At 41.1% G+C, this 71,468-nt stretch overlaps 4 protein-coding genes, 2 long non-coding RNA genes and 4 other non-coding genes across 11 annotated transcripts; 5 read left to right on the top strand and 5 right to left on the bottom strand.

Moving 5' to 3' along the window:
- Positions 1-5,546: 5,546 nt before the first annotated feature.
- LOC146681855 (uncharacterized) lies at positions 5,547-7,503 on the bottom strand. The gene is made up of 3 exons (XM_085448799.1): positions 7,494-7,503; positions 6,727-7,218; positions 5,547-6,058 (listed from the first exon to the last, which is right to left on the bottom strand). Exons 1-3 carry the CDS (start codon positions 7,501-7,503, stop codon positions 5,547-5,549), a joined length of 1,014 nt encoding a protein of 337 aa, XP_085304925.1.
- A 20,530-nt stretch (positions 7,504-28,033) lies between these two features.
- LOC146681854 (uncharacterized) lies at positions 28,034-32,881 on the bottom strand. The gene is made up of 2 exons (XR_014918026.1): positions 32,344-32,881; positions 28,034-30,398 (listed from the first exon to the last, which is right to left on the bottom strand). It is a non-coding gene; the product is annotated as an uncharacterized LOC146681854 (long non-coding RNA).
- A 199-nt stretch (positions 32,882-33,080) lies between these two features.
- On the top strand, positions 33,081-36,113 carry LOC146681853 (uncharacterized). The gene has a single exon (XM_085448582.1). It carries the CDS (start codon positions 33,300-33,302, stop codon positions 35,634-35,636), a length of 2,337 nt encoding a protein of 778 aa, XP_085304708.1. The 5' UTR covers positions 33,081-33,299; the 3' UTR covers positions 35,637-36,113.
- Positions 36,114-37,714: 1,601 nt separating this feature from the next.
- LOC146681852 (5S ribosomal RNA) lies at positions 37,715-37,833 on the bottom strand. The gene has a single exon (XR_014918418.1). It is a non-coding gene; the product is annotated as a 5S ribosomal RNA (ribosomal RNA).
- A 356-nt stretch (positions 37,834-38,189) lies between these two features.
- Positions 38,190-38,308, top strand: LOC146681851 (5S ribosomal RNA). The gene has a single exon (XR_014918341.1). It is a non-coding gene; the product is annotated as a 5S ribosomal RNA (ribosomal RNA).
- A 6,025-nt stretch (positions 38,309-44,333) lies between these two features.
- Positions 44,334-48,254, top strand: LOC146681850 (uncharacterized). Of its 2 annotated transcripts, XM_085449043.1 has the most exons (3): positions 44,334-44,520; positions 44,971-45,046; positions 45,170-48,254. In XM_085449043.1, the coding sequence occupies exons 2-3, from the start codon at positions 44,972-44,974 to the stop codon at positions 47,024-47,026; spliced, it is 1,932 nt and encodes a 643-aa protein (XP_085305169.1). In that variant the 5' UTR covers positions 44,334-44,520; position 44,971; the 3' UTR covers positions 47,027-48,254. The 2 variants fall into 2 exon arrangements, with proteins under 2 accessions (XP_085305169.1, XP_085305171.1); XM_085449045.1 differs by lacking the exon at positions 44,334-44,520 and having other exon boundaries at positions 44,653-45,046.
- On the bottom strand, positions 48,239-50,635 carry LOC146681849 (uncharacterized). Its single transcript, XM_085449046.1, has 2 exons — positions 49,700-50,635; positions 48,239-49,207 (listed from the first exon to the last, which is right to left on the bottom strand). Exons 1-2 carry the CDS (start codon positions 50,516-50,518, stop codon positions 48,872-48,874), a joined length of 1,155 nt encoding a protein of 384 aa, XP_085305172.1. The 5' UTR covers positions 50,519-50,635; the 3' UTR covers positions 48,239-48,871.
- A 211-nt stretch (positions 50,636-50,846) lies between these two features.
- On the top strand, positions 50,847-55,816 carry LOC146681848 (uncharacterized). The gene is made up of 3 exons (XR_014918062.1): positions 50,847-50,923; positions 54,091-54,148; positions 54,343-55,816. It is a non-coding gene; the product is annotated as an uncharacterized LOC146681848 (long non-coding RNA).
- Positions 55,817-60,847: 5,031 nt separating this feature from the next.
- Positions 60,848-60,966, bottom strand: LOC146681847 (5S ribosomal RNA). The gene has a single exon (XR_014918349.1). It is a non-coding gene; the product is annotated as a 5S ribosomal RNA (ribosomal RNA).
- Positions 60,967-61,285: 319 nt separating this feature from the next.
- On the top strand, positions 61,286-61,404 carry LOC146681846 (5S ribosomal RNA). The gene has a single exon (XR_014918342.1). It is a non-coding gene; the product is annotated as a 5S ribosomal RNA (ribosomal RNA).
- The last annotated feature ends 10,064 nt before the right edge of the window (positions 61,405-71,468 follow it).

Genomic DNA, 71,468 nt, shown 5'->3' with positions numbered 1-71,468 from the left:
CATGGAGCTCCTTGTACACCAGCTGATGGAATTTTGTGGGTAACACTAGCTGAGCTCGAGCAGCTGATTTCCTGTACAGGATGTCGTCTTTGTCGAGATACAGCTTACTCTTTTCCCGGCTTAGAACTGAAGTATCTTCACCCCTGTCTCTTCCTCTCCAAGGAGGCCATTGTCCTGTCATAACACATTCTCGCACCCTGCCAATGACTGGATCATCCTCCTGTGCTTTCTTTAGTGTCTCTTTGGAGATCTGTGTCACTGGGGCCATTACTCGTTCATGCTCTACATCAGCACATGCTGTGGTTATGGTAACCGGACACATCCATGGCTCATGTTCATGGAATTTCAGCTGAAGTGCCTGTGTCGCAGGTGTGATTATCTCTGGTTTCATTTCCTGCGAGCATGTGCGCATGTAGTCCTCCATGTCTAGTGGCATCCGTGATAAACCATCAGCATCGCCATTAGCCCTTCCCGGCCGATACTTGATTGAGAAGTTAAAATCGGCTAGCTCAGCAACCCACCGGTGTGTTGTAGCATTTAGCTTCGCTGTAGTCAGGACGTAGGTCAACGGATTGTTATCTGTATACACTGTGAAAGAAGGTGCGTAGTACAGATACTCCCGAAACCTCTCACAGATTGCCCACTTCATTGCTAGAAACTCTAGCTTTCCAGAGTGGAGGTGGTAGTTGGTTTCTGGAGCTGTTAGAGTTCTCGACCCATACCCAATGACAACCAGTTGGCCCTGCTGTCTCTGGTACAGGACTGCACCAAGCCCTTCTTGAGAGGCATCGCAGTGCAGCACAAATGGCCTTTCGAAGTCAGGGTATGCTAGGAGTGTTGGACTCAGCAGGTGTTCTATAAGTTGGCATAGCACTGCCTGGTGTTGTTCCGTCCATGTGATTGGCTGGCTTGAGTGGAGTTGGTCTGATTTTTTCCACTGTCCTTTGTGCCTTATTACCGTTGATCTTCTGTCAGTAATCACTTGAATCTTTCTGGTCGATAGCAGCTGGTATAGTGGCTTGGCAGTGCGTGAGAAGTTTGGAATGTAGGGGCGGTAGTATGACAGGAAACCTAGCATTTTCCTTAGGTCTCCCACAGTCTGAGGTTTGCGGTTTTTTAGTGCTTGCACTGGTGCCAATTCAGCAGGGTCCATGCAGTAGCCATCTTTGGATACAATCTTTCCCAAGAATTTCACCTTGTCCTTGAACACTTCACACTTTTTGGGGGTTAGCTTCACCCCGTGCTCTTGATAGCGGCGCAGGACCTCCCTCAGATCACGCAGGTGGTCCTCAAATGATCTGCTGTGGACCAAATTGTCATCCAGATATGGCTGAGATATTTCATCCCTCAAGCCTGCAAGGCACTCTTCCATACTGCGCTCGAACTCTGCTGGAGCCGAGGACAAACCAAAGGGAATCCTTACCCACTCATATAAGCCCCAAGATGTGATAAAGGCTGTGAGGGGTCTGCTACTCTCCTCCAGGAAACCCTGGTGGTACGCCTTGCCCTGGTCCAACACTGAGAACCATGCACTCCCAGTCAGGCTGTTTAACATGTTTTGAACACGAGGGATGGGGTGACCGTCAGGAATGGATTTCCGGTTTAACTCACGGTAATCCACGCAGAGACGCAGACTTCCATCCTTCTTGCGCACGCAGACGATGGGTGATGAGTAGGGGGATCGGGATTTCTGAATCCATCCTCTATTCAACAGGTCCTCCAAATACTCCTTCACCTCCTTGTGCAGTGGCTTGGGGACTGAGATGTATGTGCATCTTACTGGGGTTGTGTCATTTAATCTGATCTTTAACTTCAGGGAGGGGATGCATCCCACATCGCTCTCATCTTTTGAAAATGCAGCACACTCTTCACACAGGACTTTTCTCACCTGCTCCTGCTGATCTGGGGTCAGGTGATCAACTGACACAGGTGGGTCCCATAAATCTTGGCTGCAACTGCCCACCTCTTCATACTCCCCTTTGTGCTGTTCTGGGGCGCTGACGGTGCTCCCTGTGTTTTCACTAGCACACGTCAACTTGCCCATGTTTTCAGCACTTACTGGTCTTACGTCTACTGGGTAAATAGCCTTCACTTGCTATAGTTGTCCCAACACTACATGAGGGAGGAGGGTGATGTCCTGGCTGCCACCATTCGTGACTGGAATAACCACCCTGGACCGGGTTCCCCTCTGCAGGCCAATGACAGTTTCATTCAGGTTAACCCCCTCTGGTAGTTTTGAAATGTCCTCTGGTTTGAAAAGAACCTCCTGTGTCAGGGGGAGGGGACCTGTCCTCACACTGCACTTAACCTCCCTGCTTTGTCCAGCTGGAATCACTATCTTTTGTCTCCCGACTTTCACCACACCCTCCTCGTCATTTTTGTAGCAGCGCTGCACGATGTTAATTAGCACTTCCGCTTTCTTACAATCAATTGAGAAGGCTTCCTTTACCACCGCAGGTGTAACGTCTGGATGCTGCTCCATTCCATCCTTTACAAAATGTTCAATCACATTATAGCCAATGATAGGTGGCTCTGCTACTCCTGGTTCTTTTGAAACAAGCACAGGGACAACTAACTCTGGCTGTGGATCTCTAGTCGACCCCAGTCTAAATTTTAGCTCAACCCAACCTGCGAAGGGTATGGGTGTTTGGTTCGCTGCTTTGCCCACCAGAGCCTCATCCTCACCTAGGAGTTCACTTGTGCTTCTCAGTTGGATATGTGGAAAGCAGGACTTCCTCCAGTTCTCATTAATGATAGTCACCTGTGAACCTGTATCCCACAATGCTTGTGTTTCTACACCTTCAAAGAAACAATCCACCATACACTTCTTCCCGATCAGGGCTCTCAGCTTAGCCTGACAGCGTAGTGAGAGATGACTGGCATACGTGGCACCCACAGTCTCTTTAGCCTTGCCACTCTGCTCTAATTCTGCCTCCAGCTGTCTTATTCGATTCCAAAGCAGTTCATGCAACTTGTCGTCTGCTTCAGCATGGATGGGAATTAATGATTTGGGAGGGGCAATGGTCTGGATTCCCACTTGAGTGCCCTCCGATCTTTCTGTTGCCCCCTTCGCCCTCTACAGCCTCTGGAGGCTGGCCACAGTTGAAGCAGTGTTCACACCCATCATTGGTTCCCTGCTCCTGGCATGCCTTACATCCCCTCCTCCCACTGGTTCTTAGTGGGCGAGTGGGGCCATGAGGGGTGGTGATGCTCCTCCTTAATTCAGCCATCTCCTCTCTCAGCAGCCTGACCGCTTCATGCAGCTCTGACTCTCGGGAAGCAGCTACAACAGGTGTTCTGCGGTTCTTGGGTTTCACCACTTCAGCTGATTGCTCTTGAGTCCTAGTTTCGCCTACACCCAGACCCAATTGACTGGTTGGCCTTTCCGTCTGGAGTTCATTTACTTTTACAGATTTGCTGCCTGTAGTTTTCTTTTGCTTCAATTGCCTTTCTGATTCAACACTAGCTGCTTCATTCATCTTATCAATGAGGGTTTCATCTGATAAGGACTGATAAGGAATGGGAAGGAGAGCTACAGGCAGAAGATGGAGAACCAGCTTCAACAAAACAACGTTGGTGAAGTCTGGAGAGGCCTCAGAACCATCTCGGGCCACAAACAGCAGAACTCTCTGCCTGGGAGGGATGTGAGATGGGCAAATGAACTGAATCATTTCTTCAACAGATTTGACTCAGCCATGAGGCAGTCTGCAACATCGGCTGCAGACTCACCCACCCCCACTGCTGCTGTTCCACCTCAGACACTTCACACCTCCTCTATTCACCCTGCTCACTCCCCCCCACCCCCAACAACAGCATCCAATACACACTCAACACAAGGCTCCAGCCTGTCTCTCTCAACCACCCAGGTTAGGAGGGAACTGAGGAGGATTAATGGCAAGAAGGCAGCGGGTCCAGATGGCATCAGCTCGAGGGTCGTCAGGTCCTGCGCGGACCAACTGTGTGGGGTGATGGAGCACCTCTTCAACCTGAGCCTGAGGTTGGGAAGAGTCCCACAGCTCTGGAAAACCTCCTGTGTTGTACCAGTGCCAAAGACTTCACGCCCCAAGGACCTCAACAGCTACAGGCCGGTGGCTCTGACATCCCACCTGATGAAGACCCTGGAGCGGTTGGTCCTGGCTCAGCTTCGGCGCCTAATAAGCTCATCACTGGACCCACTTCAGTTTGCCTACCAGCCCGGCATTGGAGCGGATGATGCCGTCATTCACCTCCTACATCGTTCCCTCGCTCACCTGGAGACCGCTGGAAGCACTGTGAGAATCATGTTCTTTGATTTCTCCAGTGCCTTCAACACCATTCTTCCCTCGGTTCTAAAGGACAAGCTGGTGAACTCTGGAGTGGACCATCACCTCACTACCTGGATCCTGGACTACCTCACCGACCGACCACAGTATGTGAGGACTCAGGGCTGTGTGTCGGACAGGGTCGTCTGCAGTACGGGGGCCCCACAGGGAACGGTTCTGGCTCCGTTCCTCTTCACCATCTACACTGCAGACTTCTCCCACAATTCCACCCAGTGCTTCCTGCAGAAGTTCTCTGATGACTCTGCAATAGTCGGCCTCATCACTGATGGGGACGACAAGGAGTACAGAGGTCTGACCCAAGACTTTGTGGACTGGTGCCAGCTGAACTACCTCCAGATCAACGCCAGTAAAACCAAGGAACTGGTGGTAGACTTCCGCAGGCACAAGCATTCTCCACTGCAACCACTGAACATCCAAGGTATGGACATTGAGGCTGTGGACAGCTACAGGTACCTTGGTGTTCATCTGAACAATAGACTGGACTGGACTCATAACTCAGACGCCCTCTACAGGAAAGGGCAGAGCAGGCTGTACCTGCTGCGGAGACTCAGGTCATTTGGAGTGGAGGGCCCACTCCTGAAGACCTTCTATGACTCTGTTGTGGCTTCTGCTATCTTTTATGGCGTGGTCTGCTGGGGCGGCAGCATCTCTGCTGGGGACAGGAAGAGACTGAACAGGGTGATCCGAAGGGCCAGCTCTGTTCTAGGATGCCCTCTGGACCCAGTGGAGGTGGTGAGTGACAGGAGAACGGCGGCTAAGCTGTCATCCCTGATGGACAACATCTCCCACCCCATGCAGCAGACTGTGACAGCACTGAGCAGCTCCTTCAGTGGGAGACTGCGGCACCCACGGTGTGGGACGGAGAGATTTCGCAGGTCTTTCCTCCCCACTGCTGTCAGACTCCATAATAAAGACTTTAACTGATCAAGCACACACATCCATACATATGCAATAATACTAAGTGCAATAATCCTTTCTGTCATCGTTGTATTTTTACTCAGTTGTATATAGTATTTGTATTTGTATTCTATTTTTATCTTATTGTATATTTATTTTATTTTATTCTACTGTATATAGTATTTTATTTTATTCTATTCTGTACAGTTGTGTACTGTATTTATTCTTATTGTATTCTAATTTTTGCCTCATAACTTTTGCACTGTCCACTTCCTGCTGTGACAAAACAAATTTCCCACGTGTGGGACTAATAAAGGTTATCTTATCTTATCTTATCTTATCTGTCACCCGAGGGTCATCCAGATAGGGCTTGAGCTGAAACTTGATAGGGTCACTCAGTAGCCCAGTACTAACCGACCTCAAGAATTTCTTCTGGATGAGCTCAGGGCTGTATTGTTCATCGGACCCCGTGTCTTCCGATGCGAGCAGCAGCCTCTCTTTTAACTCAATTGCTCTGAAGAGGAAGTTTTGGGGAGACTCACGGCTGTCTTGTGTGACGTTCACTAGCCTGTGATACAAATCTGTGGTGCTATCTTCTTTAAAATGCCCCTTTAATATGGCCTTCAATTGGGGGAGGGTGAGGTCACGTTTTATCTCAAGCATGTCTCTAAGACTCAAACCTGGGCTGACAGACTTCACCACAGCCTCTATAACCTCCGCTTCACTGTGTCCTTTGTTCAGACCTCTGTCAATCTGATGCATCAGGTTGGTGTATGAGAGTCTGTCCTTTTGGCCCTTCTCCCCAATTTGACCACAGATCTTGAATTCCCTCCTTATTGAAGGAAATTGCCGTCCCGGGTTTCCTCCGTGGCGTGAGCGATAAGCAGAGTTTTGTCCTTTCCTTATAAGATTCCTAATTATTTAAAGTAACACTCAGGTATGCCGTTCAGCTGGGTTAGTTACGATATCGGGAGCAGTTAGGAGAACAAAGTGATACAGAAACTGTTCAGATTGCTTTCCCAGAATCAACTCAAAGGTTTATTTGATACACAGCAGTTTATATAGAGAAAAAAAGGTTCGTGTGTCAGCTTTCCCAGTTCAAACCGGTACAGACTAAATAAGGAAACGTCTTCCTGCCTTCTGAGCAAAGTATCCCTTGTGTAGTTTATCAGTTCAGCTATAATTTATGATCATCCCAGCAAAATACACTCCTAGACATAAAATACAGAGTTCTTTCATTAGTGAATTCTGAAACAAACCACCTAGCCTTTAACGAGCCTTTTCCAGGAGATAAAGAAAAAGGGAGGATGGGAGTAAGGAAGTGGTCTCATCTCTGTGGTGTTTTCGACCTTGGGGTACCAGCTTGTGAGTCCTACACATTAATTCTTGGGTCACAGAGAAAGAGAAAAACAACTAGTAGATGGACCTTATTGAGTAACAGTTTTCCTGTATAAAACAATATCCTGTAAATGCTTACCGTGGTATCAAAATATCATAACACTTATCGTCACTTCCGAAAGGCGGTTGGCTGCAACAGGAAACACATTTTGTGGGGTGGTTGGCTGACTTGGTGGTGTCCTCTCCACCCTTTCACTCAGCCTCCTAATTTCTTCCTGCAGTGCTTCGCTGTTTCTCTGGAGCTGTGCGTATCTCTCTGCTAAATCAACTTCTTCCCTTGTTTCCTGGGTTCCCTGTGGCGAGCTCGTTGTATTTGATCCACTTTCTGTGTTTCTGGAGCTCCCTATCGCTGGGTCGACACTTTCTAACATTTTCTTTAGATAGCAGAGTGCAACATCCTGCTCTTCATCATTAATAACCTTGTCCATAGATTCTGTAATTAATTTTATTAACACTCGTCTTGTTGTGACATTTCCACTAGGGATTTTAGCTTCAGCACATACCCCTTTGAGTTGGTCGAGTTGTAGGTTCCAGAGTGTCTGGGACACAGTCTCTGCCAGCTCCTCGAGGTCCATCGTGGTTGCTGTAGCCACGCCCCTTCCTTATTTTCATCACGCTGGACACGGCATTAATAATCCCAGCGGTGCCTCCAATATTTGTTGCACACTTGGACAAATGACACTTCCAGGCGTGCATGAGTTCAGAATCGTTCTCTTTACTTGGTCATTTGCAAATGCAAATACAAAACACAAGCACTTCAGTTCAGCGTAGCTGCACTCTGCAGGCTATCTGTGCAGTAGAACACACAGGACCCCTTTTACACATAACTACTGAACACGTGTTAACAAAGTACTCATTTACTCAGTATTTTCCTACCAATGTTCATATTACAATATTCTGCACACTCGTATGCTCCTCCAACTAGTATTGTTGCGCATGGAGACTACCCTCTCGATCCCCTTATTAATCATTTGCGATGTGACATCCCGTTTAACACCAGTTCAGGTACATCATGTAAATCACAAACTCCGACATTAGCGTTGTGTTCCATTAATGACAGTACCTTACTCTAATACATTTCTCATACGTCAACATCATTCTGTTTATCAACACATAACTTGTGCTCACCTGCAAATACAAAACACAAGCACTTCAGTTCAGCGTAGCTGCACTCTGCAGGCTATCTGTGCAGTAGAACACACAGGACCCCAAAGCTGCCCGATTCAGTGCCTGCGTGAGCGCCACCCGTGGGAATCATCATTGATCAGAATATCCTAGCTGGATTGCCAGTTATCACAGTATGTGTCAGAAATAGTAATAAAGAACTGAACGCATAACATAACAATGATAAGAATGCATGAAATTATGGAGAGGGGGGGGGGGGGGGCAATATCTATTACAATACTTCCATCTGTGCCATCCCATTACATGAGTCCCACATATATCCTCAACTAAGGTTACTACTAAATGAAGGATCTGTCACGGAGCAGTCGTAGTGTGCTGTGGAGCAGGCAGGATGGAGGACCCACACACAGGACTCGTAACCAAGAGGTTAACTTAAAGTGCAGTTTATTTACTGGGATGACTCATCAGAGAAATAAACATTACTGAAACACAACCAAAATCATGAACATGAAACTAGACTGGACACTGGAACCTAAACATAGAGAACCCATGGGTTCTCTATGTTTAGGTTGTTTGTTTGTATGTTTAGGAACAGGACTAAGAGCATGAACAACTGCCAAACACAGCACCAGGAGGACATGAACATCAACAACCCAACACAGAGCAGGGAAAACACAGGGCTTAAATACACACTGGGATAACGAGGGCATGAGACACAGAAGGGGAGCACAGCTGGGAGTAATCTGACATGACGAGAGCAAGGGAAGCAAAACTCAATACACTGACATAAGACAACGACTTTCAAAGTAAAACAGGAAACAAAACAGACGCCGACATAATTTAGGGATACAGCAACCATAGAACACAGAACAGAAATAAAAAAGACTAGAAAAGATAAGTGATGACAAAAATTCAATAATGATACAAAACTGAAAACACTGGGTCACCAACCCAGGACCGTGACAGGATCGCCCCAAAATGACTAAATATATAAAGGCACTTTCCAGAAGAAGAAATTAAAAAGATTTTATTTATTGTACAACCAATATCTGCACAGGAATTACAAATTCTGCAGACATATTACCTTCTTACTGAACCTGAATAACTCTCACGCAGACGTGTCTACTGCTTATCTTTGTTCAAACATGATGTTTTATCTTCTCTTCAAATCACATTAGGCATCTTTAGGGCACCAGTTTGACCACTGAAGAACAAACATGCTTTATCTTACATGAAAAAGTCTGTATTATGCCTGTGTCATTGTACCACAAAGACAATGATTGCAACACTGTGCTTGCAAAATAGAAGAAATAAGACGACCAGCAAATACATAAAAGATGGTAAAAGTGATCCCTGTTTAGTTTCTTGTCTGCTATCAGTGTTGGGGAGTAACAGAATACATATACCAGAGTTACGTATTTAAAATACAAAATATGAGTAACTGTATTCCGTTACAGTTACAGTTTAAAAACTGTAACGGACTGTGAGCTCAGGAGTCGCTGACAGTCCCCTCTGAGGCCTTCCCAAAATTGCAGCCTAAATTCATGCTCAAGCCATCTGCCATTATCTACAAGAAATGCTGTCAAACCTAAAATGAGGATGTGGTCTCTGTCAGAATTAATAATTTAAGATTGTCATTTGTGCTAAGATATATACAACCATTTCTTCTATGTGTCCTAATATGGTTGTCATTGTGCAGAAAGAGCTCGATCAGCTTTAGTTCCATTACTTGCGTGTGTGCTGATTAAAATAAAAATGTACCTTTGTGCAGACAGGAAGCAGCCTCGACGCAATCATTTCCCATTGTAGCTTTAGAAACCAGACTGTTCTGTTCTATTAAAGTGCAAGACTTCACACCTTTAAATGTTCAATAATGTACAAATAAACAATTACAGTCAGCGAGTTAGGTCTGATACATGTAGTCAATCTAATGAATCAATATTAAATATAAAAAGTACAGAACTGAAAATAAAATGAACATGTAATGGTAAATGAACTGGTTCTCATATAAAACTTTTCTACTCTCTACAACTTGCCTCATTCACCCAAGTACTTTTCTCTATGCTTTTCTCTGTAAGCGCTTCGAGCCTGTACTTTTTTGCTTTAACTTGAGTAATGAAGTTGAATCAGTACTTTAACTTTCACTGGAGTATTTTTTAACAGTAGTATTTGTTCTTCTACTTAAGTACAGAATGTCTGATCTTTTACCAACTCTGGCTGTCTCTCAGTCTCGGAACACCCACTTGTTGTCCAGCGGTGTCCTGGGAATATGGGAACTAGACAGACTGGGGAAACAATGGGAGGAGACACAAAGATGGAAACAGTTAAGGGACACGAGACATGGAGGGAGAGAGCGAGAGAGAAGGAACAAGAGACAGAGGGACAGACAGAGAGAGCAAGAGACATGAAGGTGGAAGAGAGGGAAGAGAAAGAGGCAAGACGGACTGGGGAACATACATGAATGCACACGACAGACAGAGGGGACATGGAATGAAACACAAGGAGGGGAATATGTAAAAAGAAAAATTAGACATGACAAACACAGAGAGGCAGCGAGGTACACAGATGATGAAGACACAAAGAGAACCTAATAGACAGTGTTGGGAAGGTTACTTTTAAAATGTATTCCACTACAGATTACAGAATACATGCCCCAAAATGTATTTTGTAACATATTCCAAATACGTTACTCAATGAGAGTAACGTATTCTGAATACTTTGGATTACTTAATATATTATCATGCTTTTTACAACTACATGAATGTACTATTGCTGTGTGACTTATTACTATTACTGAAGGTTACTCTCCATACCAATACCAACTAGATTTTTAAATCTTAATAAAAATTGAGTAACAGTAGGTGGACATTAGGTAAAGCTGCACTTTTTGCAGCGATCTCGTATAGAAAACTATTCCGCGCGTATATATAAAACAGGTCCGCGGCTCCAAACAGTAGTAAAGGGACCTCTGACTAATACGTCGGTTTCTGTGTCGGGCTCGTAGCTGAAAACTAGCTTTGCTTTGTTGTCTGGGTCAAGTTTGCTAGCGAGAGACAGAGAGAGGCGTTGAAAAGCTGAGGCTACATTCTTTAGGGCTATGCCTGTAACACTTTGCCTATTGCCTTCATATTAAATCATTTTTTGAATAATAATTGTTAGGTTTATATTGTTGATTGTCATTTATGCTTAGAAATATGCACTCATATGTGCTTAGAATCTTATAATCGATTGCATATTGATAGTATGTCTGATCCTTAGCAGTCTGCAAAGACCCTGTGTGCCTCCCAGAGCACTCTGGCATACACACACATCTTAAGGTCATGAGAGAGGTCGTGCCTTCTCTTACTGATTTGTGGTATAGGAGGACACCTACTCTGTATCTGTTTAAGTATAAGAGCCCTTTGTTTAGAAGGACCGCTGGACGCCTGGCACCAGCTTTAAGGAGTCTTCACAGGATCACATCTTGACCACACACACACACACACGCACACATACCTACACGACACACAAACAAGGTACTCTTTGTTTACATGTATACACCTATGTAAGACGTCATATGTTAATGATTCTTATGCATAGTCATATAACCGCAATAAAGAGCAGTGTTACGGGGGAGCAGACGAGAGTGGCTGGGGTTCGAGCGTCAGGAACAGCGCTCGTCACAGTTCTCTCCCTCGTGCACGAGATCAAACAAAGAGCTCTGGTTGGTGTTCAATGCTTTCTGCTGTTGTAGTATAATTGTCTCGTTACAGCGGTGGGTCTGTGCTAGACAGAGCCATCAATAATTTTAAAAAAGTTTTCTATGGGCAGAAATCTGTGCCATCAGAAACTGAATTTGAATAAGTTCAATTTGAATTTGAATTGCTCAGATTGAATCTGAATTGTAACTTGAATAAATGCTTTTGAAAACTGAATTTGAATTAGTCTAATTTGAAATTGAATTTTAAGGCTCCAGGTCCAGACGGCTTTCCTGCAGAATTCTACAAAGAATTCTGGTCGATTCTAGCACCAGTTTTCTACAGAACGTTGTTGGAAATCAAAGAAAAGGGCAGACTTCCATCAAATATGAATTCTGCAAACATTAATCTCCTGCTAAAACCAGGCAAAGACCCTGTATATCCCTCAAGCTATCGTCCAATATCCCTTATAAATGTAGACCTTAAAATAATCTGCAAAGCTCTCTCAAAGAGACTGGAGAAAATAACCCCCCTGTTAATTCATCCTAACCAAACTGGTTTCATAAAAGGTAGGCACTCATCAACAAATACACGTAGATTACTTAATTTGATAGACTACTCATACAGTAAAAACCTAGAAACTACAATATTCTCTTTAGATGCAGAAAAAGCATTTGACAGAGTTAACTGGAAATTTCTATTTGCAACTTTACACAAATTTGGTTTTGGATCCTCTTTCATAAACTGGTTAAAAATATTATATAATTCCCCAACAGCTTGTGTCAGAACAAATGACCAGACATCCTCCAGCTTCTGTCTCTTGAGGGGCACCAGGCAGGGATGCCCACTCTCCCCTTCACTGTTTGCAATTTTTATTGAACCACTAGCAGCAGCAATTAGACAGAATTCAGTAATTAAAGGGCATAAAATGCAAGAACGTGGAACATAAAATCAGCCTTTATGCGGATGATGTGTTACTCTTTCTCCAAAATTCACAAACCAATTTCTCTGGGGTGATTGAACTCCATAATTCCTCTTCTACACCACTGCAATCGGGAAATATAAAATATTTAGGTATTAATGTTTCTCCCAAGCTTGCAGATCTAACTAAATTAAACCATATCCCACTTTTAAAGAAGGTAGAAGATGATCTGGCTAGGTGGAAATGTCTACCCATATCACTCATGGGAAGGGTTGCCGCTATAAAAATGATGGTCTTACCAAAAATAAATTATTTATTCTCAATGATCCCAACTAAACCGCCACAAGATTGGTTCAGATCTCTAGATTCATGTATGTCCAAATTCCTTTGGAAAAATAAACCCCCACGTATAAGCTTAAAAACACTACAAGAGACCAAGGATAAAGGAGGACTAGAACTGCCTAACTTTCAGCACTACTTCTTAGCCAACAGGCTTCAATTTATCTCAGGATGGCTAAAACACACCCTCTTAGATGAACCTTGGCTAGATGTAGAACAAGCACTCTGCAATAATCTAGAGATCTCAGACCTACCATTTATCAGCTCAAACATCCAACGACATGAATGCTTTAAAAGCATCAACATCAGCTCTTCTCTGACAGCATGGTGGGAGTTTCTAAAATTGACGGCGTCTTCATTAATCCCATGCAAACGTACACCTAACTAGAACAACCCTGACATATTACAAAACAATAATATGATAAACTTTTCAGATTGGAGTGGTAAAGGAATCAAATATTTAGAACATATACTAGAAGGAACAGAATTTATTTCATTTGACGGACTAGTTACACAATATGGGATCAACAAGAAAAGATTTTTAGAATATCAACAAATTAAATTCATAGTAAAAAAGAAATTTAAACCGGGTCAAGTTGAACTACAAACACCACCAAGTGTGGTTCAATTTCTTACTCTTAAAACCCCCAAATTACTATCCAAAATATACAGAATGCTTTCTAAAACAGATGAATCAATATCACTTCCTATTGCAAAATGGGAAGCGGATTTATCAGTTAACTTAGACCTAAACTTCTGGTCTCAGATTTGCTTAAAAACCTTTCATCTAATTAGAAATCCCAGTCTTCAATTAATTCAATACAAAATATTACATAGAGTGCACTATACAGTCATCGGATGTTCAAGATGGGCTTTACGTCTACCAACAACTGCTCACACTGCCAAACCAATTCACCGGACAATTATATCCACGCTCTTTGGTTCTGTCCACCAGTTCAGAAGTTTTGGCGTGATATATGTGAAGACTTATCAAAGTGTCTGAAATGTAACATTCCAACTTCCCCCTTAGTGTGTTTGTTGGGCAGCTTAGATAATGTCACTTCAGAAAAGAATATAGCCCATATGGTTTTCACTGCCCTATGCATAGCCAAGAAAACTGTCCTCATGAACTGGAAAAATAAAAATAATCTTAATTCTAACCAATATAGAAATTATCTATTAGATTACATTAGTCTTGATACAGCCTCTGCCACCACATCAGATCAGTTGCTCTGGGCTCCTTTGATCAGCTCCATCACCTAGTGGGGGTGGGGGGGTCATAGTTTGGTCCCGCCTTCACTGTTGTGATTGGTGTGGGGGTAGGGACAGGCTTAGGGCATCGGGGGTTTCCCCGGAGGCATCTTCCTTGGGGGGCTTAACCCGGGGTAGCGGTCATGTCCGGTTAGGGGCTCTGTTGGCTCTCAGGTGACTGTTTCCTTGTGGCTGCGTGCAGCGGGGCTAGGGGAGGGTCTGTGCTGACGGACGTGGGTTACTGACCTAGTAGCCTGGCTGGCCCTGGGTGGGTCCGGGATGGGCGTGAGGTTCTGGGGGCGCTCCGTCTCTGGGCTGGGGCCCTGGCTGGGCCTCGGGGGCTTGGGTCCTGGTTGGTGTGTTGCCGGGGTTGTGGGCGGGTGGGTGCATGGGGGCCCAGCCCTGGCGCAGGGTACCGCCGGTGCGTCGAGCCACCTGGGGGGCTCTTCAACTGGTGGGGGAGATTGTCACATCTTGCAGGAGCTTTCCTCTCTTCAGGAACTCTCTCTGCAGGAAGGGGAGATACAGGAGAGGTGGAGGAAGATCTCAGCCTGGGCGTCTATGTAGTCTGGAAGATGAGTGGATGGTGGGGTGGGTGCAGTTTTCTCTGTGGTGGGGTTGGGTGGACTGTCCCGGGCTCTGTGGGGCCGGGAGGCGCTGCTGCACTGGGCGCCGGTCTGGATGGGCCTGGGCCCTCTTTCCCTGGCGGGTCGCGGAGTATGGGGGTGCTGTTGCCAACTCCTCAGTAAGGAAAATCGCTATTGGTTGTCCTAAAAGTCACTAGAAGTCGCTAAATGACGCCATCGCCTAATTTGCATAATTGGTCATGCTAATGTAATTGTAACCTACGTTGTTGAAGAGAGAAATAACAACATGGAACAAGACATAAAGTGAGTAAAGCACGTCTTAAATGCATTTAGAATTTATTTAGAACTACAAATTAAATTTCTTTTAGCAATTATTGTTTTTTAATGTCACAATTCCAACCCTGCTCCTTTACCCGGGCTTGGACCGGCAAAAGTGACCCGAAATAGGCACTCTGGTGGAGTTACTTTGTGTGTGTGTGTGTGTGTGTAAGTAGTTTTAAAACGTGTGTGTGTGTGTGTGTGTAAGTAGTTTTAAACCTTGTGATCCACGAAACAGCATCACTGTAAAACAAGAATTGACTGCGTTACAGTCAGTGCGGGAGCGGCGGCTTTGCTCGTGCGCGATTCATTTGCAGTTTGGATGCATGGGTGTGAACCGATAGCAGCTGGGGAGGACTATCCTCCGCCTGTGAGCGCTTTGGCACGAGCGAGGTGCCCACGGCAGCATCCGCTGCTTGCTGAGAGTAAGAGCAATACTGCTTTCACGCCAAAAAGTCATCATAAATAAGTCGCCAATAACACCAGAAAAAGTTGCCAGATTTGTCGCTAGTCGCTTTTTAGAAAAAAAGTCGCCCTAGGGGTCTGAAAACTCGCTAAATATAGCAACAAAGTCGCTAAGTTGGCAACACTGCTGGACATAGCGTAAAAGAGTTAGTAGTTTATTTTCTTACTACCTGTACTTTATTGAAGATTACTTGTATTTGCTTAATTGTTTACTAAATGTTTGAGGTGTGAAATTAACCGCAATGGTGCAAAATATGGGTGTGTGTGGTTGGAGGATGTGTTCTTGCGTGCGCACACGAGGGGGGAGGGGGAGCGCGAACATTTTTCTTGTAAAACAAAGGGGGGCCCAGCAAAAAAAGTTTGGGAACCACTGCAGTAAGGACATCTCCTGGTTTCATCTTCATGTTTCCCTCTCACCAGATAAACAAACCATATCATGACCAGCAGCTTTTACAGCTGTGGCTCCAGCAAACATCAGCTGATACTAGAAATTAATATTAAATAAATCTAACAACAGCTGATCAAGCTTAAACATGCTGCTGCTGTTTAACGCGACATCCGCTGGTTTCCTCTTTCTGGCGCAAAGTGGGCGATAAATAAACGAGAGAAAAGCCGATCAGCTGATCATTGATCAGTTTCATGATTGAGCAGCAGGAGAGGAAGGGAGAGAGAGAGGCAGTCGCTCCATATATCGGTTGTAAAGCTTAACGTGGGAATGCTTTACAAACATTAAGAGATGAACTTAGGGTTGCCAACCGTCCCTTAAAAAACCGAATCGTCCCGTGTCCCGTGTCGAGTATGAGAATTCAGATTACCGCTCATCTCATTGGTCGAGGAAAGGTCGCTTGCGGAGAAAATACCGGAAGACAACGGATGACCACAACAAGAAGCATGGCCAACAGGGAAACAAACGCCGACACTGCGGTGCAAGTCTCGGACGACAGTACACCTAAAGCTGGGCAAACACTGTGCAATTTTTTCAGTCACGTTATTCAGCTCCTGCTCAAACTGCACGATTGACTCGCAGGGGTTAGAAGTTGGTAGGTCACGATGCAGGTCTCACACTATACGACCCGATGCTCTGATGCGACCTGAGTGCTCACACTGTGCCTCCATAAAATGAAGGTTATAACAGAAATTCTGTCGCTCACTCTCCCTCTCTGTCTTTCACTCACACAGACACACCACCACCATCAACTTTGCTAAATTGCTAATGAAAATCATTGATCAGGCAGCTGTGATTGAGCAGCAATGTTAATCCAACTATTTTCACGGTTGTTGTGGTCGTGATAATTTTGTGATGCCACATCGAAAAGGCTCGGATGAGCTTTCCAAAGTTCTACAAGTTGTGCCTCCATCGCTTGTGTCCAGATCACACGCTGCACAGCCGTGCTGCTCCGTCTTTTTCACAGACGTTTACGTGTTTGCGCGTGAGCAGTGTGAGCGGCTGCGGCGACACCCTCACGAGCGATTGATGACCGGGAGCTGCTCGAGGTGTTAATCGCTTCTCGTTACCCCACGTATACTAAACGATGCACGATGAAGGCCAAAATCGGGCCGATCACCAATTCGGTCGCACGACTCAAAATTCGGCTCAAAATGGGCCAAAAATGGCACAGTGTAAGCCCAGCATTAGAGCAGCAATGTTTGTTCCCCTCAGAGAAAGAAAAAACAAGGCTGCAAAAGTACAGGGAGGAATGGGAAAAGGGAAACACCTGGCTGGGAAAGTGCACGATAACACCTATAAAGCGCACTGCACTGTGTGCCGGCACACTTTTTCCATAGGCATGCTCCTAGTGGTGGGCACATGAAGAACATGAGGGGCGTGAAAGCTCGGGGAACCCTTAACCAATTTTTTGTCCACCAGGCCACGGCAGAAGCAGATATGGTATGTAAACACTGGTGTGTTTGTTTTTAAACCCTCTGGTTAAGGTTAATATGGGCATGTGCAGTGAATATCAGCGCTATGTGGCCAGAAGTGTGATAATATAATTTATTTTGTGTAATAAACAACTGCAAGGATAGATGATTACAACAAATAGATGACTAATACATAAAAGTAATACATAGATGAATAATGATGATGAGTTAAGATGCGTAATCATGGGAACAAGCGGGTTTACAAACAGGAGCAGCTGATTAGCATTAGAAAAGCTGAAATAATACCTCAGCTGAAGCCAATTGTACTAAATGCACTATATGTGCACTGTTACAAGAATATTTTTCGTTCTATTATTTTCTATTAATTTATATAATTTTAAGTTAAGCAGGACAGAGTTCTTTTAAAGAAAGACTTACTTATATTCTCAAAAGCTAAGCATGACAGGCTTCTGTTTAAGAAAGAGACCTGTTTTACTGTGTTAATGTTGTCATTTTGAGTTAAAAATAAATGGCTAAATGATCATTTGTTTCCCATATGGTCATATCACAAAGAATATGCATCTGCTTAAATCAAATTCAAGTCAAATGGTTAAAAAATAATTTCACACACAAAAAAAAGAGCTACCACACTGGGAAGGGTGAAGACAACTGGGTTGCCCGGCCCTGGCCACGAGGTGTCCCTTATTTATTTTTCAGGGAGTTGGCAACCCTAGATGAACTTACACACTTGCTTTACTTCTCTCTGGGATGACTTCCTCGGAGATGAAATGCTGGTTTGGTAGTGAGGCTACAAATGCACACAGCCGCTCTATCACGTGACACGTACTGCTGCCACGTGCTACGGTTATGGTCTGAGTTACGCCACGTCGCAAGTTCTGTGAGGTGCTTTTTTGATATTTAATGGATCGGATTACATTTTTTATTTCTCTCCGATATCCGATCCAGTAATTTACGTCAGTATTGGACCGATACCGATACGCAATATCAGATCGGTCCATCTCTAGTAATAACCTCTCCATCTCTGGAGAAAACCCTTTCACGTGGTACTAAGAAGGCAGGGGTTTAAGGGTATCCCACAGAAAGCCTGTAAAGATTTGGATAGATGCACCTCTGCTTAGATTATATAGATTAAGTGTTGTTGTACCCCAGTTGTTTGGCACAACACAAAAAAAGAGGTGAAAAAGGTGAATCTCCAACATGAGCAGAAGAATTTTGCAGGGATCCAATAGCACATACAGTGGTCCCTCACTGTTTCGCTGATTTTTTCTTTTTTGTTGCATTCTTTATTTATTTTTTTTAAGTGCATTGTATTCTGCGTCCTGACTGGCTGTAGACAATTAGACCATTGTCAATCAATCTCGTGTTGTGTCTCCTGTACAGTACAGAATGCGTTCAGCTGGTCAAATTTACATAAAGCTTCGATCGCTAGCAGTGTGACTCTGACGTGCTGTACTGTATGTTTGTAAGTTTTCTCCCCAACAAACACAACAATGTCGACAAAACATCGTCACCGGCGGGTGCCTTTGGTTTCCTTCTATAACACTGGACTTATTTTTCTACAAGACTTTGAGAGTGTTCAAACAAGAGAGAAAAGTGTGAAAATGTTCATGCCTGCCTGGGAAAAGTGTATAAAGTGTGTAGTGAGGGGTTTTACAGCCTTAAAACATCTATAATAATTGTAAAAAATAAAGTTGGCTACTTCATGGATTTCATCTATCAGTGACTCCTGCGATAAACGAGGGACCACTGTATATGGTCATTAATCACACCAGCACTCAAACCACTTTCTGAAACAGCAAGACTCTAATAATTTTCTTATCAGAGACATTACTCACTCTTAAATAAGCAAGCCTTGATACGTGCTTCATAAAAAACGTACTGGATTTCTCCACAAATGTTCAGTATGTCCCATCATTATTTATTTTCCTGTGTGCAGATCCCGTGGAGAAAACAATGTTGTGGTGAGCTGTTCAGGATTAATTCTAAAGTGTGTGAAGTGTGAAGTGGTTTGGATCTGTCAATGCCCTGTGGAATATCGCTCGCTATCATAATGAACAATAAGCTCATTTTTAACTTTGTTTCTTGAAAGGATATATTTTGCAAACTCTTGAGTCATGAGTTCTGTAGCTGCGTCTTTGGCTCAGTGAATTTGAATATCTTACTTTCACAGCTGTCTGTTGCTTATCTCTGCTCAGATATAGCGTTCTCATTTCTGGTTTTTTAATCAGTATAAAATGGTTTGTAAGGAACTTACAAAGCAGTTTCACCACTGAGCACCATATATGGTTAGTCTTTCTTTTACAGGCATTTATCAGAAATGCATCATCACTACCAGTATGAAGACAATGACTGCAGCGCTATTTGATCAGAATATGTTGTCTTTATATTGCTTGTTTTATGCTAGCATCTTCTTGCAATTGGGGCCTTCATTTGTTTCTCTATTTGGCTCCAGGAAGGAAACTATAAAATACTACAAGGTCAAATATCAACCATGGCTTTCGCTCTAGCATCCACATCACATAGACTATCTAGTCTTTTTATGCGGTACATGATCCCAGTTGTAGCAGAGTAACAAGCACATTACACATTTTAAGATTACTTTGATGCTTTTTTTTCTGATTTTGAAGTTTTCTCAGGTGTATGTTCAGGACAATTACTGGAAGCCACATTTCCTTACCCTTACCTCTAATGAATCTCTGTAGCCAATAAAGGCCCAAATACAGCTGCCCTCAGTTCTTATAACATACCAAAAGTTTGTCATGGCCTGAGGCATCTCATAGTAACGTGAAAGGTATCTTTCCGCATCCTTATGAGATGCTCCAGATTCCCATTTGAAAACAACCGAACGCTGCTCGCAGCAGTAACACACACTTGGAGCAGAGGCTCCTAACATTAACTCTATCCATAACTTTAACCTTAACCCTATCAGGTAGTGTTTTTCAAAGCGATTCATGATTAGAACAAAAAACACATTTACATGTATAGATTCATTCCAAACGGCTCTCATGCCTCCAAACGCATACTGATGACTTGTCACAGCATCGTTACCTGTTGGGATGAGAACGTGTTGTTTCCAAAGCACCATAAATTGGGGTGTCTGTAGCTCAGGTAGGAAACCTACTAATCAGAAAGTTACTGGTTCAATCCCCCTCTGCTCCAGCCTGCATGCCAAATATCCTTGGGCAAGATACTAACCCCAAGTTGCTCTCCGATGCATCCATCGGGAGGATGAATGCGTATTAATGTTAGATAGAAAGCACTTACAGAGAAAAAAAAGAAGTGATTGGGTGAATGAGGCAAGTTGTAGAGAGTAGAAAGGTTTTATATAAGAACCAGTTCATTTTTATATTTCAGATTTACTTTCAGTTTTCTACTTTTTACATGTAAGATTGATGTACATGTATCACACCTAACTCGGTGACAGCAAATTTGAACAACTGTAATCATTTTTTTCCGGCATCTGAAATATTAGTTTAGTTTGGGGTTGTTGTTTTTTTTGTTTCCTTTTGGCTCCTGATATTAGTCAACTACTATTTGTCAATGTTGAATAATGATAAATGAATTATCTACAGTTGCCTCAAAGCGGTGTATAATGCAATTTCACCAGCTGAGACCGCATCCTTTTTTTAGGTTTGATAGCATCTCTCTGGCTCAAAGACAAAGGCCAAGAGCAAGAAAAAAACAAGAGGATGCAATGACAGAAGAAGCTGTGTCAACACACAGCTTCGATGGAAATGATGATGCAGCTTCAATAAGTGGTGCAAAAGTTAACATGAACGGTGCTCTGAGCTGAAACTGCTTTGCAGCTCCCAAAAAAGTTGATTCTGAAAACGTTACATCCAGATGAAGAGAATCAAAGTTTTCGTTACATGGATGATTGAGCAGCGTTTGATTAAATGAACAATAACTGCTCTTATTTGAATAAAGGGAAAAAATGAGTACAACATAATATCTGAACAGAGATATATCGGACCATGAAAGAACTTTCTGCAGCCATTAACAAACACCAGAATAAACACCCCGAGGCTGCTTTTATTGTTGCTGGCGACTTCAACCACACCAACTTAAAGACAGTCCTCCCCAGATTCCACCAACATGTCTCCTGCCACACCAGAGGAGACAAGACTTTAGACCATGTGTATTCCAACCTGGCTGGAGCCGTTTCTGGTCACCACCCAGAAACGGATCACCATGTACCCCAACCAGAAGCCTTGGATGAACCGGGATGTTCGTCTCCTCCTGAAGGCCCGCAACACCGCCTTTAGGTCAGGAGATGCACACGCCTACAGCACAGCCAGGGCTAATCTAAAGAAGGGCATCAAAAAAGCCAAACACCATTATAAAAAGAAGGTAGAAGAACACTTCTCCAACTCCAACCCCCGACGCATGTGGCAAGGACTCCAGACCATTACAGACTACAGGACCACCAAACCCTCCCCCGCATCCTCTGATGTCTCCTTCCTCAACGAGCTCAACAACTTTTATGCTCGTTTTGAGCGAGGGAACCCCACAACCACAACCAAAGCAGACATGACGCCAGACCACCAACCTCTGACTCTCTCCCCCACCGATGTAGGAGCGGTGCTGAGCAGGATCAATGTCCACAAGGCTGCAGGTCCCGATGGCATCCCCGGGCGTGTTCTCAGAGCGTGTTCTGGGGAGCTTGCAGGAGTGCTCACAGACATATTCAATCTGTCCTTGGCCCACGCTGTGGTACCGGCCTGCTTCAAATCCACCTCCATCGTCCCGATACCCAAAAACTCCAACCCATCTTGCCTCAATGACTACCGCCCAGTAGCACTCACCCCCATCATCACTAAGTGCTTAGAGCAGCTGGTCCTAGCACACTTCAAATCCTGTCTCCCCCCCACCCTGGACCCCCACCAATTCGCATACCGCCAGAACAGGAGCACAGAGGATGCAGTCTCCATCGCACTGCACTCTGTCCTCTCACACCTGGACAACAACAACACCTACGCCAGAATGCTGTTTATAGACTTCAGTTCAGCATTCAATACAATCCACCCCTCACAACTCATCAAGAAACTGACAGACCTGGGCATCAGTTCCCTCATCTGCAAATGGTTACTGGACTTCCTGACCAACCGCCCCCAACATGTCCGGCTGGATAACCACTGCTCATCTACCATCACAATGAACACCGGTGTACCACAAGGCTGTGTGATGAGCCCTTTCCTCTACTCCCTCTTCACCCACGACTGCAGACCTGCTGATGGTTCCAACACCATCATTAAGTTTGCAGATGACACCACGGTGATTGGCCTCATCAGTGACAACGATGAGGCCGCCTACAGGGAGGAAGTGGATCGTCTGGCTGAGTGGTGCGACAGAAACAACCTGCTGCTTAACACCGAAAAGACCAAGGAGCTCATCGTGGACTACAGGAGGAATGCTGACCCACATCCACCCATCCACATTAAGGGGACGGCTGTGGAGCGTGTGAGCAGCTTCAAGTTCCTGGGAGTCCACATCTCCGAGGATCTCACCTGGACGACCAACTGCTCCAAGCTGGTCAAGAAGGCTCATCAGCGCCTCTTCTTCTTGAGGACTCTGAGGAAGAACCACCTGTCCTCAGACATCCTGGTGAACTTCTATCGCTGCACCATCGAGAGCATCCTGACCAACTGTATAACAGTCTGGTACGGGAACTGCTCTGCCTCGGACTGGAAGGCGTTGCAGAGGGTCGTGAAAACTGCCCAGCGCATCGCCGGAGCACCACTTCCTGCCATAAAAGACATCTACAGGAAGCGGTGTCTGAAAAGGGCTGGGAAAATCATCAAAGACCCCAGTCACCCATCACATGGACTCTTCACCCTCCTGCCCTCTGGGAGGCGCTACAGGAGCCTCCGGACTAAGACCACCAGGTACCGGAACAGCTTCTTTCCCACAGCTGTCAGACTCCTGAACTCTGCCTCCTGACATCTGACCCACGTTAACATATGGACTGAACATACACACACCCACAATGGACAACTGTACCCTCAAACACACAATAATAACATGGACTGAACCACCACTCACAACCACTAGCACTTTATATAGCCTCTGTAGAAACTATCTACACCCTCACTTATCTTAACTGCACTACTGTATAGCTCTGTGTAAATAATCATTCTGTACATTCGATAATCTTTAACCCTACAACTGTTTACAACTTGCATAGTTCACATTTCTGTATAGCTGTATATCTCAGATTTCTGTAAAGTTATTTATTTCATATTCTGTATAGTTTTTCATATTTATATCCTGTTCATAGCCTGTACATAGCTTGTACTCACTACAGCCTGTACATACTTATAGTTATAGAATATTCACAACATACTTCATACCGTGTACATTATAACATACCATAATAGACCCATTTCTGTAATATACTTACATATCTATACTATTGCTAATATATATTGTAATATATCTATATCACTAAAGCACTTCTGGATGGATGCAAACTGCATTTCGTTGCCCTGTACCTGTGCATGTGCAATGACAATAAAGTTGAATTCTATTCTATTCTATTCTATTCTATATAACATGTGCTAAATTAACATTCACTGAGCCAGCCACTTGTTTGCATGAGATCTGAGACACTGGAAGCAGCAAAACAGCTTGTAACATGTTGTTATGTTTGATTCAGGTGGACTAAAGAGTCTAATATGGGTAAACTATTAATGATATCAATAAATGAAAGACTGCAGTCCACTTTAGCTAACTAAAGATCCAGAGGAGGCAGAGCATTAACAAGAACACTGTCAGTGTCTGTGTGTCATGGTTCTGGGTCTTTGTCCCAGTGTTTTGTGTTGGTGGACTTTTGAATGTTGCTTCATCATTATTGTTGTGTTCTTATACTGACTGAAGTTTCCTAGTTTACTTTTCCTGCATTCGTGAATTTTCTGATTATTGTTTTTTCTGTGTCTCCTGTGGATGTCAGTCTTGTTGTCACGTAATGTCTGTCATAGAGTTCGTCTCTGTGTTCTGTCCTCGGCGTCCCCTTAGTGTCCCCAGCCCGTCTTGTGTCTCCCTCTCTTTGTGTCTTAGAGCTGTCTCTGGGTTTTGTCTCCTTTACCTGTTTCCAGTGTCCCTCTCTTTGTGTGTTGTCCTTGTCTCCTCAGTCCGTCGTGTGTTCCCATGTTTGTTTATTTCCATCTTAGTGTCAAGCTCATGTGTCCTTATCTCAGTCTCTGTGTTCGTGCTACTTCTTGTCTTATTTTGATAATCCTAGTCTGTGTTCCCATGTTTGTCCACTCCCGGATCACCCCTCAGTGTATATACTGTATCTGTTTTCCTCTGTCCTTTGTCAGAGTGTCTGTTCACCTACCCCCTGTGTCTCCATATTCCCAGTGTTCAAGGTTTCCGAGTGTTTTCCCAGTTTAGGTTTTCATGGTTGGTTCTGTTTGCTACTCAGCCAGAATAAACAGCTCGCTCTTTTTAAAAGTAGGCTCCAGAATGGATGATTGCATGTTCGCATGTCTTTATGCAACACTGAGTGTGCTGAACTAAAGGTAGGCCTAGTTTCATTTTCATGGTCATTATTATCAAGACAATGATTACGCCTTATTCTGATTATTTCTCCCTTTTGGAGGTGTAACGTTTACATGAGGGGTGTAGGAACATTTCCCCCTAAATATGTTTAGATACATTTTTGTTGAAGTCACAGTTTTTGTCGTATTGATGATGCAGCTAGAATAAGTGCTTTTAAATAAAAGAATAACCATTCAAAGTGCTCAGTGGTGAAACTGTAACTCTTTCAGAGTTTGACAGCTGGACAAGTGATGCCGTATTTAAAGAAACATGAGATGAGTGCAGCATATTATCTGAACAGAGATCATTCAATGAGCAAGAATAAACACTGAAAGAGAAACACTTCACTGTTGATTATCATATGAAGTCTAATGAAAGCTGTTAATCTGTTAATATCCTGTTAATCTGCAAATACAGAACATGTGACTTTAAAGCATCCAGCAAAGTGATAACTGTCCTCTGCCCACTAAGTAGTGACTCTACAAAAGATTATTTTCAATATCATCTTTATATTATATTTAGTTATTCTCCAGCGCAACAATGTAAGGAGCTCTGTGATTGGTTAGGAAAGGACAGACTGGCCACCTGGATTTTTCTTCACTGCACATTGATCCATAGCTTTGCTCTGTAAAGGCTAACAAAGTGCTTTTGCTTTACAAAGACATTCAGCGTCGGTATTCACTCTTTTAAAATGCCACTGAACACTGGAGTGAAATGGAGCCCTGATCCTCAGAGTTTTATTGTTGCTAACATTTCTTATAGATAGCACAGATAGTGCCCCACTGCAGTAATCACTCATGTCTAGATATTCCTGTCAAAAAGGAGTTTTTCCTCCCCACTGTAACATGGCAAACATAGCAAACGGATAAACCAGCTGAAGCTTCAGACAGCCGTCAGACAGTGAAACACTGCCATCTGCTGGACTCCAATAACAAAGACGCTGCTTTGACGGGTGAGGGAGTTTCAACAAGTCTGCAACGACTCAAGCATCAAACTACAGAACTATTATAGCGGACATGGTGCTCTAATGACTGCTTCATTAACGCAGGTCAGAAAGGATCAAACATATCAATAAATTATAAAACACAAAACGTCTCTTATTGCCCAGGGCTCAGGAAGTGAGTGTGTTCCTTATAGCCTATTAAACCTTAGCAGGTTATTTTGATGTGTTACAGATGAAACAGCTATCCAGTAACATTCAGCTACAAAAATGCTTTTTTATAATTACTTTTTTACAGCTTCGTATTGTAAGATGGTGACAGATGTACCCTTAGGCCCCCTCCTTGATTCAGAGAGGGTCTTTCCCTTTTCACGTAAATGGCCTCCTTGACTCCGCCCTCAAACCAGCGTTCATTGCAGTTATTGTTGACAATCACATTGTATCGTGTAACCATCCAGCTCACATATTCAATGTAAATGATTTGTTGAACTCAAGACATGATGAATGTTCCTGCATTAAAACACATCCAGCCTAGTGTTCTCACTCTCCCTAAATGGATCTGTTACATTAGTGATATGTGGGAGTTGTGTTTCAGTCTTTTCCACATGAGGACATTTACATTTAGTTTTTGCTTTACTGATGAGTGGCTGGTTAACCTGCAGTGGTTGAAGTATGTGTCGGTCGTCTGGAAGAGTAGGTGTAGAAGACGTCTTTAATGAATGTAATGCTCTGAAGGTGTCAGTGATTACTGTGAATTCATTATAAAAGTGGATTTCAGTGAATAAAGACAGGCCCTCATGGTGAAGCTCAGGAGTCCATAAAGTGTAACAGGAGAGCTGTGTCATACTTTCAGAGATTTTACATGAGCCAGTCTTTCAAAAAATACATAAATAAATAATTCATTCATTCATCCACAGAAAACACAATGCTCATATCTGAAAGTAAACTCTGATATATATCCCCGACTAGCGTTACTACTAAATAAAGGCTAAATAAATGACTAAATATATAAAGACACTCTCCAGAAGAAGAAGTTAAAGGGATTTTATTTATTGTACAAGCAATATCTTCATAAGAATGACAAATTCTGCAGACATATTACCTTCTTACTGAACCTGTATAACTCACACACAGACGTGTCTGCTGCTTATCTTTGTTCAAACATGATGTTTTATCTTCTCTTCAAAACACATTACTCATCTTTCTGGCATCGTGTTACATGAAAACACCTGCATTCTACCTGTGTCATTGTACCACAAAGACAATGATTGCAACACTGTGCTTGCAAAATAGAAGAAATAAGACGACCAGCAAATACATCAAAGATGGTAAAAGTGATTCCATCTTTGTGTCTCCTCCCATTGTTTCCCCAGTCTGTCTAGTTCCCATATTCCCAGGACACCGCTGGACAACAAGTGGGTATTCCAAGACTGAGAGTCAGCCAGAGTTGGCAAAAGATCAGACATTCTTAAGTAGAAGTAAAAATACTATTGTTCCAGTGAAAGTTAAAGTACTGATTCAACTTCATTACTCAGCTAAAGCAAAAAAGTACAGGCTCGAAGCGCTTACAGAGAAAAGCATACAACAGAATGCTGATGGCGGCAGTAACACACACTTGGAGGAGAGGCTCCAGCCGTCCATTCCAGCCCTATCCCTAACATTAACTCTAACCATAACTTTAACCTTAACCCTATCAGGTCTTGTTTTACAAAGCGATTCATGATTAGAACAAAAAACACATTTACACATACTGATGATTTGTCACATAGCATCGTTACCTGTTGGGATGAGAACGTGTTGTTTCCAGAGCACCACAAATTGGGGTGTCTGTAGCTCAGGTAGAGCAGGAAACCTACTAATCAGAAAGTTGCTGGTTCAATGCCCCTCTGCTCCAGCCTGCATGCCAAATATCCTTGGGCAAGATGCTAACCCCAAGTTGCTCTCCGATGCATCCATCGGGAGGATGAATGTTAGATAGAAAGCACTTACAGAGAAAAAGCATAGAAAAAAGTGAGTGCATGAATGAGGCAAGTTGTAGAGAGTAGAAAGGTTTTATACAAGAACCAGTTCATTTACCGTTATATTTTAGTTTCATTTTCAGTTCTGTACTTTTTACATGTAATATTGATTCATTAGATTGACTACATGTATTAGACCTAACTTGCTGACAGCAAATTTAAACGACCGTAATAATTTATTTTCAGCGTCTGAAATATTTATTTAGTTTGTTTTTTGTTTTCTTTTTGGCTCCTGATATTAGTCAACTACTATTTGTCAATGTTGAACTAATAATGAATCTAAGAACAGGTATTTGTCACGGTTGGCCAGCGTCAACCGTGGGGATGTGAGGAAGGAGGAGCCAGGCACGGAGCTCTGAATGCAAGCAGTGCGTTTATTTACAGTGAATGGAAAATAACAATAAATCCGCAGTGCGTTCCCGACTCCCGTGAAATGTCCTCTTCCCAGTGCTAGTGTTCCTTGTCTCCGCTCCTCAGTGTCTGAGCACCCCGTGCTCGCTGCCCTCTCGTCTCCACGCTTCTCCTGGGGAGATAACAAACAGGCAGCCGTAAGACACATACAATGCGGCAGACTATCCGTACTGACTGGCCGAGAGACTAACGTGAAGTCACGCAATGATCCAGCGTCAGAGAGAGCGCCACCGCATTCTTAAGTAGCTCCTCCGACAAGGCTTGATCAGCTGTGTGATGGTCTTCAGGTGTGGCCAACCACCTGGCAGGGCCACACCCACCAGGCCTGAAGGTGCCTGTAAACAGGTGCTCTCAGAAACGCCGGCATCCACACACACACACACACACACACACACACACACACACACACACACATGCTTGTTAAAAGCAAACTCTCATATAGTTTTTAATGTGCTTCTTTCATTACAATGACTAGATAAAGAATGTGGCACTGTCTCTATTTAACACTGGCTACCCCAAAATGTTTCCAAACCTTCAACCGTAACTTTCACTGAGAGATTTTTAGATACGGTTATTGAAGCTGTGGGATTAATTTTTTAAGTAACACGAGACGAGAGGCAGCAGCATACACACAGAGCATCAGTGATAGAAAGCTAGGCTAACATAGGGTAGCTACCTGTTCAAGGAGAAACATGTATAGGCCCATCTCAAGTGCCAGTGAACATCTAAATGATTCAGGGAAGACTTTGGAGAAAGTGCTGTGGGGAGATGAAACGAAATTATGTGGCTTTAACTGACCTTTTGAAATAGGAGTGTGATGCAAAAAATAGCATCCCCGCAGTCAAGCAGAGAGATGGAAACATTATGATGTGGGCTACAGGACGACTTAGTCGGGGTTCCAAGCAGTCAGGAAATGTGACAGCGTCAGACTGCAGGCCACGGATTGGCTTGTCAGTCGCGGCACTCAATGAGTCATGAGACGGTGTCTTTCACTAAAATCAAAACTGCAGTTTTTTTAAAACCCTGCAACAAGGCAAATAGCTGCACAACACCGTGGTTTCCAAGTGTGACAAAAAGCCACAGATACATCATCGCTGCGACGTCTTCCTTTGTTGTGGCATTCGTGTTGCTCATAAATGACAACATGGACATCGGGCCGCTTTGCTGTAATGACCCCACGCACATTAGGTGGTACTTGATTGTAATGGAAAATGAGTCACAGCAAGCTGATCTGAGTATGTACTAATGGAGAAGTGCTATAAGATCACGGAGTGGTCTAGTCAGTCTCCAGACATCAGTACTGTAGAAAATCTGTGGAGGGAGCTGAAGTTTCAACTTTCCAAGTGGCAGTCAAGAAACTTACAGGATTTAGAGAGTTTCTGTAAGGAGCAGAGGGTTAATGTTTGTGTGTCCTCACTGTAAAGACTGCAGGTTACTGGAGCGTGTCGTGTCATGTTTCCTGTTGCTCTGAGGTGCATCCAACAAATACACAAATCATTTACCACTAATAATAACACCTCCCCCACTTAAGTGTGTTCAACAGGAAGCTAAAGACTGGTGCTGTTAAAGTGTTCAAAAAACAGCAGGAGCTCGGTGTGAGGCCACAGTGGGCCAAAAAACACAAGATGACCTCCAGCAAGGACAAAATGTATCTGGACGTCTCTGTGAGCATCTGTCTCACTGTGTAAGTGTAGCACAGTGTCTGTGTGTGCATGGCTGGGCAAGAGAAACAGCACAACTGAAAGCCAGCACTCAGACGAGGACCCGGTGCATCGTCTGTCTCATCTCAGCCAGTTTACTTACAAACTCTTTAAGTTTGAATTTTAAAGCCGACAATGTGCACAGGGCAGTGATATTTCAAATGAAGGTAAACTATTCCAATCTCTGCAGCCCCAATTGTGTATCACACACACACTAAGTTCTCCTCCTGCCTTCAGCCCAACCGTTGAGCGCGATGACAAATAGAGCCGCAGAATTTTGCTGCTGTGTAATTAAATTGAGACGTGGGGTCAAAATTCCCACCTAGATTGAGTGAGATGAAATAGAAATCGGCTCTCCTCTAACTGACTTTATAGAAATAATCACATCAGCTGCATTTATAACTGTTATTAAATAACAGCAGCACACGAGAACTAAAGTGTAATCCCAGCACATTTCGCTTCGCTTGCACTGATTCTTTAGAGATGACGACCGTGGTGGGTAATTAAGGGCAAACAATATACAAGTGGCGTGAAAAATGGAGGCTGCATTACCTTTCCAAAGCTTCCTTTCCCGATGGCCCGCAGTATCTGGAAGTGGTCAAAGTTTACTGTGGAGAAAATGAGAAGCAGTTAGTGAGAACGTGTCAGTTTGAGCTGAGCTATAAAACAGGGAACATGACATGTACAGCACTGTGCAAAAGTCTTGAGCCATCCCTCATTTGCTTCCAGGGATCCGGACTTCCCTGTAATCTTTAAAGTGGTATTAAGGAATAGCTCTCCAGGCTTTTTAAAGTGTTTCTGATTTTTAATCCAGGGCTTGTATTTGACCACTTTTTGTCTGTTAAGACCCTTCACACTAATCTCTGAAACATTCAAACATAAACAGACACCTAAGTCACGGAAAGGACCACAAAACTTAACAAAGAACCAATTTTAAATTGTATCTGTACACATTTACTTGCAGCCTATTGCAAAAAAACAAAACCCCACATCATTTGTTCTCACTTCTTTAGTTGAAGAATGCAGTTAATAACACCGTTAACACAGACTGACCTGGCAAAACACGAAAAAATAAGGGGGTGGTTCAAGACTTTTGATCGGTACTGTATGACAAATGCAAATGTGCACTTCACAATGTATCGCTGCACTTCGGCAGTACTGTGCAGATTAAATGTTTTTTCCTTCCCGATGCATGTGAAAGGTTAAGACTTACATCTCCAAATGTACTGGAACTGATTTGAACCAGAGGACTCAGCCACACTGTTACTATGTACTGCATAAACACGTTTACCGATGAAGGTAAAGCAGACACTGTCCTGACTGTGTGGCTAAATTTTGTGCTGAAAGCATCAAATCAATTGAATATGATTAACTTGCTATGAGAGGTTTTTACTCCAAGTGTGACTTTTTCTGGCTTCATACACCTTTCAGGGTCAAATTCAAGCACTTTGTAAGCACGTGTAATGTCCATTTTCAACATTTTCCAGCACATTACCATAAAAAGGATGCATATTTCACTTCGCATCACCTGAGTAAGACCACGTGAAAGGCCAAATGAATAAGTCTTCTCATCAGATATTGATGCTTCTTTCTTATGTGACACAAAAAACAGGAGGAGACAGATCTTTGCTTGTGTTGTTTTTTAAGTTCATTCATTCAAAACTAACTGTAAGACGCTTAACTACATTGCAGTCTGTGTTATTGTTGTAGACCTAATTATCACCTTTAAAGTGTTTGTGCTAATAACATCATGTAGAGTAAGACAGGCATAGAGAACAGCACTGACTGGGAGAGGCTTTGAACACATGACATACTCAGATCAATTCAACACTTTAGACTTTAAAAATGCACAAGCGTCTTTCAAAAACCCATTTATTTAATCTATCATCATTGATATTATTATGTACAGTTAGAATGTACTGTTCATCTCCCTTAAATAAACAGGCAGCCTTAAAGTGTGAAATAGTCACTTGTCTACTGTCTCAGTGGCTGATAGTGCCCCACAGGCCTCAATGTCAGCTCGAAGCCATTATGTTTCAATTGTTTAATGATAAACAGATTTTGAATGAAAGCGAGGAAACTTCGCTAGCACAAAAAAGTGCCTATTCTTTCTTCCCATATGGTTCAGTCATATTACCGTCATTTCCCCCTAAGCTGTTCCCAAAGACACCAGGTTAATACTTGAAAAGGCTGCAGCGATACACAAAAATATCATCAATATTCTGTTTACTTGGTGACAACGTCGCTTTTAGCCTTCAATCAGAAAGCCTGACGTTGGCTAGTTAAGCATCGGGCTAACGTTTAACGCTTTCACTTGAGGGAAGTAACTCGTATTACTGCTACTGCTGTGTAATCTTGGTTCAATTCACAGCATATTCTACAAGTTACCCTGCAATAACTAACTGTTAGAATAGCGCCACCGTATTGTATCGCACTGAGTGCACTTCAATCCTTTATCCCGCGAGTTTGCTAGCTAGCAAAATAATAATACCAATTTTAAACAAATAACATGTGTAACGTACACACTCGAGAAAATTATTTACTAGTACTTACGCAACTCCCCCGTTGTGAAAACGTACAAATCCTTCTTGTATTTTTCGTTTTCCAGCAAACACTCATTAAAACGGCCTCCAGGCACATTAGCGCACTCACCCCCGACTGATCAGGGAGGGGGTGGGGGGTCACACACTGAAACAGACTAACGTGCAGAGGTACAGCCCAGGCAGAGAAATGTTAGACTTTGCGACTCGTTTTATTTCTCTATCTGATAAGAAAACTATTCAATCAGATAGTTCTTTGTGGTGAATGAAATACGGTTACAGTTTCAAGAAGTTTTAAGCACCAAATCCGAAATCCAAGCACTGCAATATTAAAATCCAATTCAATTTCTTGTTTGCTCCGAAATCTACGACATGACTATATACAGAAAAGCTTGACGTGGTATGCAAAAAAACCCCGAAGACAATACAAATACAAATACATGAACAAAAAATGTTTTAACTGTCAGTTATGTCATTTTAAAATTTTCCAAAACTAACATTTTCTTTGATTGACTGATATTAAATTGATTAGGGTCAAGTTTACTGTGAACAATATTACACAAACAAGCACGTGTGTGCGCATGCGCACATATTAGAATCCCTTCGATCGCTTCTCATATGTGCGCATGCGCACATATTAGAATCGCTTCGATCGCTTCTCATATGTGCGCATGCGCACATATTAGAATCGCTTCGATCGCTTCTCATATGTGCGCATGCGCACATATTAGAATCGCTTCGATCGCTTGTGACGTGATAACTTTGCTTTGATCCTTTCTGACGTCATAACTTTGCTTTGATCCAAAACCTATAAATAGAAGCGCTCACCTGTTACTTTATGCTTAACGGACGTTGACCTGCAGCAACTAAAACCCTTTTGAGAAGTTTTGAGAGCAATTTACGAGAGAAACCAAAACAAGTTCAGTTTTGTTTCTCACCAATTCACAGCGCAAACAGACACATTACACCATGTCAGCCAACCCATCCTTCGGCTCAGATGAGCTTGGAATATCTAAAGGGACCATTTTGGGAGATCACCACATGGTGGAGGCTTTCCTTGGAGAAGGAAGCTTTGGTGTTGTAACCAGATGTCGCGATACAAAAAACAACAAAACTGTTGCTGTTAAAGTCAACAAGAGCGACCCTGAAATTCTGCTCCAGGCAAAACTGGAAATTTTCATCCTGGAGCAGCTACGACGCTTGGATCCAGACAGGTGCAACATTGTGGAATGGAACGGCTATTTCCTCGATGGAGAGCGCATTTGCCTGAATTTTGAACTCCTCGACCAAAGCCTGTCAGACTACATAGGGGACCGGAATAACCAAGGTCTCCCAATGAGAGAAATCAGGCCAATTTTGCATCAGCTCGCAAATGCTCTATTCCACCTGGGTTCTGTGGGAATAGTGCATGCTGACCTCAAACCTGTCAACATCATGGTTGTGAACCGCAGTGAGTCTCAAGTCAGAGTCAAACTTATAGACTTTGGCATCGCATGTAACACCTCTGCAGTGATTCCTGGTGACTGTGTGGGGACAATTGGTTATTGTGCACCTGAGATTATGCTTGGCACTCCATATGATGAAGCAATTGACATGTGGTCTCTAGGGCTGGTAGCTGTGGAGCTTGCTACAGGGGTGCCTCTCTATCCTGGGGAAGACGATTATGACGTTTTGAAATTCATAATTGAAACCCAGGGTCAGCTACCAGATCATCTCCTAGAGTCTGGCTTGTACACTGACAGCTATTTCATCGAGGATAACCACAAGGAACAGCGCTGGACATTTAAGACCCCAGAACAATTTCAATATGAGACAGATTATCGATCCAAGGAAACTCGATCGATAAAACTTAAGTGTCTCGATAACCTCGAACAACTGCTGAAAGTTAGGCGAGGACCGGAAAATGGCCAATCATTATTTGTAAGGCTAATCAAAGAAATGTTGGCCTTGGATGCAAATCAGCGCATAACACCCTCGGAGGTTCTGAAGCATCCCTTTTTCCACCCTGGCCTCTCAAGGACAACCCCCTGCACTGACATGAATAGTACAGGGGGAGAACTCCTTGTGCTCTCTCAGCAGCCTTCAAGCTGGAAAAGTCATGGATCGCAAAAATTCAGCTGCAGTTTCCAAAACTCAGTTGAATTTCCTCAAAAAGGAGACATCAACACCTCAGCCAACCCATCTGCCTCTGAAGATGATCTTCAAATAACGGAAGGGACCATTTTAGGAGATCACCACGTGGTAGAGGCCTTCCTTGGAGAAGGAGGCTTTGGTGTTGTAACCAGATGTCGCGATACAAAAAATAACAAAACTGTTGCTATTAAAGTCAACAAGAGCGACCCTGAAATTCTGCTCCAGGCAAAACTGGAAATTTTCATCCTGGAGCAGCTACGACGCTTGGATCCAGACAGGTGCAACATTGTGGAATGGAACGACTATTTCCTCGATGGACAGCGCATTTGCTTGAATTTCGAACTGCTCGACCAAAGCCTGTGGGACTACATTGGGGACCGGAATAACCAAGGTCTCCCAATGAGAGAACTCAGGCCAATTTTGCATCAGCTTGCAAATGCTCTGTTCCACCTGGGTTCTGTGGGAATAGTGCATGCTGACCTCAAACCTGGAAACATCATGGTTGTGAACCGCAGTGAGTCTCCCGTCAAAGTCAAACTCATAGACTTTGGCCTCGCATGTCCTGCTTCTGCAGTGATTCCTGGTGACTGTGTGGGGACAACTGGTTATTGTGCACCTGAGGTTATGCTTGGCATTCCATACCACGAAGCAATCGACATGTGGTCTCTGGGGCTGGTAGCTGTGGAGCTTGCTACAGGGGTGCCTCTCTATCCTGGGGAAGACGATTATGATGTTTTAAAATTCATAATTGAAACCCAGGGTCAGCTACCAGATCATCTCCTAGAGTCTGGCTTGTACACTGACTGCTACTTCATCGAGGATAACTACAACAAACAGCGCTGGACATTTAAGACCCAAGAACAATTTCAATACGAGACACATTATCGATCTAAAGAAACTCGATATATAAAACTTAAGCGTCTCGATGACCTCGAACAACTGCTAAAGGTTAGGCGAGGACCGGAAAATGGCCAATCATTATTTGTAAGGCTAATCAAAGAAATGTTGGCCTTGGATGCAAATCAGCGCATAACACCCTTGGAGGTTCTGAAGCATCCCTTTTTCCACCCTGGCCTCTCAAGGAGAACCCCCTGCACTGACATGAATAGTACAGGGGGACAAAACCTTGTGTTCTCTCAGCAGCAATCATCGTTTGGGTGGCCAGAATTCTAGGGGAGCTAGAAATTCTTGTGGAAAAAAAGCCCAAAACAATAACATCAACAAAAACAACCAATGAATGTGGTCTTAAACTTGGGCACAATTTGGCTTGAAATCCATCAACTAATCTCTCAATATTCAAAGCGGAGCAGCAGACAACTTACCATCACATCAGTCCTTCAATCAGACCTACAACAAACGTCTTCAGTCTCTCACCCCAACCGGTCGCAGCAGATGGCCGCCCCGACCTGAGCCTGGTTCTGCCGGAGGTTTCTTCCTGTAAAAAGGGAGTTTTTCCTTCCCACTGTCGCCAAAGTGCTTGCTCATAGGGGGTCATATGATTGTTGGGTTCTCTGTATGTATTATTGTAGGGTCTACCTTACAATAATACATACAGCCTTGAAGTGACTGGTGATGTGATTTGCTGCTGAATCAATTCGGAACTAATTGGAAATCTGGATATTAATTAAATAAACCTGCTTTGACCATCAATTAATTGTTCTTTGAAATTCTTTATAAATATATAAATATAGTGCCACTCTTCTACTGTTTAAATTGCAACTGTTTCAAACTGACTAATTTATTCATACACTTGAGCATAAACACACGCACAGTAAATGGCCTGTATTTGTACAGCGCTTTACTTAGTCCCCAAGGACCCCAAAGAGCTTTACACTACATTCAGTCATTCACACATTCACACACACATTCACACACTGGTAATGGCAGCTACATTGTAGCCACAGCTGCCCTGGGGCGCACTGACAGAACATTGCAGAACCTTCAGCACCTCGTATGAAAAATATTTGACTGTGTGTATGCTTTTAGCGCTGTTTGGATTTGAGAAAATCTAAAATAAATTGAAATTTGTCTTTAGAAATTGTTTTATACATTTCAGTGGTATATTATGCATACAATAGGACATCTATTTAGATTTACATCTTCCACAGAAAAAACTGCACATTACTGAAACTTAGTATACTGGACTTTGTTGTTGTCCCACACAGGTTCAATTTCGAGTGGTAGATGGCTCAGTGCTCAGTCAACCAAGATTTTATGATAGTGGGCACAATGAGGTAGATAAGCTGCTTGTAAACAGTACTTTTATGCTCTCTTTTTCCATTTGGATAAGAAAGAAAGAACCAGGAAACAAAGGCAAACAAATAATCTCTGCCTTTATCCCAGATTCACATTATAGGAACAGCTGCTCAATGACCACTGTAGTCTTTGCTTACTGCACTTTTATCTACATCTATGCAAAGTGATCCACTACACCTACTTTTACAGTTAAATCCTTTTATGAGCACTCATGCCATTTTAATCTGAGTTTCTACTCAAATACAATCAGTAAAGAAAAACACAGTCTGTGACGTTTGTTTTGAAGGAAAAGGTATTCCCTGCAAATGTTTATCTGTGTGAGACTATTCAGAAAACAGTAATTTTCAGCTACTGTATAGCTCTGTGTAAATAATCATTCTGTACATTCGATAATCTTTAATCCTACAACTGTTTACAACTTGCATAGTTCCCATTTCTGTATAGCTGTATATCCCAGATTCTGTAAAGTTATTTATTTCATATTCTGTATAGTTTTTCATATTTATATCCTGTTCATATCCTGTACATAGCTTGTACTCACTACAGCCTGTACATACTTATAGTTATAGAATATTCACAACATACTTCATACCGTGTACATTATAACATACCATAATAGACCCATTTCTGTAATATACTCACATATCTATATTATTGCTAATATATATTGTAATATATCTATATCACTAAAGAACTTCTGGATGGATGCAAACTGCATTTCGTTGCCCTGTACCTGTGCATGTGCAATGACAATAAAGTTGAATTCTAGTCTATTCTATTCTATTTTGTTTTATAGGTGAGACACTTGGCCTCTTTTTTCCTTGTTCTACGTTTGTCTTTTGTCCGATTACTCTGGAACACAAGATGGAAAACTGATATTCTCATGTTAAAAATATAGAAAAAGGATTTTATCACCCATAAATGTTAACTTCTCATGCCTCTTAGCACAAGCAGGAGCAGAAGCGCCCTCTGCAGTTTGTGTGTGGGAGTGAAAAAGCTTACAGCACCTGGTATTCCCAGGCGGTCTCCCATCCAAGTACTGACCAGGCCCGACCCTGCTTAGCTTCCGAGATCAGACGAGATCGGGCGTGTTCAGGGTGGTATGGCCGTAAGCGAAAGCAAAGCTGTGAAAAAGACCTTTTATTGGTGGCAAATGTCTCACAGTTTGATCTATATTATTGTGCTAAACTTCATATGTTACAGCGACAACATGCAAACCTTCGTTATTAACTGCAGCTTCAAATTGAGCTGCAAAAATGCTTTTCCCGCAGTAACATCACGATAAGAAGACATGTTCGTTGATTACAGCACAGTGTTAAAGTGACAGAGAGCACACGGTGTGTTGGGTCGATTTGGAAGTCCAACATTTTTGTCGTTTGGACATTTTAACTTAAATATAGAAAACAAAAACGTAAGCGTGTATGTGTCATTACAGCATGTATAAAAACGCCGTTTCTGAGCTGACCTTTCGCTTACGGCCATACCACCCTGAACGCGCCCGATCTCGTCTGATCTCGGAAGCTAAGCAGGGTCGGGCCTGGTCAGTACGTGGATGGGAGACCGCCTGGGAATACCAGGTGCTGTAAGCTTTTGCACTTCCACACACAAACTGCAGAGGGCGCTACTGTTTAGTAAGAAACTTCATGACCTCTCTTCTAATTTTTTGCTTGTGTACCGTTAAAAAATTAAAACAACAATCATCTCTGCAGCTTATTGGAGACACCTTTGTGATTCTGTTGTAGAGCAGAGCAGAGGCAGACATTTGATACACCCGGGGCTTAGCCCTAAAGGGTAGTATGCATCTGGGACTTGGGGGGTGGGGGGGAAGAAATGACTGAAAGATTAATTGGCTCTGTTTTGAGTTCATATTCATATAGGGAAAAATATATCACATGTGCAGGACACCTTAAAGTAGTTTTTTAATTAAGCAGCAAGGCAGAACGAAGTCGGGGCTGTATCAAGACACGAGGACTAAACCCCAATTCAACCAGACCCAGAACTGATCCGGAATTAAAACAGGACTACAACAGTTCAAAAGCAGGACTACTTAGGATTTAACCAAGACAGAACCAGAATCAGAGCTAGATGATAGTAGCACTAAAAATCATCATAGACCTGCACTACACTTGTTTTTTAATTCTACCAAAGTACAATATTTAGATTCAGAAAAGTTTAGATAATTATTTAACCTTGTTGTGCAAACAAGCCTGCAAAAGTTAATAAATATAGAATTTGAAAAATAACAAACCTAAAAAGAAACACTAGGTACGAGATACATGAGGACCTATGATACGCTGATACTTTTGGTAAACAACCATTTGACTAACATGTGTGTCTCACCTGCTCTTGTTCATCTCTGTTCTGTCCTCTCTCTCTCTCCCTCTCTCTCTCTCTCTCTCTCTCTCTCCCTCCCTCCCTCTCTCTCCCTCTTTGTGCTGACAATCAAACCAAACACCAACATCATCAAATATACAGTTGAAACCAGATATTTACAAACTCTTCAGATAAAAACAAAAACACTTTTTTAATTGTAACATCAAATCAGACTAAATGTTTATTTTTTATGTTGATAAATATAAAAAACATATTTGTTAACTTTAAGAGTAAAGAGAGAAACTGTCTGTATTTCTTAATTGTAAATGGCACCAAATTGTATTCAAATTGAGCCACACTTATGGAGCTCCACAATTCTTTTCCAGGTGTTTTGGTTGACATCTCTTGATGTTCCCATGTCACAGAAACAGGCTCTGTGTTTTGACTTATATGCATCCACAGGTGTGCCACCAACCTATCAGAAGCTTCTTCAGCTCAGAATGGAATCGTCTGGAGTTTTCTTATTAATTAACAATAAACTTAGTGTATATGTGCTCCTAAATTTGGTGAAAGTGATAAAAAAGAGACAGCTCTCTCTCTTTAACTAATTCAAAATATATTTCAATATTTATTTATGCAAAACAAAACAAGTTTACTCTAAATTGATGTTGTACAGTAAAAAAATGTTCTTGTGTTTTCCATAAAGTGTATGTAAATATCTGGTTTCAACTGTGAATGTACTGCTGTGTATTGAAATTCCTTTTGTTTTGCATAGAAATATACTGAACAACATACAAAGCATAATATATAAAATAACATCTACCAGAGTTTTTCTTTGAAAGAAGCTCCTTATGTCCAGTCTTGTATATCAGTGCATAACTGAAACCGATTTATTTAGCCGTGGAGGGAAACAACTGAAAATATGAAATAAACACACATGTAAGCTGAGACTCTCTAAAGAAACAGCATTGTTGTTGTTCGGCTTTTCATTTCACCTTTTGTTGATTCACTTGAAGAGCAAGTAACGTAATATGGGTCAAGTGATCAGTTTGATATCAATCTTTTGTGATGCACCGTCATATTTACATTATTTGTACAGTACGAATGATTTCCTTTGGAACCTGGTCAAACTTCAGTTCTCTGTCTGCCTCGCTGCGCTTCTCCAACAGCGCACTCGCAGGCAGCAGCTGCCCCGCCCCCTCGCTCAGTGCCTGAGCTGGGATCATACCAATATTAAGGGGAAAAGTTCACAGCAAATGTCTTTAGTGGCAGGAAGGATCGATTCTTCACCAATAGTGAATGACTTTTTAGCCTTAGCAATACGGTTAGCCACCAAGTATGATGCTCTCAGTGCACTTGTATTTGTTGTTGTGGAGGCCCTCAGTAATGGCTTCTGTCCCTGTTGTTCCTGCTTTTTTCTTTTAAACTAGTCCAAAGGCTTGTTTTTTAATGTCTCCAAGTGACAAAGCAGTTTTGAAGGCTTCATTGCCTCATTGGAGAGCTGGTCTCCACATATATTATGCAGAGCGGGCTTGGTGCATGGGAATCACTTGTTGCAATATATCCACTTGTTGTCTGTTAAATGCAGCTTTCTTTTTCTTAGTAGTTGTCATAGACTCTTCTTCTGTCTCCTCACTGGGCCTTTTTTCCTTTGCAAAGAAACCCTCCAAAGACATCTGTTTTTTACTAATTTTGCTAGTTTGTGGGTTTAATATTAACTAATGTATCTTGACATGCGTCAAGAGTCAGTCATAGACTGAAGTAACTGAGAGAATTCAGTCTTTTTCCAAATAAAACACTGTTCAGAGTCGGATAATAAATAAAACGGAAATAATGTAAGTTATTTATTTTTTCTGTGCGGTACGAGCTTCAACTCTCTTGACCCGGTACCAAACGACTCAAGGCCTGGTACCGGTCCGTGGCCCGGGGGTTGGGGACCGCTGCTATAGACTACAGTGTACGCTCTACACCTACTTACTGGTTTTTGTTGCACCAGTCTGCATCTCCCAATTACTTTGTGTGTTTCGCTTACAGCTCCGCACCACCCAGGCGGCAAAAAATGTGCATGTTCTTTGTGATCTCGTAACCAATGCCCTCTGCCGTCAAAGTCGAGAATTAGTTAATGGGCATCATGTGACTAGTGGAAGCCAGATCCTTTTATTTAGCAAAATTGGGGTTATTAGTTAAATGTTATTGTTGAGGGGCACAGACAGCACATGTACACAGATTAAAAAATAGTAATGCCTCAAGAACAGGGCTTTTGGGACGTCCAAGAGGAAAGGGGCAAATGCTCAAGCCCCCTCCGTTATGGCAACGACGTTTAGACGTTTAGAAAAGTCTTAGAAATGAATCGCATGCCAAAATGAAAACAAAAAAATTGGATGACATTAAAAACAAAAGAAACAAGAGACAGGGCGCTGAATAAGAACTTGTCAGCTTGTGAGTCTTGTAACTGGTGATGCTCCAAATGTTAAAAAATAAATATATAAAAACCAACAAACACCAAAAAGTGACATTTATTATATGCTTATTCTGTGATCAGATAAAAAATATTTTATTAGAAGCAAGCTGGATCTAAGAGATTATTTCTACACAGCATCCTACAGTCAGTACAATTAATATGTCGGTATTGGTGGGATGAATATAAAATTCCCTCATCAGAAGGAAATAATAGTTTTATGTTATTTCATGTAACATGTGAAGAAATACAGGTTGATCACATGTTAAAAAATGTATATACTTATTGCTAAGACAGACTCAAATAAAAACTTATAATGAAGAAGACATTTCCAGCGACGTTTAGTTAGAGCTGATGCTAAATGTTGCTCTTTTGTTATCTCAGAAATGTATATTTGTGGGTACAGAAGTAGAGCGCATGGGGATTTTTCCTATAGTTGCATTATTGGATTCAAAGGTCATTTCATCACCACAATAGTGCACAGGTAACTTTCCTTCACATTTGACCACAACTATTCTGTTAGTGAGAAGTGTGCCTTTATACTGACATTTGGGTTTCCTGGCTGCATTGTTCTTTAGGTCACATCTAACAATGCGAAACTTTGCTACACTCTTTGTCGTGCCATTCGTCTGATCATATCTTCCTTGACCGTTACAAATGGCTTTGACCTGTTTGTAATCACTGAGGATGAATGTGTTAACATCCTTACATTTGTTTCGATCAGCATATATTTTCTTTTTTTTCATTTCTGTATCACATTTTTCACGCTCATCTTGGCATCTACATGCTGTCGTCTAAACTTTTCATAATTTGTTTCATTCAGTCGCTTCTCAATTCGGTTGGGTTGAAGATTGGCTGGTTTTGAGAGTCCAGTAACAAAGGGCAGCACAAGCAGCAAACAGGTAAACATGATCCTCATTGTTTCCTGGAGAGAGAAAAACAGGAACATTTTCCAGATCAAGAATTTAATGCAACAAAAGCGTCATCACTGTAGTGGCAGAAGTAAGTATTTGATCCCCTGCTGAATTTGTAAATTTGTTCCCTTATGAAGAAATGAACAGTCTCTATTTTTTGTGGATGTTTTATTTTACTGGAGAGAGACATGAACACCAACAGAAAAAAAACACAATACATGATTTCTTTTCACTGATTTGCATATAATTGAGTGAAGTAAGTTTTTGATCCTCGACAACCCAACAAGCGTTCTGTGGCATGAACTGAGCCCACTTTGTTTGGAGGAAGAGAAATGCTGAGTGTAACCCACAGAACATCATCCCCACTGTCAAGCACAGAAGTGGAAACATTATACTGTGGGGCTGTTTTTCTGCCAAGGATACAAGACGACTTCACCACACTGAGGCGGCCAGTAGATGGAGCCATGTACTGCAAAATCTTGGACAAGAACCACTTTCTCTCAGGCAAAAGACTGAAGATGTGTCATCGATGGGTCTTCCAGCATGACAATGGCCTAAAACATACCACTGATGCAACAAAGGTGTGGCTAAAGAAGAAGCACAAGGACATGGAGTGGAGCTAAGGCAGTCTCCAAACCTCAGTCCTGAAGAAAATCTGTGGAGGGAGCTGAAGCTTAAAGTTACCAAACAGCAGCAAAGAAATCTAAAGAATTTAGAGAGTTTGTGGAAGGAGGAGTGGAAAAAAATCCCTCCTGAGATGTGAGCAAACCCAGTGACCAACTACAAGAAACATATTACCGCAGTGCTAGGCAATAAAGGTTTCTCCACCAAGTACTAAGTTGTGTTTGAGATCAAATACTTACTTCACTCAGTGACATATAAATCAATTCATTTATTTTAGCAAATACATTTTTTATTCAATTTTGGTTGATATTCTGTCTCATTACATCAAAATGAAAATACTTTAAAAAAAAATTAGAGACTGATTATTTAATATAAGTGAACAAACTTACAAACTCAGCAGAGGATCAAATGATTATTTCCCCCCAGATAATAGCTTCTTTTTATGACCAGCTTTTCTCTTTTTTGTCTTTTTGAAAAGTTGCTGGCCAACAAAGTTTTATTCATTTATTCAAAATAAAAAATAAAAATAATAATAATAAAAAAGTTTTATTCATAGATGTTTTTTGCATTAGATAAATTTGCAAACTGAACTCCACGCTTCCAGAACCTCTCAGTTTGTTCTGGTTTCTTTATTGACTTATATAGAAACCCACATAAGTTTGTTTAACTTATGTAACAAATGAATAAAGCAACTAAATTTAAGTAAAAGGATAATTTTAGTATTTCTGATCCATTCTTTACAGAATTTTTTCAAATCATTTTCAAACATTCAGATTTGTCTTTTATTTTCTTGTTAAACCTCATAAACGGTGAACTAAAAACCCTGGAGTATGGTTAGAAACGTTGATATTTTAGTCTGAAAAGGAGCATGTTTCGCTTTCTGGAAGCGTTTATGTTGAAACTGGAGCACTAATCAGTACTTCTCCACACCTGTGGTGCACGCGCTGCGCAGACCCCGTCGGGTATGCGCTGCAGAGCATGCGCGCCAGAGGAGGGGGCTGACTTACTTGAGCAGGAAGCGCGGACTGAGAGACAAGTCGAAAAGAAAAGACGGAAGATTATGGAAGCCCGTTTCCGCCACTAAAAAAAAAAAAAAAAAGATCCATAACTCGAAATTTCGAGTTATCTTTCTCGAAATTTCGAGTTATTTTCTCGAAATTTCGAGTTATTTTCTCAAAATTCGGACTTATTAACTCGAAATTTCGAGTTATTAACTCGAAATTTTGAGAAAATAACTCGAAATTTCGAGAAAGATAACTCGAAATTTCGAGAAAATAAGTCGAAATTTTGAGAAAATAACTCGAAATTTCGAGTTAGCGCTGCCAATAAGAAATCTACGTGGCTGATGTCATTTCCTTGTTACCCGGAAGGATATGGCGCAAAGGGGTGCGCACTCAAAACTGGATCGTGTCGTGAGCTGCTGTATTAACAACAAATGGCGCCAGGTTCTTCACTTTTGAATGCCTTCCTACAAATGATAACTGGATAAAAGGTATATAAAAACAGTGTGACAGCGATTGTTACATACAAAGTTGAACAGAATGCAACGTCAGGGTTAACCAAAGGTACCTATAAGGTTTCTGTTACACGCTAATGACACCTGTTACGTCTGATGAAACAGACGTTTTGCTGAAAGCATGCGTAATAAGTATACAGCACTGTATAAAACAAAATCACAAATCACCCAAAACAGGGAATATGACTGACAACTATATAAATAAGGAACAAAACCAATAAAACTGTAACCAGACAACTGAGAAAATGTGGGATTGACTGTATTGTGACGCTGATTGTAGTTACAGTGCAAATGGACACTTAAAAATGCAGTTCCCACTTCTCCACCATAGTCAGAGCTCATAATGTAGGTAGGCACAGATACTTTGACGATAATATGGTGGCTTTATTTTAATTTTGTAATTTTAATTTACATCCTTCCTTACAGCATGGGAGACTTGACTGAATTCTTGAAACAAAGAGAAGTCTCTGAGGAAATTATACAGACCTTGGAGAATGAGAAGGTACTTAATTCCAACAAGATACTGGTTGAAATGCAACTTTTCCTCATTGTTCTTAAGTTAAAAATAGAATTGTATTTTCAAGGCTGGTTGTTTCAATAAATTAAATTATTTTTCCATCTTTAGATTGATGCCAGTGTCATAAGTCTAATGACAGATGAGGAGCTGAAGACTTATTTGCCATCATACGGTGATCGTCTAGCAGTATTTGGATTTTGCAGACGGAGGGGCAGCAGCCGCAAGTCAGCGCTTTTTGAACGGCTGAAATCCAAACTGTCCAAAAGAAAATTATCTGAAGAGGATGGCAGTAGCACACGGCAAGAAGAACATTCCCAAACAACCCATAAAAGAAATGCTCTGAAGAGAAATAGAAAAATAGAAATAGGATGGATGCATTATGATGAAGACACTGAGGTTTTCAAGCAGGTTAGAGCTAGACGAGGAGGAGGAACAAGAAAAATAGACATCTGCAAGGATGCCAAGAAAAGGGACATATTACAGGTTGCAACAGGCCTGTTCTTTCCAGATGGAGGAAACATTCAGGGGCCCTTAACAGATTTTGACTGTGATCTGAAGGATTATCAAGAGATGATAGTCGATGATGCATTGACAGTAGGAGAACTTTATCATGTCACAAAACTTAATATCCTCAGGTTCTACCTCACCACAAAGAAAAAACAAAATGACAGCCTTCAGAGCTCCAACCCAGGTTTGCATCCATCTTCAGAAATTGAAGCGAGTCCTCAAAACCAAACCTCTTCTTTTACTGTCACTACAGTCCAAACATCTGCTCCATTTGAAACAATCAGCCATGATGTGACATACATTGAAGACACTCCAAACGATAACCTTCCACAATCTTCCACGCAGTCTCTAAGCGCTAACACTTCTCACAGCAGTGACATTATTTTTGTTGGCCCCTTTTCTGACAGTGAGCCAATAAATTTGGATGACACCCTGATTTTTTCTCCACAACCTGGTCCATCCAGTGAGAGAGTGAGGAGAGTAGTGGTGGTCCACAGAGGGCAGGTAATGTCAGAGCTCATTTCACATTTTAGTGATAAGGACCTTGAAGATGTCGACATCAAAATCCAGGTCTTACTGCCTGATGGAACACCTGAAATGGCCCATGACGATGGGGGAGTTGTGAGAGACTGTCTTTCAGAATTCTGGAAAGAATTCTATGACCAGTGCACCACTGGAAACGTTTACAAAGTGCCCTTCTTAAGGCATGATCTTGGGCAACCGGAGTGGGAGAGTGTGGGCAGAATCATTGCATTTGGATGGGTTAGAGAGAAATATCTGCCTGTGAAAATTGCACCTGCCATTCTGGAACAAGCTGCCTTTGGATATGTAAAGAGTGATATTGTGGAGAATTTCCTTAAGTTCATGCCTGACTCTGAGCGTACAGTGTTAGAGGCGTGGCGATCAGACTTTAGCACCGTGGACCAAGAAGAACTTATAGACATACTTGATAACCACAGCTGCAGAAAGATACCAACAGCCTGCAATGCCACTGAAGTCCTATTGGAGCTTGCACACAAAACACTTGTCCAAGAGCCTGCCTATGTTATTGAACAGTGGGCAAGAACACTCAGCACTGCATGGGAAAGCCTTTGTGATCTATCTTCAGTTTATGAAACCCTCCAACCAACTCTGAGAAAAGTTCTCAAGTGTCTCACTTTCCCTGAAACAATGACGGCTCACCAGAAGCTGATTCAGAAATATCTAACTACATATGTGAAGAATGCTGAGAAGGAACATTTGTGTTTGTTCCTCAGGTTTTGCACAGGTTCAGATTTACATCTGGGAAAGAACATCATCATTGGGTTTAACGAACTGAAAGGTTTCCAGAGACGACCTGTGGCACACACATGTGGGTGTGTACTGGAGCTGTCGATAAATTATGACAGCTATCCTGACTTCAGATCGGAGATGAACAGTGTGTTGGAATCAAATGTGTGGGTTATGGACATTATCTAAAGGTTTGATTCACGGACAATGGCTTAAAAGCCATTGTTGTTTTACAACAGATTATATTTGAGTTGTGAACTAAGACTAAAGTGTTCCCATGTGAATGTCACAGCAAAGGTTTCAGGTGTTTAAAAACTGAGTTCCAAGAAAAAGTATTTGGTGAAATACCACTGTAATGCAATTTGAGGTACTTCTTTGTGTTTCTGTGTTTTCCTATTACAACTGAGGCAATATTTTTCTAAACACTTGTGAAATGCATTTCCGCAGAGGTCTCAGAGTGGCAGTCTGGAGACCATTTATAAGCATTCCCATTTCCTCAGTCAGCATGTGTGCATGTGAACAATGAAAGCAGTTTTTCCACCTTTTATTCATTTTTTCTATTATTTGAATCCAAAATCAACTTTAAAAAATGCATTAGGTTAATTTTAATTTGTCAAATTTTATTAATGTAATGTCAAAAGATGACATGTATTGTAGTGGTTCACCAGAAAATTAGAGATTGAGACCCCTGCAATATGTAGTGTATAGTACATGTAGGAGATATATGCAATATCTCCTACATGTTTTATCATCGTGCACACATTTTACAGTTTACAAGTCAGGTTTTACTTTATCATTGTATTTTATTACAGTTATGTTTGTACAGTTCTGTTTAGCCATCTGGGTTATGGTGACTTTTGCTAAATTGAATGGCCATAAGGCACACCTATATGCTTTTATTTTGGATTTCTGTGAAATCAGCAATTGCTTAGCTGAAGGTTGATTTTTGGTTGGCTTTTCCTGATTTTTGTAATGGAAAAAAAACCCTGTGTATCATAGCCCCCTTTTTCAAAACTACATAGCCGATGGGGTAGTTATTTAAAAGATATTTTCCTATATTTCTGTTTTCATGTTTGAGCCTAATGTATTTGCTTCATAGTGGTTTTAGACCACACGTTCTTATTCTTTAATTGTAGGATATTGTTATCAGATCTTGCCATATTATCCTCAATCTCTTTTTATTGTCCCATTCTTTTTGTATTTTTAATAATAATTGAACTTTTGCAAAACATATTGCATATTTTTGTTGAGTGTATTATCGTACTTTTTCCAAGTCTTGTGCTTGCAATTAGCTTTTTATAAGAATACTTTAAGGTTTTTTGTGTTACTGTAAATACAGTACAGTTATTTTGTTTTAAGACAAGATGATGGCAAAAGATCTGTGTTTTATAATAAAGTGTTCAATGAGACAAATTACATCTTTAATTTTGGTAATTTCTGGGTTTTTATTATTCTGAGGCGCAATCCGAAAAAAAAAAAGGTCCATAAATCTCACTCAGTTAGGTTATCCATATGCTAAAAAATATATAATTATACTGCCCATAATCAGGAAAACAGTCAGTATATATAAAAAGTCTCAGCAGTGAAAAAAATGACAGTGAAAATTTTTTTTACTGCTACATAACCAGATATTTCAAAACATCAATAATTACTCAAATAAAAAGAAAGATGAAAAAGCATATTTACAAAAAGTTGAAATCATAATTCCAAGGTGACATGCGCTGCATATCCTCCAAATAGCAGGTCTAACAGACATTATGTTTACATATGTTTTAATAATAAGGCTTTTAAAACAAAAAATTGGTTTGTTAATTGAAATAAACCATCCAAAAAAAAAAAACAACCCTCCAAAAATTAAATACAATTTTTATAGCCTTTTTCAATTGGCCCTGTTCGTGAAATACATTTTCAGGCCCTCAAAACCCATGTATGTGTGCCCCAAAAACGACAACCATCCAAAAATTAATAACTCATAAAAGTTTACAATTTAAATATGAAAATACAGAATTAAAAATGCATAACGATGTCTAACCTTTAAGGCAAAAGCTCCAACTCAGTAAGCATCAACTGCCTTAGCTTTACATACAGATCCACTGTATGAAACACATCATCTGAGAAGTCCAGGTTATGTTCTGACATGAGTTCTACACAGAGATGAAAGACATCCTCTTCACATGGAAAGTCTTTGAACACACATTCTTCAAGGCAGGCTTCAACTTTGTCCATATTGACATGTTTGAGACAGTCCCTCGCGCCATAAATGTCTGGGAGGGCATACATAAAAGATGGTCGGCCATGAGGACTTCGGGAGTTGTGGACTGGGCGCATTCTGTGGTCATTCCAGGCCAAAGCAACTTCATTTAATTCTTCCTAGATGAAAACAAAATGAACAAAAGAAACATTTTCAGGCATACAATATGAAAATGTTAATGTACAAAAGCACAACTAACTTCTACATTGATTTTCTTAGCTTACACACCATTAATTTAGCTTTGAGCTACATTAATGATATATATCCATATATATACACACACATACCTATACACACACACACACACACACACATCATGAACAGACAGATACTTATTTACTTAGTTTTGACCCACCAAAAATGCTAACCGAGTACAGAGAGAGGCCTAAACACATAAATAATCAATGTGTTATAATGTATAATTGTGTTCCTTGATATATATGTGGAATTTTTTTTTTAACAAAACAGTTAAAAAAAAAAAAAAAAAGCACTACTTTTCACGTGTACTTTAATATATCTGATGTTTCTATAATATACAAAGGCCGTGTGAGTTGTTACAAATTAAACAGTTACAATACATGTCGTTTACACAATCACCTATGTAAACTCACCTGTATAATGTGAAGAAAACAGAACTGGACCAATGATTTGTCCAAGAAAGAGTCTGAGAAGTGGCCATCCTCTCTTAGTTTGTCAAATAGTTCAATCCAGTACTGGATACACTGGCTTCGTAAGATTAGCCACCATCTTTCAATGCGTTGATTTCCTGTACTTGCTCCAAATATGACGTGCTCTCTTTCTGGTTCATTGTCTGTAAAGTGCAAAAATCGTTGCATGTGAGCCACATGGACGTTTTCTGTTCCTAGATCTAATCTCACTCGATCAGGGCAACCACCTTGTTGAATCACGGCATCCATGAAGTAGCCAGCAATTACTCTCGGGTCATTATTTGTCTTGTAAGCGTCTAGCCATATTATACTCCTTGAAAATCCGTCAATGCATCCACTGATTGCAATCCCAAATGGCTTCAGTTTATCGTAGCCGTCGATATGCCACACATAGTTGGGGCCTCTGCTATGATACACTCGCCTCCGCAGTCGTCTACGTGACCTCAAATCCACACCTTCTCCATCGAATAAACGGAGCAGAAGACGAACGGTTTCTCTGTCAGTAACAATGCCATTCATCCAACACTTCTGGTGCATCCAACGATACCCATGACACTGTCCTGAGGTTGCCAATTGTGCTTGTATAAAAGCTGCCACCTCTCCCACCTCTGTTTTGTTCTTTCTGCGCCAAAGTCGGTTGTTGTGTAAAATCCTTTCAAGTGTACGGAGGCTGATAGTAATGCCATGTGATTCAGCTAATAACGCAAGAATCTCCTCATTTGTGAAGCCACGCTTAAAATACTCAGCAATTTGTGAATTCATGATCCGTATCTATAATTAGCATTTCTGTAGCATTTGTAGCTGAGGGCTTCAGCTTCCGGGTAACACGGAAATGACGTCATTCACATAGATTACTGATTGGCAGAGCTAACTCGAAATTATGAGAAAATAACTCAAAATTTCGAGTTATTTTTCTCATAATTTCGAGTTATTAAGTCGAAATTTCGAGTTGCTAAGTCGAAATTTCGAGAAAATAAGTCGAAATTTCGAGAAAATAAGTCGAAATTTCGAGAAAGATAACTCGAAATTTCGAGTTAAGTATCCTTTTTTTTTTTTTTTAGTGGCGGAAACGGGCTTCCATAGAAGATCGCTGATGAGGAAAAGCAGAAAGAAATAATTTAACTGAGCTTGAAATGAAACAAGAGCTAGCGAATCTCTGCTGGACAGGTAATTACCGCTGTTTGGTTTAATATTCTATTTTAAACAGTGTAACTATGAACTAAGACGAATACGGATCATATATTTTCATACAGTTATGTTCCAGGTTGATGTTTGCGTGTCTTCACTGTAAAGACCGCAGGTTATTGGAGAGTGCCTGAAAGGAATATATGCGCCAAGGATCATTTAAAAAATAATAATTAAAGTAAATGAAACTAACTAAAAACATGTGTCATTACTTTCTTATTCCTTTTAATGATGACTTTTAAAATCATTAAATGATAAAAGAAAATAAAAATAAAAAATCAATATCAATATAACAGCTTCCAAAAATTCAATATCAAAACCAGTCTAATTTTTACTTTAGTAAATATTTTGAAACTTTTCAGAGAGGCACGGAGGACATGTTGAACAATAATATTGTGTAATTTTTAAAAGTATTACTTGATTTTTTTAAAACAGGAAATTGTAATCATTTACATACATTTGGTAGCATGTAGACATTATGAAGGGGCTGCTTTACCTAATAATTTTTTACATTCACAAGATTAAACTTGACTTTTTTCACGAAGACACAAATAAAATTGTGGAGTTTGCTGGTAAGACCTTATAATCTTAGAAATATTTGAATATGCCTGCATAGCAGCTCATTTGCGGTGATCGTGGCTCAAGAGTTGGGAGTTCGCCTTGTAATCTGAAAGTTGCCGGTTCGAGCCCCGGCTCGGACAGTCTCGGTTGTTGTGTCCTTGGGCAAGACACTTCACCTACTGGTGTTGGCTAGAAGGGTCGATGGCGCGATATGGCAGCCTCGCTTCTGTCAGTCTGCCCCAAGGCAGCTGTGGCTACAACTGTAGCTGCCTCCACCAGTGTGTGAATGACTGGGTGTGTAAAGCCCTTTGGGGTCCCTAGGGGAGACTAGTAAAAGCGCTATACAAATACAGGCCATTTACCATGTGACAGAAGTTTTTATGTAAAGTAGTGGAAATTAACAACAAGTCATTTAAATAAATTTGATGATTTTTTAAACTCTCAGTTGATGAGTTGATGAGTAGGGCAGGGTATCGTCACTGATTTCTAGAATCGATTCGCTTCCAATTCACAAGGTACCGAATCAGTTCGATCCACGATTCGATTCGATTTGAATCTGGGAAATTTGGACAGTCAGAAATATTATAATTCAGATCAGTACAGTACATTTTATTGTATCTATAAAAAGGAAGCTGACACACACAAGACGTTATCAGAGGTGTGAGCGTCACAGCAGATGCCTTTGTGTCAAAGTAGCTGAAGATAAAACACAGAAAAACATGAAGGTGGTTTTACTGTTCTGGGATTTTATAAAAATATTCTGCAGTACATCAAAAATGAAAGAAAACCATTAATCAACATATGAACGTTACCTCTGACATTACCGCGGTTTTATTAGAGACACGGCTAAGCGTTTTGCATTTTGCATAATTTTAAAAAGTTTACATTTGTTTAGTATTGAACGGCAGAAATTGGGTTTTCTTTTCGGAAGTAAGTAAAACAGCAGCTGACAGCCTGTAAACAACGGTAGACTTCTGTGTAACAAGCAAGACAACAGACAGACAGAGAGAGAGAGCTGTGCATCGTGGTGGAAGCAAAACAGCAAAAGTCAGAGTGAATTCATGACGATGTTTATGTGAAGCGTAGTTTGCTGCTTCGTTTGCTGCTGGTTCAGTCAATGTTGTTTGGAGAGAGATAAAACTAACAGCTTTATGATCAGCGCAAAAAGGGCGTGAACACAAAGCGCGGACCCGCCGACAAATCAGAATCAGCGAGCTGTCGGCTTTCAGCCCCGACTGTGAGAAAGGCGACATCTAACTGATTCTGATCCGCGCTCCGCGCTGTGTGTTTACATCTTTGTGCAGAATCAGTGTTCCTGCTCTCATTTACTGTCTTAGCTGTTTGGTGGTTGTTGAAAGTTTGTGATCTTTCACCAGAGATTCTGGCATTTTGGGCAAAATAAATTTATATTAAAAAAAATCAATTCAGGATTTTAATGGATTGATTTCACGTTATCCAAGCCAGAATCGATTTTAATCGATAAATCGATTATAAAAACCCACCCCTATTCATGAGGTGTATCTAAAGACAACTTCTCTACTTGCATCCACACATTGAACCTTACAGAGGGAAACGGTCATTGCACTCAGTCATGACAACATTCTTGCTAAATATAATTATTTATATTATAAAGATATGAAACTTTTAAGCAAACTTTTCCAAATGAGGACACTTACCGTACTTTTTGCTTTACTGATCAGTGGTTGGTTGATTAACCTGCAGGAGTTCAGGCACGAGTCAGTCGTCTGGAACAGCGGATGGTGAAGATGTCTTCAGTAAATGAAATGCTCTAAAGGGGAATTAAAATTGAACATTATTTGAACATAAATAAAAAAAGATAGGCCTCTGCCTGTGCATGCACATTTCTTATGCACGATATTCATGGTCACAGAACCCAGATGATGCATGTTTTAAAGCCCATATCTGGTTAGTGAATGTGAGTATAAGTGTGGCAGGAGATCGAGTTATTCAAAATAAACATGCTGTCTATAAAAGATTTTAAATATGCAAATAAAAAGTTCTTACCAAACGAGGAGTCAAGATGAGCAGAGACCAGGTCTAGTGCAGCTCAGCTGTTGTTAAATTCTACCCGAGCAGGTTGGAGCTCATTTGTGTCACAGACAAGTAAAACTTTGGGGGCTTCAGCTTTTAAACATTTCAGCAGCCCCACCTTAAATTAACTAGCATCAGTGTCTACATCACCAGCCCACCAGTTAGCACTGCTCTGTTTGTGGTTCAGAACATGCTGCAAACATGATGTGAGGACCAGTGACCACAGCTGCAGATGCAGGTTGTCTTTCATAGCTCGCGTTACAACAATTGCAGCTATTTTTTTTTTCAATTCAATAAACCACATGTTTTAAAAATAAGTAAATAAAAAAATATTGACATTTGTGAAAAAAGTGCAGAAACTGCCTTTTGGCTTAGTTTTTGTTAAGTAAATAATGGCACGGTGTAATATATCACGTGTTGTTATTCCCCTGATGTTGTATACACCTAATTTTAAAGTGGGCACTAAGACTCTATTGTAGAGTCTGACAGCAGCTGGAAAGATATCTGAAATTTCTCCTCGCACACTGTTGTTGCAGCAGCGTGTCACTGTAGGAGCTGCTCAGTGCTGCTAGGATGACCTGCATGTGGTGGGAGGTGGGTTTTTGTTTTATTTTTAATATCCTGTCCTATCTGCCAGCTTTTGCAATCAGAATTGTGACCTGAATGCATTGTGGTGCAGAACACATTTTGCTTTTGCAAGATCAGCTACTTAGAATCTCTATAGGCTCCTCTTGTTCATGTGACTATGTTATCTGTTTATTTATTCATTTCTATTTGTGTTATTTCAGTTATTACACTGGTATAGTATGACTATGTCACCTGCAGCCTCCAGCAGTACCAGTTACCTGAGACCACACATCTCAGCGACGTGTGCGTGCCCATCCCAGCAGGGGAAAGAGGGAAGCCCCAGCTGTCCCAGCAGAACACACCATAAAAGATGATTGATGTCACCCCAGAGTCATAGACGGTCTTCAGAAACTCCAAAACAATTGAATCTAGCCTTCTAGGTGTCCATCAGGTGTGATGTCAGAGCCACCAGCCTGCAGCTGTTGTTCATTTACATCTGCCTAATTGATCATTTATCCTCAGCACACTTTTCAGTTCCCTTGCTGAAATTGGACAATATGTAAAGTCTAAATTCAAACAAAGGTTGGGGAAACCTGCACTGAGCTGAGACAGAAGAAGTCTGAAGTCGAACTCGGATGAGTGACAGAGCGTTCCTGCTACTGAAAACTCTACGCCCAGATGAACAAAATGAACTTTTCGGGGCAGGTCCCCAGATGTTTTCTCTTCTCAGAATCCTCTTCACAGATCGTATCTCTTTTATCTGACATACAGTCATGTGGAAAAGAGTGTTTTCATGGGAATCTATAGAGTACTCTGAAAAACTAAGCACTGTACATGAGTGAGTAGCTTGCAGAGCCACCTTTTAGCAGCAGTAGTGTCACCAAATTGTTTCTGTATGACTCTTAGTCTGTCACACGGTTGTTTTGGCTGACGTTTCTTTACATCGTTTCGTCAGTTCATTGAGGTTTGTGGTATTGTTTATGTAAAGCCCTCTTAAGTTCCCAGCACTGTTTTTCAGGTTGAGGTGTGGACTGTGACCTGGTCATTGCAACACCTTGATTCTGTTGTAGCTCTGCTGATGTGCTTGGGATCTTTGTCCTGCTGCATTACCAAAACTCAGTTTTGACTGTAGACTACTTGGTATACAAGGGACTTCATGGAAAACTCAATGACTGCAAGGGCCCAGGTTCTGTAGCTGCAAGACAAGCTCAAATCATCACCCCTTCACCACCATGCTAACAGCTGGTATGCGGTGTTTGTGCTGTTATGCTTTGCAAATTTGCTACTAAACTTGCAGCCATGCTGTCATGCTGTTTTTAGAGAGCAGAGACTGTCTCCTTGCAACCCTTCCAAACAAGCCACACTTATTCAAACTTTTTCTAATTGTCATGGCCTCTAACATTTAACTTGCTTACTGAGGCCTGTAGAGTCTGAGATGTAGCTTCTGGATTTTTGAGCTTTTTCTGAGAACTGCACAGTTTGACCCTGGGGTGAATTTTCTGGGTCATCAGTTCCTGGGAACATTTATGACATTGTGTTAACAAACACCTGAATACTCCAGACCAGCAAACTGACAAAATGTTTGCTTTTATAGAGCTGCTCACATATGCTGATGAGCAATTATTCAAATGCAGTGGATTAGCAGCATCTGGCTGTTAATCACCTTCTAATTTGCATTGAAGCAATAAAGGTGCTTTCTGAATAATATGAGCTGTCTGGTGTGGTATTCATATTTAAAGTGAATAATCAGAATCAGATTACTTTAATAATCCCTAAGGAAATTATGTGGATTACAGTTGCTCCAAGTGTGTGTGTGTGTGTGTGTGTGTGTGTGTGTGTGTGTGTGTGTGTGTGTGTGTGTCTGTCTGTCTGTCTGTCTGTCTGTCTGTCTGTCTATCTATCTATCTATCTATCTATCTATCTATACACACGAATCACACAATCACAAATATCAAGAGGTGAAGGGAAATGTGTGTGACTGACATTTACAGTTATTCTCAGTCGCTTTGGTGCGTTTCTCAGAACACCATTAACATTTGCACAGCAGTTAGTGCATTTCCCAAAACAATTAGTGCAAACTGCAAAACCTAGTGGATAGCTTGCAAAAGCACGTCACATGCACAGAATTGATTATCCATACCTCAAAAGCAAGTATCCATGTCAATGAAACTGTCAGTGCCATCAAAATGAAAAGTCTTGACACCATCTTTATGAACAAGATAGTCAAATGGCATTGTCATGTTTCCACTATGACAGTTTATAATTTCAGTGTTTCCCATTGCAAAAACAATTGGTGACACCTGAAAATGCTGACGACAGCACTATGGCCTACCTGTACAGCCATCTGAAATGTGCAGTAAAGTCACTGTAGATGTTATGGGAGTCTTGGGAGTAACTGAGACACTGAATACGTACGTTTCACATTTCCATTGTGTAGAAGTGTTTGTAATCCTACAGAATTGTGCAAAAGAAAAATATGCTACAGTCACTTGTTCACTGTAGAATACATGTAAACATAAAATCACCCATTTGGTAGAGCTGTGCACTAATGTGAACAATAAACAGCACATGTAACAGTACAGTAAATCATTCTGGCACATCCAGACGTTCCTGTCTGTCTGGCCACATATGTTCATCTACATCACAACAGATGTTATCCCTCGCAATGCAGCGAGGAAAGTATCTCCTGGAGTGGCGAATCCATCCTCTGCAGGACCCTGCTGTGATGTCGTCACATGCTGCATCCATGGCTGCTAGCAGGGCCATTTGCTCATGTGGATTTCATTTTTCTTGAGTACTCTGTCAATTGTTGAAATTGGAACAGATTCAATATTGCCAAATACCGTGTAATTCTCTATGACAGCGCTTTGTATGTCTCTCAGCTTTATTGCATTGTTTGCAATGACCATTGCACAAATGGCTTCTTCTTGCTGTGGGGTAAGAAGGGGCCCTCTTCCGCCTCCGCGAGGTTGTCTTACAATCCTATGTGGTGCAGAGTGAACTTTTTGTGAAATTGCAAATACAGTACAGTAACATGTGATGTGTCTGAGATGGCACAGTACAGTACAGTGTATTACTGTTTGCATACCTGTTTTCCCTACGGAATGTTTGAATGATTGAACTGACAGTAGTTCTTCCAATATTGGGTTGCACCCTTCGACCAGCCTCCTCCATGGTGAGGCCGTGATTGACAACATGGTCCACAATTGTAGCCCTTATTTCATTAGGAATCCGCCTATATCTGCCTCTTCTCCCTCTTCCCCTTCCCCTTCCTCCCCGCATCCTCACCCCTCTTCCACGTTGCTGACCTTCCATTTTGTGTCACAGAAGTGTAGAAATGGTACACACTAGCTCCTGCGCAGTTTATATATGCTTGCCAATTGGGGATTCACAGGATTCATCCATAATTGACAGTGAACAAGTTGTTTGTCATTGGTTACAACTAAACTTTCACACGCCTCCTCATGAGTGACAGCTGTAATTCACCCGAGATCAATTGTTCAATTTCGGAGACATTTCCAGGAACAATGATACAGAAAGGTATAGGATTTGCTTGACAGATGGCCAATATTTGGCATGTGATAACTAGTTCAACAATTTTGTGTGTGATGACTCAAGCAATGGATGTATGACTATTCGTTTTATTGGGAACGACTATTCAGCATCCATAGGTATGATTACTTTTGACTGACATGACATAAGCAAATGGAAATGTCAGAAAGCAGCAGGGAAATGTATGGAAGCAACTGATTCATGTCCAAAATCATTTGCAGTTTGTTCAGAGAGAGGAGAAATTGCTACTATGATGTGCACAAATGACTGAGTGTTGTGGAGGTTGAACTAATAGTTATGAGAATTTCAATTCTGATCTGAGAAACGCACCAAAGCGACTGAGAAAAACTGTAACTCTAACTTGTGAATTATGTCATTTGTTATTTTACTGTAGAACATGTGCCAGCTGGTATAACTGTATTAGATGGAGGAGTTGTGCAGGGAGATGGCCACGGGCAGGAATGATTTCCTGTGTTGTTCAGTGGTGCATTTGGGTAATCTCAGTCTCTCATTGAATGATCTTCTTTTCTTGGACGACATCTGCCCCTCAGACACCCTGAAGGAGTCCATCTCCATCTCCACTCATTACTGGCCTTGCGGATCAGTTTGAGTCTGTTGGCACCTGTGACCGTCAACCTGTTGCCCCAGCATGCAACAGCATAGAGGATGGCACTGGCCACAACAGATTTGGAAAAAATCCTGAGCATTGTCCTCAGAAAATAGAGACGACTCTGGCCCTTCCTGTAGAGTGAAGCTGTGTTCTTAACCCAGTCCAGTTTATTATGCATGTATACTCCAAGTCCAGTTAAAAGCATCAGCAACTTAAACATAGTTTTGAAATATACAATTTATATTTTTCAATTCATATTAAAATTGACTGATTAAAAACGTTTTTATAGAGATTAAAAAACATTCCTGCTTAGATTTAGTCCCAATGAAATGATGACTGTAAAGTTTTAAAAGTGAAATATATAAAGGTAAACTCAAAAGTTGTCAAAAACAGCCATTTATAACCTTGACTTCAGAGTTTTACATGACACAAAGTGTTACATTATAACATGTAGTTAGTGTGATAACATCTAGAGTTATTGCATTCATAGAAGTTTCTTCTGCTCTCAGAACAGATTCAGTTGTTCACAGTTTCGGGTCACGGTGCATTACCAGGTTGCAAACACTCACAAGGTGTTGAGTTGTGGTCACGAAAAGAACAAAGTGTTTAAAGACAAGTCTCTGATGCAGTGTCATCAGACTGTTGACAAACCCTCAGTCTAACCACACTGTGACAGCAGGCCTTTGCTGAAAGTCACGTTTTGCATTGCTTCTCATGAAATGTTTTCTGCTCTTTATTTCACTTGACTTGAATATATTTACTTGAACAAACCTCTGATGTGTAAATCAGATCCAACTGAATGTCATCAGAACATATAATAATTTTTTTTCTTTTGGTAATAAGTCAAGAATGAGGATTTTGAGTATCATTGAATATAAAAGTTTTCCATCTCAGGGGGTCAGTTTCTATGTTGGATTGTAAACTCACTTTAGTGCGGTAGTCCTCCTCCTTCATTATTCATCCATGATCACTGATGAGAAGTTAATAGGCATTAGCCATGTCAATTTAAGACATTGTACAACCTCATATTAAAAGATATTAATGTGTATACTTTTTAATATTTCACCATGAGATCAAAGCCCATCTCTGACAACAACAAGACGGCCTACCTGAAGGAGATTAGGAATCTGGAGAACTGGTGCCAGAGGAACAACCTCCTTCAGTAAGACAAAGGAGCTGATAGTGGACTTCAGCACTAAGCAGGAGAGGAACTACCAGACCCTCGTCATCAACGAGTGCCCAGTGGAGAGAGTGGACAGCTTCAAATACCTCGGAGTTCACATCACGCGGGACCTGTCATGGTCCTGTCACATCAACACCGTGGTGAAAAAGGCCCGTCAGCGTCTCTACCACCTCAGACGCTTGAGAGACTTCCAACTGCCCTCCAAGGTGCTCAGGAACTTTTACTCGTGCACCATAGAGAGCATCCTGGCGGGAAACATCTTAACCTGGTTCGGGAACAGCATCATGCAGGACAGACGAGCTCTACAGAGGGTTGTGCGGTCAGCTGAGCGCACCATCCGCTCCGAGCTCCCTGACCTGCACTCAATCTACAGCAGGCGGTGCTGGACCAAGGCCAGGAAGATCGTGAAGGACCTCAGCCATCCCAACAACAGACTGTTCTCTCTGTTGAGGTCAGGAAAGCGATTCCGCTCCCTGAAGACCAACACAGAGAGACTGAGGAGGAGCTTCTTCCCGCAGGCGATACGGTCTCTCAATCACACCACCACACAGTACTGACCCACACATATGGTTCTTACACACACACTGGACATTCTGGACATTGTTTTCACTTCATCACTTAAATCACTTTAAGCATATTTGCTCTGCACAAGACATAATGTGGATTGCACAACACTGGACATTATATTTCTTCATTTCCATACATTTTCATATTTATTTCCTATCTTATTCATAGCCTTTTCTTTTTTCTTTAGGTCACGAGCAGTTGTGTAAGCATTTCACTGCATATCGTACTGTGTATGACTGTGTATGCGACATATAAAATTTGAATTTGAATTTAATGGGATGTTGAAGCTCTTCTAAATCCTCACCAGGTTTTGCTCAAATGCTACTGATATAAACTCACAATATATCGGCAGTAAATAATAGAGAGGAGAAAGGAGGAAACAAAAGCCAATTATAAAGTTAATAGGGCTGCTTGGAGCCATATCAACAGTTTAAATGATAAAGTTACAGATATCAGGGGGAGAAAATAAAACAACAGCTGTGGCTCATCAATAAGGCTCTGCAAAATAGAAAACAGGAGGGAGACTGATATTTACTGTGAGTAAATATCAGTCTTCCTCCTGTTTTGAAACCTAAAGTTAGGAAATAATAATGATGCTCTCTGACATCCACAAAATGTCAGACACTTGACACAGAGCTAAACCTCTGCTGGAAAATACACACCAGAAAAGTAGATAGAGTGAGATGATTATCAACTTTTGCACAAAAGCGAAATGCCTTATTTTTATAAGCATTTTAATGAAGTTTTTTTTTCTGGTTCTGTTTTCTGTGAGTGACCAGCAGCGCCCTCTGCAGTTTGTGTGTGGAAGTGCAAAAGCGTACAGCACCTGGTATTCCCAGGCGGTCTCCCATCCAAGTACTGACCAGGCCCGACCCTGCTTAGCTTCCGAGATCAGACGAGATCGGGCGTGTTCAGGGTGGTATGGCCGTAAGCGAAAGCTTTGCTATATAAAGGGCATTTTATAAGTGGCAAGTGTCTCACAGTTTGATATATATTATTGTGCCAAGCTTTATATGTTACAGCGAAAGCATGCAGCTATTTGTTGTTAACTGCAGCTTCAACACTGAGCTGCAGAAATACTTTTCCCACAGTAACATCTCCATAATAACATATGTAAGATTATTATAGAACCGTGTGTTTTGTAATTCAAACATTTTTGTCGTTTGGAGACTTTAACTTCTATATAGAAGAGAAAACGTGTGCATGTGTCATCACAGCATGTTTAAAAAGGCTGTTTCTGTGCTCTTCTCTCACTTACGGCCATACCACCCTGAACACGCCCGATCTCGTCTGATCTCGGAAGCTAAGCAGGGTCGGGCCTGGTCAGTACTTGGATGGGAGACCGCCTGGGAATACCAGGTGCTGTAAGCTTTTGCACTCCTACACACAAACTGCAGAGGGCGCTAAAACTGTCACTACTCCTTCCTGTAGTCTCTAGCTTCCTCCTGCTTTCCTTGAAGCACAAAAGCGCCTCAATGATCATTTCCTACATGCTAATCAAGGAATATTTAAGGAATATTTCCTTTTCACAGTAACTACTATAAAACCCAGAGCAGCACCTCACTGTCAATAACAGATTAAACGCACAAATCACAGTACTACTGCAGAGTATAACATGGAGACAAGTAAGAGAGAAAAAACAACAACAAGATGTGACATGTTGAATTTAATATAATTATAAAAAGCAGAAACAGTTTTGGTTTATAGTTTACAGAATTTTACAGGAAAAAAAAAACACTGCGTCATATTCATATAAATGCACCGATCTGACAGACTTGCACAGGTACAAAGCTTTTGGCTGTCATATTTTCCTTTTTAAAAAAACGGCATCTTGAAATATAAAAATGTGCTCGACAGTCCTGCTACTTTAACCACAAATCATTTCCTGAAACTCGGGAAAGTGTCCCTGTGGCTGAAAATCACACATCTTCATCATATTTGGAGGAAGCGGCTTGCAGCTCTGGTCGGTAAGATGTTTCCCTGGAGGAGAGAGAAGGACATTTGAGAGATTGATGACTCACAAGAGTCTAATCACATCAGTGCAACCAGTGGCTACTTGTATTAGTTTATTAATTAGAGATGAACCGATCTGATATTACGTATCGGTCTGATACTGACGTAAATTACTGGATCGGATATCAGAAAGAAATTTTTAAAAAATGTAATCCGATCCATTAAATATCAAAAAAGCACCTGACAAAACTTGCAACATGGCATAACTCGGCTCATAACCGTAGCACGTCCGAGCAGTGTGCTCATGTGATAGAGCAGCTGTGTGTATTTGTAGCCTCGCTACCAAACCAGCATTTCATCTCCGTGGAAGTGATCCCAGAGAGAAGTAAAGCAAATGTGTAAGTTCATCTCTGAATGTTTGTAAAGCATTCCCACGTTAAGCTTAACAACCGATATATGGAGCGACTGCCTCTTCTCTCTCCCTCCCTCTCCTGCTGCTACTTCACTCATGAAACTGATCAATGATCAGCTGATCGGCTTTTCTGTCGCCAGTCCGTCTCTCTTGTTTGTTTTTGGCCCACTTTCCACCAGAAAGAGGAAACCAGCAGCTGAACAACAGCAGCACGTTTAAGCTTGATAAGCTGTTGTTAGAATTTATTTAATATTACTTTCTACACCAGGAGCTGACAGCTGGTAACTGTGCAGGGGCAGATCTAGCAAAGTTTAGCCAGGGGGGCCGATAGGACATTAACAGGGAAAAAAGGGGGGGGGGCACAGAGACATACTTTTCTTTTATTTAAAATGTCTCGCTTTTAATAAATAATCTGATGTAAAATGTATAGAAGTCCATTACTGTATATAGTAACTATTAAGTCTAATATACCCTAGTAAGCTGTAGTACTTTTTCCTTTGGGAACCATCTGTGCAGTCTGCAGTTCTGTTGAAGAAAGATGTTGAATCTATTTAATTATTGTGGAAAAATAATTGATTTCTGTGCATTTTATTTCACACTGCATCAAATCAAAGTTGATTACGTCGATTAAGCATCATGAAGTGGAGGGTGATTCCCTGGTTTTTTTTTTTTTTGGGGGGGGGGGGGAGGGGGGGCGGGGTTTGCTGGGAGTTTTAGAACCCTATTAGTTGCTTACTCTTTAAAATACCAGAATAGGGAGGATGGAGTAGTTTTAAGTTTATTAGATTGATCAGTATTGTTGAACTATGAAATATTTTGGGTGCAGTGTATTTTTTGCATACAGGTATAACAGAATAACTTTAGTGTTTCTTTGTTTTTTTTTAACTTGAGTATTAACTTATACAAAAACCAGCAAGATATTAAAAAAACAGTTTTATTGATTAAAAAACACACTATATCGGATTCATATCGGTATCTGCAGATATCCAAATTTATGATATCGGTATCAGACATAAAAAAGTAGTATCGTGCCATCTCTAGTTTGTATACTTTCTGCCCAGTTTGACCCATTTAGCAGAAGTCTGCCTGTTTAAGGCTCTGATATCTATTCTGTATGACTTAAAGCAGTTATGACATGGTCTGATTTTCTCACCCAATAAAGGAATATTTTATATATCAGTCTACTCTTCATTCTATCAGACACAGTTATTACAGCTCGTACATTTTGTTTTTACATATATGTAAGCACTGAGTCAAATTTAGTAATGCCAACATATTAAAAGAACAATATTTGTCTCTTATATATAATACATCTATATATACACTGTTAAAGATACTTGTCTTTGAGTGAAGATTTAAGGTGATAGGAAATATAAATAACTGCAACTTGAATCTTTGACCCCGAGTTCAAGTTTAATGCTGTAATAACTAATAATGATTAATATAATAACTATAATATTGGCCATATTATATTTACATTACCAAAGTGAGTTGACTTTAGTCCAGAGGTAGGCAACTCCAGGCCTCGGGTTGGCATCTAGACAAATGCGATTGCATTTGTCCCTAACCATCAGGAACCCTATTTTTTATGGAGTGGAAAAAAGTTAGCATTTATCCTCCAGCTTCACTGTGGTTATGTTATGCTAACATAGTTGTGTCACTAGCAATCAGGTAGCACATCATTATATACCAGCTAGCCCAACTTCAGTACCAAGAGTCACTGTTGTTGTTTTTTTTCTGTCTTCGTTTATGTTGGAAGTGATAGCAGAGCTGTACGTTTGAATTTTTTCAGAAATCTCTCAGTCAGAACAGGCTTATGTTTAGATGGAAACTAGCGAGCTAACTTCCTGCTAACTTCTAACTCCATTAAATTTAATAAATTATGTTTTCATGGATGTCTGGATGTTAAACTTAATTGTTACACCTGGTAAAGCAGCAACGCTGATGATTTTATTAAAGATGAAAGAATTTAGACAGTTTTTAACTCTCAGTGATGCTGCAGTGTTCGTTTGACTTTGGGACCTGCAGCGGAGTTTTGGACCCAGATTACTCTGTGAGGCTCATACTATAACCTAATGCTCCGAAAATCCATCAAGCAGTGCGACGTCGTAGCTTACCAAAGTTGTAGTGCAACATTTTTTGACAGATTTTTGAGCAATGTGTACCACATAAAATCAGTTTGAGGTCAGTAACCACAATCAGAATTCATACATAAGGCGCACTATTGATTTTTTAGAAAATTAAAGGATTTTTAGAGCGCCTTGTAATGCTGAACATACAGTACTCTGACATACAGAGTGGAGGAGCCAGGAAGTGAAGCAGCAACCTTTGTAAAAAACCTGATTTGTAAACGACCCGCTCTACCTCCTGAGCCTGAGTTTTATTCGTCAGCAACAAAATACTAGAACAAATGGTTCAGAAGCAGCAAATAGTTTTTATTGTGTTTGCTTTTTTGTGCTGTGTTTGTTTATTGTAATTGAGGACAAAATAAGTACATAGTGGATTCTAATTATACAAGAACCATTGAAACTGCAATTTGTCAATACAACAAAAAATCATATAAAATATAAAAACACACAGGGCACTGAGCAAAGACATGTCAACTTGTGAGTCTTGATGTTTGAAGTGTTCAAAGAACTTTTTTTTTACACATTTACTCTGTGATCAGACAATAAATCATTTATTAGAAGCAAGCTGGATCCCAGAGTTACCAAAATCACCTTTCACATCATTTTAATACGTAACTGTACATCTGTATTCTGAAGTCATTGCTATTAATATATCAGTATCGATGATAAAAGAACCAAATAACAAAATTTTACTTCTTTGTTTTTTTTCTTATCAGTAACATTTAATAGTTTTTTTTCTACCTGCATTTGTAGTAAAAATCGTTTAACTGTTTTTCATACAATATGAGTGGAAATGCAAGTTGAACACTTGCAAAACACGTATGCACTTAAAAGACAGGCTCAAGTAAAAACTTATGACATGGAAGATGTTTCCAGTCACTTCTAGTTAGAGCTGATGCTAAATGTTCCTCTTTTGTTATCTCAGAAATTTATATTTGTGGGTACAGATTTAGAGTCCATGGAAATTTTTCCTGTAGTTGCGTTATTGGATTCAAAAGTCTGTATGTTCTTTACATAGTGCACAGGTAACCTTCCTTCACATCGGACTACAACACTCACGTTACTGAGAACTCTCCCATTATACTGACAGTTTCTTTTCTTGGCTCCATTATTTAGTTTACATATAACAATACTAAACTTTGCTCTACTCTTTGTAAAGATAGTATTCTTATAAGGTGATCCTTTACCATTACAAATGGATTTGACCTGTTTGTCATTACTAAGGATGAACGTGTTTGTGTACTTACAACCATGGTTAACATCGTAGATCCACTTTTTTTTTATTTCTGTATCACATTTTTCCACACTCATATTAGCATCTACATGTTTTCGTATAAACTCTTCATAACGGGTTTCTTGCTGCGGCCATTTGAGTAGGCGATTAGCTCGTTTTGAGCATCCAGTGTCAAAGAGCAGCACAAGCAGCAAACAGGCAGACAGGATCCTCATTGTTTCCTGGAGAAAGAAATACAGGAACATTTTCCAGAATAAGAATTGAAAGCAGCAAAAATATTGTCACTGGTGGAAATAATCATTTGATCTCCTGCTTAATTTGTAATTTTGCTCCCTTAAAAAGAAATGAACAGTCTCTAAAATTTATGGTAGTTTGATTTTAATGGAGAAAGACAGAACAACCAAAATCCAGGAGAAAAAAACATTACATGAAGGTTTTTAATTGATTTGCATGTTATTGATTGAACTAAGTATTTGATCCCCTATAACCAAACCAGAATTCTTGCACACAGATTGGATTACAATTAATCAGTTACAGATTCTCCTGATCTCAGTTTATTTTGTGTGAACACCTGTCCACAGTATCAGTTTCTTCCATTCCAACTTCTGCACCATCATGGCGAGACCAAAGAGCACTCAAAGGACTTTTTACTGAGGTCTACAGGGACAATACAAGATCATCGACCTTCTTCAGGTCTACAGTCCCCCTGCAACATCTTCCTTTGTTGTGGTGTTCGTGTCGCATATGAACGACATCACAGACATTTGGCCACTTTGCTGTAATGACCCCACGCACATTAGGTGGTACTTGATTGCAATGGAAAACAAGGTGAGTCAGATCAAGCTGATCTGAGTATGTACTAATGGAGGACTATAAGGTCACAGATTGGTTTAGTCAGTCGACAGGCCTCACAGTCACACAGTCAAGAAACTTAAAGGATGTAGAGAGTTTCTGTAAAGAGGAGTGGCCTAAGATCTGTAAACCAAGAGACGTGAGTACTTTTTTTTTATGACCATCTCTTGGCCAGACAAAATATGTAAACATATTCGGTGACCCTTTAAAGTTACATACTGAGACCAAAAGCACGACTCCGTTTTTCTCTTCTCTCTTGCTTCCTACATTTTAAGAGCCACTTTTCACTGATTTACGACCATCACGTAATTTTTCGCAGCTCTCGAAACTTCTATTTTGAAACTGAAACACCCCGAAAAGCGGAAGCATGCTTCTGCATGAATTTATGAAGTGGACCTAAAGGCATTTAGAGTTCTCTACTTACATCCACACATTGAACCGTACATAGGTAAATGGCTGACTGCAGTTAATAATAGTACCTGTATCTTAGCTATCACAACAAAATATTATCTTCATACATGTCACAGCTGTGTTAGCACTGATATTTATAATAGATGTGATCATAAATAGACAACACTTTTGCTAAATGTAATTACTATATTAGAAATTTATCAAGATTGAATTCACAATTTTCCAAATGAGGATATATGCCTTATTTTTTACCTTACTGATCAGTGTTTGGTTGGTTAACTGCAGGTGTTCGGGCACAAGTCCGTCATCTGGAAGAGCAGGTGGTGAAGATGACTTCAGTGACTGAAATGCCCTGAAAGTGGAATTAAAGTTCAACTTGATTTGTACATGAATCAATGAAGACAGGCATCTGTCTCGACATGCAGTAATTACATTGCTTATGCATGATTTGCATGCTCACAGAACCCAGATGATGCCAGCATGTTTTGAAGCCCATGTCTGAATGTGAGTATAAGTGTGGCAGGAGAGTAAGTTTCTTTCTTGGAAGTATGCAAAAGCCAACAAATTCTTACCGAACGAGAAGTGAAGCCTGGAGATGAGCAGAGATCAAGTCAAGTGCAGTTCAGACTTGCTGTTATTAAATTCTACCTGAGCAGGTTATAGTTCACCTCAGTTATGGAAGAACAAATAACATTTGGCTCTGGGAGCTTCAGTTTTTATACATTGCTGTAGCACCGCCTTAAGCAGCCATTTACATCAACACCTACATCACTAGCCCACCAGTTCTAAGAAACGTCTCTGTTTGTGGTTCAGAACCTAATGTGACACCAATGACCACAACAGCATGCAGCTGCAGGTTGTCATTCACACCTGGCTTAATGGTAAAGAGGCATATTTGCAGGCAGCTGTTTGAAATTATTTTTATATAAATAAAACAAAGGTGTCTAAAAAATAGGTAAACAATCAGAATAATTAATTTTTTTTTAAATGCCGAAAACGCATTTGGCTTAGTTTTTGTTAACTTTGGTGTAATATGTCATGTGTTGTTGTTCAGCTGAAGTCTTCTTCCACACAACATGATGAGTGCCGCCTGCTGCAATCAGAGACAATGTAAAATGCAGCACTGTTAAAACAATAAGATTAACACTGCATTAAAATGAGCATTTAGCACATAGAGAGGATTAAACAGCTTAATTTGAATTTATTATTTGTAAAGCAGTTGCTACACATTAGAGCTCTGAAACGTCAGATTGGACACATTCAAATGTTAAAGCTTACTCTCTCACAGACTAACAGAAGAGACGTGGAATCACTTTAGTTTGTCTCCAGATGCAGCCTGTGCTTCATTGAGTAGTTTTAATTTGATAGCAAGAAAAAATGTATTTTCCCAGCAAGACTCTACTTTACACTTAAAACATGCTGTGAATAAAATAATCAGTGAAAATTAGTTGATTTTAAACCACAACTTTGAACCTTAACCTGGCTTGATGATTTAGTTTTTTTTCTGTCAGCTGCAAGGTTTAAGAGTAAAGACAGAATATAAAAAGAGAATTCAGATATGGCTCCAGTCTGGGACAGATTGGGTCTAAAGCACAAGTTACCATGGCAATATACCCCAGTAAAAAGCAAATCACCTTTGTAGGACATAAAACCCAGAGCTAACCCTTAAGTTACCTGGTTAAGACAAAATTGTGCTTCATTTTCGTGACTATTTACATTGTAGATTCTCACTGAAGGTATCAGAACTATGAATGACACATATATGGAATGATGTAGCAAACCAAAATGTTAAAAATAACTCAAAACATGTTATATGTTAGATTCTTCAAAACAGCCACACTTTGTTGTGATTATTGCTTTGCACACTCTTGATCTTCATGAGGTCATCACCTGAAATGGTTTTCCAAGAGTCTTGATGGAGTTTCCAGAGGTGCTGAGCACTTGTTGACTCTATTGCTTTCACTCTGCGGTCCATCTCATCCCAAACCATCTCAATATGGTTTAGGTCAGGTGACTGTGGAGGCCGGGCCATCTGCCACAGCACTCCATCACTATCCTTCTTGGTCAGATAGCTCCTACACCGCCTGGCGGTGTCTTTGGGGTCATTGTCCTGTTGAAAAAAAAAAGACGGTGGTCCAACTAAATGCAAACTTGTTAGGATGACATGTTGCTGCAGGATGCTGTGGCAGCCATGCTGGTTCGGTGTGCCTTCAGTTTTGAATAAATCCACAACAGTGTCACCAGCAAAGCACCCCCACGCCATCACACCTCCCCCTCCATGCTTCATGGTGGGACCCATGCATGTAGAGACCATCAGTTCACCTTCTCTGTATCAGTCAAAGACATGGCAGGTGGAATCAAAGATCTCAAATTTGGACCCATCAGACTAAAGCATGAATGTCTACCGGTCTAATGTCCATTCCTTGTGTTTCTTGGCCCAAACAAATCTCTTCTGCTTGTTGATCTTCCTTAGTAGTGTTTTCTTAGCTATTTGGCCATAAAGGCCTGATTCACACAGTCTCCTCTGAACAGTTGATGTAGAGATGTGTCTGCTACTGTTTATTGGTCAGATGAACACACTGCTTCTGAGTCCTCTATCTTAATGTTTATTCCCTGTTCACTTTTCTTAGGTGGAGAATGTTTGTCCTACCAGCTTCTTGGTTTTCCCAGTGCTAATCTGGAGGCGGAGCTGCTGGCACCAGTCATCAAAGTCTTCAGTCAGTCTTCTGTACGTCCCGTGGTCCCCATTTACCAGTAATTACTGACTGATCAAATAACTTTTGCAGGAATCATTTATCAAAAGTTTAGGAGAAGTCTATTGTTTATATTGTGATAGTTCCCCGTGACGTACCTATACTGCAGAATTCCCATTCAGACACATAATTATGGGCACTTGTGTATTGAGGGTGGTTGGTAATAGTGATGGGATTTCCAGCTCTTTTTAGAGAACCGGCTCTTTTGGCTCCCAACCGGCTCTTCAGGTTGTTTTGTTGCTTTAATTATGCACAAAAGGAATTACTAATGTAAAAAAAGTATTTTTATTTATATATGTTTATATATAAATATATACGGTGGCCCCTAGAGACAAAACACGTACAAACTCCAAAACACATTTCTAGCGTTAACTGAACTTCCAAAACAGAGCTACCTAAATCACTTAAATTACACAATTGAAAGCATGTGTATATTGTGTGTGTATTTATACACAAGCACTCATTTACCTGTTACTACCACACACCAAATCCGGTCATTGGTACTTGCTGGCTTGTGTAGCCACTAGGTAACAAAAGCTCAACACTGCGCCCAGCATCCTGGAGCACTTCTGTTGGGTTTTGTACGTGTTTTGGAGTTTTTACGTCCTTTGTCTGTAGGAGCCACCGTAAATATACTTTTATTTATTCACTCCACATAAAATGTAATAAATAAATCATATGATACAAAAACCAACTATTTACATTTCAAATTTTAACTACTTAAATTTTCAGCTTTTTCCTTTTAAACAATTTTAAAGTGAAACAACACAAAACACTGCAAATCACAACACACTTAAATATAAATTCAAATATGAAAACAAAAAGAAGATGCATATTCTCTGTCATATGGACCTGCATGAATAAACTTTCTGAATCTTTTATCATCTGCAACTGAAAATAGTTGTGGATGATTACTATACCTTTCTAATGTTGTTGTCCCTGGCTCTTTCTCTCTTTCTCTCCCTCCCGCTCTGTTCCTGTGCTACTGAGTGTAACTACCCCCCCCCATCCTAGCGCAAAGCACAAGGCTCACGGTGCGAAGCGAAGTGGAAAAAAGTGCGAGAGAGAGGGTGAGAGAAAAAAAAAAACATGGCTCCCAATAAGGAGCCGGCTCGCGTCGTTCACTTCAAAGATCCGGTCCTAACAGCTGTTTCGTTCACGAACGACACATCACTAGTTGGTAAGACTCACCAGGATCCATGTGGTGATGGTCCACACCTGTGTAACCCAGCCTGTCCTTCAGGATTGTCGGTATAATGGTGTTAAAGCATTGGAGAAATCAAAGGGCATGATTCTCACAGTGCTCCAAACAATTTCCAGGCAAGGGATTGATGTCAGAGGTGGATGAGAGCATCATCTACCGTAATGTTGGTGTAGTAGGTGAACTGAAAGGGGTTAATTCAAATTCCGCTGCACTGTTAAGAAAATCATAACTTAATCCTCATAGCACAGTCACAAGAAAACAAACAAACACACAGTCATGTGAAAAAGAGTGTTTTCATAGGAATCTATAGCATACTCTGAAAAACTAAGAACACTCCAGGATTCAGTCATTTATAGAGCCACCTTTTAGCAGCAACAGCGTCACCAAATTGTTTCAGTATGACTATCAGTGTTTCACAAGGACGTTTGGCTCACTCTTCTTTACATTGTTTCTTCACATCATTGAAGTTTGTGACATTTGTTTAAGT

This window comes from Copadichromis virginalis, linkage group LG23 (genome assembly GCF_057382275.1).
Source record: "Copadichromis virginalis isolate Kocher_CV1m ecotype Utaka linkage group LG23, C_Virginalis_male_GT1.1, whole genome shotgun sequence".
Classification (NCBI taxonomy): domain Eukaryota; kingdom Metazoa; phylum Chordata; class Actinopteri; order Cichliformes; family Cichlidae; genus Copadichromis; species Copadichromis virginalis.
This window is presented reverse-complemented; position numbering and strand designations above follow the sequence as displayed.

What these genes read in the sequence shown, in the direction of transcription:
- LOC146681853 (XM_085448582.1), top strand. Translation starts at nt 33,300, where the DNA reads ATGTCAGCCAACCCATCCTTCGGCTCAGATGAGCTTGGAATATCTAAA.
- LOC146681850 (XM_085449043.1), top strand. Translation starts at nt 44,972, where the DNA reads ATGGGAGACTTGACTGAATTCTTGAAACAAAGAGAAGTCTCTGAGGAA. An exon ending in AGACCTTGGAGAATGAGAAG is followed by an intron (nt 45,047 to 45,169) that starts GTACTTAATTCC and finishes TTCCATCTTTAG; the next exon opens with ATTGATGCCAGTGTCATAAG.
- LOC146681849 (XM_085449046.1), bottom strand. Translation starts at nt 50,518, where the DNA reads ATGAATTCACAAATTGCTGAGTATTTTAAGCGTGGCTTCACAAATGAG. An exon ending in GTTTTCTTCACATTATACAG is followed by an intron (nt 49,208 to 49,699) that starts GTGAGTTTACAT and finishes GTTTTCATCTAG; the next exon opens with GAAGAATTAAATGAAGTTGC.
- LOC146681855 (XM_085448799.1), bottom strand. An exon ending in CAACCGCCTTTCGGAAGTGA is followed by an intron (nt 6,059 to 6,726) that starts CGATAAGTGTTA and finishes GGCAATTTCCTT; the next exon opens with CAATAAGGAGGGAATTCAAG.